Source organism: Dermacentor silvarum, unplaced genomic scaffold (assembly GCF_013339745.2).
Source record: "Dermacentor silvarum isolate Dsil-2018 unplaced genomic scaffold, BIME_Dsil_1.4 Seq144, whole genome shotgun sequence".
Taxonomy (NCBI): Eukaryota; Metazoa; Arthropoda; class Arachnida; order Ixodida; family Ixodidae; genus Dermacentor; species Dermacentor silvarum.
Window position 1 is genome coordinate 4,953 of NW_023605743.1, and position 70,959 is coordinate 75,911.

Here is a 70,959-nt window from a genome sequence, read left to right on the forward strand (position 1 = left end):
GCTCAGTCGGTTAGAGCGTCGTGCTAATAACGCGAAGGTCGTAGGTTCGATCCCTGCGCAGGCCAATTTTTTTTTTTTTTTTTTTTTTTAATGACGTGTTTGCCTGAGGCCGCAACTCGCCCGGCAACACTTTGTGCTAGTATTCAACTGAAAAGGCGCAGCTGTAAGAGTAGTAGTATACAGTACCATACAGTAGTAGTAGTTTTGTTCCGTTTACCGCAATGTGTTTGATTTTTGTGTGTGTGTTCTGTTTATTATGTTGCGCTTTTTTTTTTCATTATGTTTCATTCAGTGTTGCTGTTCTGTCAAATTTTATTCTTGTTGCCTATTCCTTTAATACGTTTCTCTAGATTGTCATAGAATTTTTGTCACCCCCCTATGTAATACCCTCGTTGTGAGGGCCTTTGGGGGTTTCTTGAAATAAAAAAAAAATTTAAAAAAAATGCGCTGTGTCACGCTGGCCCATACCGACCCTGGAGGATGCCAAGAATTATAGTATTAGAGAAATTAGAGTATACTTAAATGGTAGAATAAGGTGAGCACAAGTTGAAACAGGTAGGTTAGAATTAAAGGAAGAGAGGAACAAATAAAAAGAAACAGAAATTTGGAATATGTTAATAAGTGAAGGAATAAACCGGAACATAAAAAAATAAGGCCAATCGGGGAGGAAGTTCAAAAAGTAATACTGCCTCAACTTAGCGATACATTCGCATGAAACCTGAATGGAATTTCTGAATGGTTGAGGAGTCGTTCCGGTCGATGTGTTGTCCATTACTCGAGACACTCAAGGATAGTGATAACCCTTTATCCACACTGTGACCGCAGCGTTTAATTGTGACCCCCGGGGACTTCGATCCGGTCGAACGTATTTGGGCATGCAAGTTTGCTAAGAAAAATATTTTATCCCGCAGTCAACTACAGGCACTTTTTTTTTATGTGGTCGAGTATAAGATGAACTGCGCATGCATTGAGCTCATGTATGGTTGCTTGTGCGTTTTGGGCTGATGGAATGGTTTATTTATTTATTTATTTATTTATTTATTTATTTATTTATTTATTTATTTATTTATTTATTTATTTATTTATTTATTTATTTATTAAACTGCGTTCTGACTGCTTAGCAAAATTGGGGCCACCTGAAGGGATCTAAATAATTGCATGGTATTGCAATTCACATTCTCATAGTTATTACTGTGAAGTTAGTGTGCTAGTCCACAGGTTGAAATGAGACTGTGTGTGTGTGTGTGTGCGTGTGCGTGTGCGCGTGCGAGCGAGAGAGTTCTGCAGGACGGTTAAAGACGACTTTCGAAGTGTATAGTTCTTTTTTCTTTTTTAAACTTCTAGGGGACCGCTTCAACTATCGAAGTTGTTAGGGCTGCGTGCTTGAGGAAATGCTACAGAGAAAATGACGTTTGCCAGTGCGCGTGATTTTTAGGCCGCTGCTTGCGGGCCAGAGAAATTCTAGGGGAAGCTCTGTTGTTTGAAGTCAGGACGGGAGTATTGCGGACTAAGATGTACCGAGTCAAGTGCCAAGCTATAGACACGTCGTGCGGTGTATTTGGAAATGAAAAGGAAAGGGCTGAACACCTCATACTTTTCTGTAAAGGGCTTAACGTACCCTACAGTGCAGAACAACGGGGCTGATTTTTTCAAAGCATTGGGGTTTAGGGACAGTGGAGGCAAAATAGACTTTAAGCGGGTAGAAATAACCAAACGGAGGTTATCTGATTGGTGGCTAAAATCATGGCAGGGGTGAAATTTCACCCACCACAAAGTACAAAATATGTTATAGTCGCGGTTAGGTGGCGTATGCCACCGCCCGATTTAAAGGGTTCAGCCTCATCCATCCCCATCCATCCATCCGTCTTCCAGACGGCTCGAAACGCGTTACATTCTTGGCCTCGAAGCTGTCTCGGCTGACTCCTTAGCTGCCTGCGTAGGCTGTTTCTGAAGCTGGCCAGAATTGGAACACACCCATGAAACATGTATACTTATAAAGCGCACTTCCTTTCAGCCTCAAATAGACGAGGCAAGCACAAACGGGTGGAGCTATACCACGTGGTATAGATCTGTCATTGCAGGAAGCTCTTATTTTCTCTTACTGATGGTGAATGGGAACTTGCGATCACTGAAGTGAAAGGGGCAGTATTTGTCACATATATATCTGTGGCTAGGCAAAACAAATGAGCTTTTGATTTATTGATCAATTAAATAAATATTTAAACACGCCCAACCAACTCGACCTCACGTCTATACGGGACGCCGTGTTGGCAGGCTCCGGATTATTCTTTCCCGCCGTTCTTTAATTTGCATGCTCGGTACATCAGCGTTCGTTCTTTCTTCTGAATCGTGTCCCCTTCGGAGTGCAGCCTACATGTCTGTATATAATATATGGGTCCACGTACGACGTCACAGCCGCGCTTTGCGCCTGGCTGTTGCTTCACCGTATTCTGCGTAACGAAGCGGTTGACGTCGGGAAAAGCCGCGGCCGCATTATCCCATCCAGGCCCGCTTTACGTATAGCCATTTGTTTTGACGTTGAACGAGCGCGCATTCTGAGTCCGCTTCTCCGCAAGCTCGTTTTTTGTGACGCGCACTACAAAGACATTCGTTTCTGTCGTCGGGCGGTTGTTTTGTCCTCCTCAGACTGTTTTCCGAGTCCTTTCTTATTACTTACTGGTACGTTACGAACCCGGTAAAAAAAATAATAATGATAATAAGGGAGGGCCTTACACGAGTAAATACGGTAATACTTTTGAAATCCGTGGCGTCACGCTGACGTTTCGACGCTGGAGTTTCGGCGCTAAATTAACGAAAGTGAACGTTTTGAACGAATACCTTGTCACTCTCGGCTGCTTTAGTGTTGAAGTATATTTCGTGTCAACTCGCGGTATTCGAAAGGAACTTCACGGATGATTTTCGTCATCTGCCATGACGACACAACGATCTATATAAGACCTAAATTGGCGGTAATTTTCGGGAAAAAACCGCATCCACGGGGTTTTGCGCGCGTCTGACTTTATATCCGCGCGGAATGAATATATGTCGCGTGTAATTGCTTCTTCGTTAATTTTCAAGATGATTAAAAGCGGAATTGGGTACACTCGGGGACGTTACAGCGGGTCGGCCAATGTATATGAACGAGCGCCGCGCTTTGCGTACTTATTCGTCCGCGTTGCGAAAGTCGCTATAATTATCCTATATTATCCATCAAGCGAAAAGGAGTAGCCGTCGCCAGCAAAAGGCGACAACAACACCTCTGTTTATTATTAATATTATTTTTTATCTCAATAACCACAACAAAAAATGATCGGCACATTTTGCTGCGACATCTCAGCTCGAAACCGCTGTGTGCGTGTCTGTGCTTTCCCTCAGTACGCGCTGACGTCATCGTAAATTGGGTAGTCGTCAGCCTAAACCTCCTCATAGCTGAGAGCGGGGGCTAACCCCCGCGCTTGCAGGTGTTTTAGCCCTAATCAGTATTCCACGGGCAGCTGACGGAAGCGCCCACACAGCTATTACATTGAAGCCACCGCAACGGTCGACACTTTCGTGCGCTTCCTGAAGTAACGCCTAAATCGCGCGAGTGGGTGAACGTCAAAGGCATGTGGCGTGATCGGGTTTCGTTAAATCAAGTTTCGACTGCATGTGCGCAAACTATCTTGTATTCTCTTCACGGGTATTCCCTTCTCGGTTGAAATGCCTTTTTTTTACGAAGTGGGTCGAGACATTCTATATCGTCTCGCATGGAGTCTGACGTGAGTCGAGTCGGATTAGCATTCGATCTCGGGGCATTATAATATAGTATATAGTTCACGTAATGAACGTTGGCACGCGTCCGAATGCGCGGCGCCAATTGACAGCTCGTTTAAGCGCCGCGCCGGCGGTCCTATACTTCAGGAAGCGCACGAAAGTGTCGACCGGTGCGGTGGCTTATCAATGTAATCGCTGTGTGGGCGCTTCCGTCAGCTGGCTGTAGAATACTGATAAGGGCCCCGCAAGCGCTGGGGTTAGCCCCCCTCTCAGGTGAGAGGAGGTTTAGGCTAACGACTACTTAATTTAGGATCACGTCAGCGCGTACTGAGGGAAAGCACGGACACGCACACGGCAGTTTCGAGCTGAGCTGTGGCAGCAAAATCTGCCGATCATTTTATTGCGATAGCAATTATATGGACACTTCAACCGGATTTCTGCCGTCGCCTTGAGGTTCCGTATAGATAAAATCTTCGCCGCGCGCCGTATGCCCGAGCGGTAGCGTGCGGGGGACGCGCGCTATCACGGAGAGCGAACGCACGGCAGAAAGCAAACGCGACCGTCGCGCGAAAGGCTCCGGGGTATGGGAGGGAGGCGGAGCGACGCTGCGCTCCGGCACCAAAGGCCTATCTTGCAACCGGGCGCAAGGGGAACTTCCCACTCAATATCCCACGCGAAAACAAGGAAGCGGGGAGGGGGGGGGGGGGGCACTTTTACTCTGCCAACAACCGCGCTCGTCGCTCGCCCGCACCGTCTCTTATCTCCACACGGCTCTGACCTTTGTATGCGCTGTGCATTCGCCGCTCAATTTCCGTTGAAGCGATAGACCGCACGTACCTCGGCCCGCTACGGCGTATGAGCTTGCTGTCCAGCGTTTTACAGTCGTCTGCAGTCATTCAGTGTGGTCTATTCACGTTTGCTTGTGCGCGCTCACACCACGCTTGTTCATTCAGTTAGTAATAGTCGGGCCACATTTTCCAACGCACGCTACTCATGCAATGCTGCCCGGATCGGCAGTGCAGCGCTACAGGTGTGTCCCTTCGCACGCGCTGCCCACGGGAAGCGCTTCTCATCAACACCACCTAGGGAGCCTACATGCAACGCCCTTTTAGGGTGGTGACAGTACCAACATTTTGACCGCTATTTACCGCCAAATTTGGTGAGTAGCCATTTTGGTCCCCAGTCTTTCTGCCTTTTTTGTCACGCTCTGGTGTACTCATGTTGGCACGCGATCTATTAAATTTCTTTAATTTAGTTTTGCGTCAATGCGCACAAGAAACCTGCATACATCTTTAATATACTGGTTGCCTTTTCCTTTTATTTTAACACATCAAACTTACTTTTCTATTGCAAGTCATGCGACACATATAAAGCAACAAGTTATAAGGCACGATGGCGTGCTCGTGGTAGGGTTATCTCACACCAAGAATGTGAACTGCATAAAGCATTGTCGTTGCCTTCCAGTTGCACATAATATATAAAGGGTGCTTTCCGAAGTGTGCTGTAATAAAGAGTGTCCTTACTAGTCTGTTTAACTAAAACGTAGACGTGCCGTGTACGGCGCTCAGACGCGCCGTTTCTCTCTGGCTGCTGAGGCCAAAGTTTATTAAAAGAAGTTAATTAATTTCACTTCACCAAGGGTTGCGAGAAATGTGGTCTGTCGACTGGTCTTTCGCCATTTTGTGCCCCAGATTTAACCCGACAATTTAGCTGGCGGCGGCAAGTACCCTTACAAAGGCTGTCACCATCCTAAAACGGCGTTGCATGTAGGCTCCCTAACACCACCGTTTCACGCGCGCCTTCTCGTGGTCATCGAGTCTCTCTTCATGTCGGTCTACTTATGCCGCAGCACACCGGCTTACTTAATCAGCTCATGTTTACTACAATTCATATTGCTACCAAAGCCGCTCACCTTACTTCGTATGACATTGCTGTGTTGCTATCGCATTCATTGCTTCGCCCTTAGGGCGAAACTGACTTTTTTTGTGTGGTTATTGAGATTTTTTAAATTAAAATAATAAACAGAGGTGTTGAATTATTGCTTTTTGCTGGCGACGGCTACCACTTTTCGCTTGATGGATAATATAGAATAAAAAATAAATGTGTAAATGCCTGTATTCGCGGTGACGTTAAAAAAAATAAAATCAAATCAAAGCACACACTGAGAGTGAAAGTCTCTTTGGAGAAGTTCTCGTTTGAAACGGAAGTCCGCGGATGCCTGATGTACACAGGTCCGAAATTCGCGAATGAGCCAGTTACTCGCGACGCAGTAGAGTCAATAATCGTCACTAATGACAGCGTCTTCAGAGAAGCGTTGTAGTCATGGCTGGAGTGCTTCCATAGTTCTGTAATGCACTTTTGATGGCCAAGGGCCTAACACTTCGGCAAGTCCAAGCAATGCCTATATCTTATCTCTTGTGCAGAGTTTAGGAATTACATTCATAGCAATTTAACGGCATAATTCCCTTAGTGCGTCAGAAGCAAGAGCACTGTTGAAAATAAGGATATATAAAGGAAAACGCTTAGCCTTGCACTCGGCCGCGCAACGCTTGAAACGGCAAAACTGGGCGATTGTAGCCCAGCATTTTCCGGAAGTGCGTGCGAACCTTTCATCTTATTACTCATGATGTTGACAATTTCTTCTCGCGCGTTTCGGACTTACGGCCGTCACTGCGCGTTGCACAGCGCAGCTTGCAACACCGACACCGCGTTCAAGGAGGCCCGCTCCGTGAATGCGTCTCTCCCTCGCTCTCATAGCGCGCAAAACCTCTTCATCTCGCAGAGCACAAGTAGACAGCGCTGCATGTATACACTCCCTAAGCACGAGCGTACGAACGCGCCCGCTGTGGACGTAGACGACGACGCTCGAACGCAGTCATATGGTTCGCATAAATGCATGCTCTGCAGGCGTGGCTGTGTAGCCTAGTGGTTAGCCTAGGGACCGGGGGTACGCGGGCTTGAATCCCGCCTCGGCATATTTTCTTTTCTTGGTGGTTTCTTGCTACGCACCACAAAAAACGGCTGGCTTAAACAGCTTCGCTGTTAAAACGTGCAAGCACTTGTTTAAACCTGTGCTAAAGCTTTGAACAAATAGTCGCAGTTTCGCCCGAAAGGCGAAGATATCGATTGCGATAGCAAATTAGTAGACAGGATATACGAAGTAAGGATAGTAGTTTTGTCAGCCGTAGGAAGTTGCAAATATTCGCGCACTAACTAAATAAACCAGCATGGTACGTGTCACGCGCGTACAGGTAAACATGAACACATCTTGCCCGATGACCGCGGAAGATCTTCAAAACGCTGCAATGAGAAAGCGCGCCAGCGGCAGTGAACAAACCGACCTTCGCGCTGGCTCTCGCTTCAACGCGAGCTAAACGTCGAAAGCACAGCGCATACGAAGCTACCGGCACTCGGCGAATGCACTTTGTCCCCATCGCAGATCGCTTTGAAGATGAGGCCCCCGCGGGCGGTACACTTCGGCCACATCGTAGATCGCTTTCAAGATACGGCGCCCGCGGCAGCTCCGTGAGCAGCAGCCGCGGGAGCAGAACGCTACCGCCCCCCCCCCCCCCTCCTTCGCCTCCTCCCCGTGCCTCGCGCGCGAACGAAGACCGGGCGCTTCCGGCCGCCTTCCTCTCTGCGTGCGCGACATTAGAGAGTTTTAGAATACGCTAACACCCGCAAAGCTCTTTGGGGCCCCTATTCTAAAACTCTCTATTAAGCTGCGGTTACCGGCTCACCCGCGCAGCGTACGGCGCGCAGCGACGATTTTATCGCCGTTGGAATTTATACGGAAACTCACGGCGACGACGGTGATGGCAAAAATGCGCTTGGTGTGTCCATATAATTGCTATCGCATTAATGTGTAAGGTGATTCAGTGAAAGGAGTTGGAACTTGTCAGTGTTTTGGCCGTTGTACTATAGCTGCGTCAAAATGTTTTTATTTCATCTCATTATATTGCCCAGAACAGTGTAATAGCGTGCCGACTACCTGCATGTTCATCTTCCCTTTTTTAACGAGATAGCGATAACAGAAGATCGGCCCACGCAAGAGGCCGCGTTTCTATACCAGAAAGCGCGCCTTCGTGCACAGCGTTCGCCGCCGCATTTCCCGGTAGACATTACGGTTACATAAGCTGCAGTTGCCGGGAATCGTGAGAAGCAGTCAGGAATCTTTGAATGCTGTCGCGTTCCACTCTTAAAGGTGAAACTTGAGCGTCCTCGAATTTTAGCGTTTTTTTTTTTTTTTTTTGTACTGTCAGGGGGAGTGGTTGTTTTATATTCCGGTTACGCGTAATATTGTTCAGTTCGTATGAAAATGCAGCAATAATTTAATGTTAACTATTATAGAGATGAGAAGCCTGACCTCGCGGACGAGTCAGTTGCCTCACGTTACGTTGTCGGTGACGTCAGAGCAATTGCACGCACTAGAGTTGTGCGTTTTTCATGTGGCGCTCACGCTTTCATTCACGTGGTGAAAAAATAATTGTGCAGAAACCATCGACGATGATTCTCAGTGTTGGCGAATAGCCCGAACGAGCGAGCAAGCAAGTGAACAAGGGTGTGTTCAGATATGTTTTTCTGCGTGAGAGCCAAGAAAAACAAAGTCACTCCTTCGCAAGGAAATAATCTGTCTTCGCGAAAAAAAAAAAAAAAAAGTGGGAGCACCCGGTCAGTCAGAAGTGCTTCTTACGAATTTAGCGAAGCAGCACTTTGGTAAGCTCCCGAAGAAAAAGTGTTTTGGCTATGGCTCTAAAAATATTTAGTGGTAGACGGCAGGTCAGTAGCATTGATTCCAATTATTACAGGGTATCATTGCTATGGTGGGGAGGGAAAAAATCACGAAAACTGAACATTGTACAATGTTGGCCAAAATCCAGATTTGTTTTCTCGGCATTGTGAAGAGCACTGTTTTCAAATTTTGTTCAGCTTGTTGCCTCAAAAGTCGCTGAAATTCCAGACAGATATGTTTGCCCTAGTCGGCACTAAAAATTCACAAGCGCTCAAGTTTGATCTAATTGTTAAATTAGCGGTACCTTAATAAAATATCTTTTTAAGGGGGGACGTGGCTTTGAAAATCAACTTCCTGATTTCTTCATGGATTTTGATGAAAATTGGCATAAATGTTTAGAATGTCTCCCTGATACTTCCATAAAAGTTTCAGAGTGATACCTTGAGAATATTTTATTGAGCAGAATTTTTCTCTCTTGAACTTTCTGGAGGGCCTGGGGAGCTTAAAAAAACATGATGGAAGGCTCGTTGAGTATTGACTGCATAGCTCAATGCGTGCTGAAGGTCGTGACAGTCTTACTTTTTTTTTTTTTTCACTACACAAATTATTTAGATAGTCATTTTTCAAGTTACCTTCGCACCAAGCACACTTTCGGGGTGAACGAATAGCCATGCCATAAATTTATAAAAAGTCAAGATAAAAATGCGAGACTGTCTCGACCTGCACTGTAGTCCAAGGAACGTGACAAAAAAAACAGAATCAAAATAGGCTAAACGGTAACGAAGAAATCAGCTCCAGAAACTGAGCAGCAAGGCGAAAAAACAGTTTTGAGAAAACGGCTCTCAAAGTTGCACCTTCTCTTCAGTTCTCTAAAACGCACCAAAGTTGTAATCTTTGATGTGTTTTGTGACGTGGGGCTTCTTGAACATGTGGCCTCTGGTCTGCTGAGCCTTCGTTCTGCCTTTTTCATGTTTGTATGGCATTCTTTACTGCTGCTCTACAAAGAGCATGGTGCCTGGGTTTCAAACCAAGTGAGGTGCAGAACTATGTGGGCATAAATATACAGTAGTTCTAGCGTTGTATCTGCAGACTGCCTCATTGATAGCAGCCTCTAGTGCAGTCAGTGAGGCATTGTTTTCTTTTGTAGAATCGACCATGTTACTGAATGAAGGCTCTCAGCAGGCTTCTGAATCATCTTCCATTGACAATGGCTATGGAGGTTAGGAGAGCCACTGATAGATAGGCAGCAATGCAGCTGCTAGGTGCTTTCCAGCCTGTACTTTTCTATCATGCCTCACTTCTGCAGCCAGGTGTCTGTGCCAGCCCAAGTGGCCAAGTGAATAGAGCTCACGATTAGGTTCTCTTTATGAATTAAAGGGGTGGTATGATAGGTATTGTTACGAGATATCGTGGCATTACGATAATAGAGTCGGCGCGCGATGTGCCAAGTCGCGGGTCCGAGGTGCCGATGTGCGAAATGCCTCGTCGCGGGTCCGCGGAATAGACGCTCGACGAGCTTAGTCGCGCAGTCTCCGAGGTGCCGATGCGCGAAATGCCTGGTCGCGGGTCCAAACGCTCGGTAAGCTCAATCGCGCAGTCCGAGGTGCCGACGCGCGAAATGCCTAGCCGCGGGTCCGAGGAATAGACGCTCGAGGTGTCGACACTCGATGAGCGATGTGCCGACACGCGAATTGCCTAGCCGCGGGCTCGAGGAGTCGACGCTCGAGATGCCGACGCGCGAAGTGCCTAGCCGCGGGTCCGAGGAGTCGACACTCGATGAGCGATGTGCCGACGCGCGAAATGCCTAGCCGCGGGCTCGACGAGTCAATGCTCGATTAGCTTAGTCACACAGTCCGAGGTGCCGACGCGCGAAATGCTTAGGCAAGGATCCGAGAAGTCCGCGCGCGATGTGCTTCATCGCCGAGTCGGAGACGCCTACGCGCGAAAGGCTTAGCCGCGTGTCCGAGCATTCCGTGCCCGAAGCTCGGTCGCGAAGTCCGCGTCACCAATGCTCGGAATGCTTAGCCGCGGGTCTGAGACGTCCACAGAAAGCGGAATCGGCCACGCTACTGCGATGTCCGCGTAGCGCCCGCTTTAATACTCGTCGAGATTATGGAAACTGTCCGGAGCTCGCGAGGAGACCGCAACAAGCGGAGCAGACGACGCCATCACGGAGCGAGCACCGGACCAATGGCGAACCGCGCTGGAGTCACGTGGCGGGCGCGGCCAATCGGTGGCTCCGGCACGACCTTCAATCATTTGCTTTTTGTGTGCTTGTTTCTGTATGGAGGAGATAGCTGAAGCGGCAGATTTGAAGACGGAGAAATGCGCTTTCCAACGAGACCAAGATGGCGGCGCTCGGCTGCGCCGTTCCGGAGATATCGTGGCTTGAAAAATGCCGTTTTTTCGCGATTTCCGCGCAATTTTTCGGCACCTTGGCTGATATAACAATTTTTTTAGAGCACTTCTACTTGGTTTTCAGTGATGATATTTCGGAATCAGATAGAATAAGAGTTACAGAAACTGAAAATGTGATTTTCAAAAAAATCGATTTTTAGCCATTTTTCGCGATGCGAAAGCCGCGTCCCCCCTTAAAGGCCTTCGATCCTCAATTTTCTTTAATATTCATGTGCAGAAGTACGCAGCGTGCAGAATTGGAGCACCGAATGCAATTGCTTCACCGCTGGAATATTTTTCTCCCAAAGTTTGAGCTGCCAGGTGTTGGGTGTGGCCCTTACATGGGTGCGGCCCTTACACGAGTCTATACGGTAGATGTAGATGCATGTTAGTCAACCCCAGGTGGTCAAAGTTGACCCAAAGCCCTCCTACAACGTCCCTCTTAAACCACTGTGCAGTTTCAGGATGTCTAATCCTATAATTTAATTTTCTAATCTTGCATAAAACAAAAATAGTACAGTGCAATATGTACCATGCATAGTGTAAACATTTAGTATACGTGCAGACTGCGTGTTCAGCTTTTTTTTTTTTTTTTCATTTATATTGTTTTCTTACTGTGACATGCAGGCAGGACTTGCTGAAATGGAATGGCTGGGGATACAAGGACTCCAAGTTTGTGGTCGATGGCACCACTCATCATATTTCGTTTACAGGCGACAGGTGAGCTGGGACGGCCTTTCTTTGTGATTAACTGCGTGCGAGTGACCTTTGCTTTTGAATACCCAGGGTTTCATTCCGCTTTACATTACGTTCCAAGTGTTTTGCTTCGTCATTGGGCATGAGGCATTGTGGGTTGCTCTGTTATCAGGCAGAATTACTGTAAGCCTTTGTTATAACCAACATCATTGTAAGTAAACTTCATGACATGTGGTGTTTCGTTAACAGCAGAGAGGCCCTGGTGAAGCCATAGAAGGGAGGGAAGCTTGTTCCAACTGTGTGGGAGCTTGTAAAATGTCTTCGAAACAAATATTTCCTTGATAGTCGCAACATGACAGTGGCGAAAGCCTGCTGATATCCTTGGCCAGTTGCCTCATCGGACGTTTGTCATTGTGCGATATACTTTAGCCATAGTCCATGCATGCATCGTCCAGTTGCATTCTGTCAGGTGCCCGAGTGGCCTTCGCAGTGCTCTTTGTGTCTCCAGGCGTATACGACAAAAAAAAGGGGGAGGGGGGGGGGAAGAAAGAAAGAAATGATCATCGTATACGTACACTGCACTGGGCCGTCGTGTGCAGATTTCCTGCTTCAAACTTCGTACGAAACCGAGTCTGGTCTCAAGCTCTGCTGGTGACACAATTTGCAGAGTAGCCTAGCATCAGTTTGAGCATGCCACTTTGGTTTAATCATGGTACAAAAAAAAAAAAAGAATAATGCATTAAAGGCAGTGGTAGCAAAAGTTGCCAATGTAATTGCAGTGCTGTTATTGCAGCATTATGACAGCAATACACGTGTCTGCATGCATGTTTAAAGAAATAATGTGTATGTAAGTAAACCCATGAACTGACATTACAAGAAGTTATTTGGCACTTCGCAGGATTGCCAAAATATAAATTGCAACTGTTGAAGCAGGTACAGCACAACTAGCATGTAAGAAGAGTATGAATTAAAAAAAACATCATAGCATAGTGGATTACAAGTACAGTTGAGCCTCTTTAGAACAAAGTCAAATCCAATGGGGAAAATATTTTCGTCATGTCTGATATTCGTTATACGCTGACATCAACAAACTTTTTTTTTTTTGCTATATCTGATAATTCTTTTCATCCGGATTCATTATGTCAAGGTTCAATTCTAATACACTGCCATATATTCTCTAAACCTTACGTAGGCATTCATTCATTCCTCCATAATTAGTTCATGTGCTTACTTAAAACTTTGGCTCAACAGATACAAGATTGGAAACAAGGTGCTGCCTCACTTCAAGGCCTGGGTCGAGTCAGCGCTGGGTGTCGACCTCAATGTCCTCATTCCATCGCAGGTATGGAAAGGTGTTCGAGGCAGGCAAGGGGGGCAATGCCAAGCACTTGCCCGTCACCTCTACACTGCTGTCTGACATGCAGGCATTTCCTTTGTTCCCCAGGAGCCCGGCATCTTGTTTGTTTGCATCTGCACATCTTGTGCTATCTTTCATCCACTTCCGTATTGATTGTGCTAAATATTCTTGCAAAAAGTGCTTTTACTGCTTGTGCTTGGTTCGAGAGAAAGGTCAAACTTGAAGTCATTCTGTTCTTCAGAGAGAACGTTATATAACTGCTGCGCATAGTATTAATAGACCTGTATGGTGGAACTGTAGACGATTAGCATGCCCTTAAACAAAGCAGGCGCTGCAATGCACGTTGTTGTGAATAGCATCCAGTTAGGCGCAGCATAGGTGTAAGCAAGAAGAGCACATGAATATTACACTAACTCTCAGCTGCTTTTTCACTCTCTGCTTCTTCAAACAGCAAGTCTTTGGCCAGGAGATTTTTAAAACCTTACTTCTACCTGTCTTTTGAGAAAGCTTGTGTCATTAGTTTACCATAATTAACTCTTTCCTTACCGGGCCATAAGAATCTGTCAGATTAATTCATAGCTTTTCGACGCATTGTTAAACATTGCCATCCGAACTCTTCCACAAGCAACGTCATTCAGTGTATAAAATGAAGACTGTACTTTAATTTTTGGTCAGATTTGCCGTTTCTCAGCACATTGGGGGGGGGGGGGGGGGGGGGAGCGTCTGGACAATGGAAACTTTGATAGGAGGTATCATAGAAACTGGCCCCCAGTGTTCCTAGCACTTCGTCAATCAAGCAATGCAACATGTGCCCTTTGATATACTCGGCTACATAATTTCGAAATGACAGCTGCTGTCATGACAAAGGCTTCTGTCGAGCTGTCGAATTTCCTGCTTCATTTTCTGCGCCGGTTTAACCCCTTCAAATACCGTGTACATAATTGTGCAAGCCAAGGTAGCGCATCAAAAGCAGAGGCACCAACAAAAATAATGATTTTTAAAATGGGTCGCAAACATCCTGAATCACTTCTGAATGGACGTGTGTTGCAAGTTTCAATGGTGTATGCAAGGTGCTTTGGTAAAACGAGTTGGAAGGTGGGCGGCGGGGTGTTTTCTCTGAGTGTCAGCATTCGCAATGTGTTACATTCAGTATAGGTTTCAAGTCGCTGGATGGGTGTTTTCTGAGTATGCTAGACATGAAACAGTTGATGTTCTCACACTTGACGTTACTGTAGAGAGTTATCGCATGGAGTCCACATTCTGTAAATTTGAGAAGACTCGATGAAAACTCGGAAAATTCGTGATCCATTCTGCAGCAATGCACTTTTCCTGATCCTGAAGATACAAAAAGTGTCGTGAAATGAAATGTTCGCTGGACAAAATTAGTCAGTGCCTGAAAGGCTTAATGACTCGTCTAACATCGACACATGTTTGGGAATGAAAATTGCTTTGATTGTTATGTTCAGCTTTATTTTTTTTCACAGTAGGTTGCATGTATCCATTCTCTTTTTGGTAGTGTATGTACAGCGCAATATTAGAAATCATTCTTATTATGCACTCTTAATTCACACAAGAGCATGTGCGTAGTCAATTTCAGACTGACCTTTTAAAAGCTTGACTAGCAGTCTGATGTCTTACTTTTTGAACATTACTTTTGCAGATACCCTTATTCATTACTGTACAGTACTGCACAGAACTGTAATTTACTGTATGTGCTGTACAAATACTGCACAAAGCAGGTGAAGGCTGTAGCATCAGTTGCTTACAGAGGGAAGCTGATTGTGCATGATAATCGAGTATGAGGAGGTTAATGAATGTTCCTTGACCTAGCAGCCATTGCTTCAAGAGCGTAAAGAATGCAGAAAGCAACGAGACGTTTGCTGCAAGGAGTTGAAACAAACACTCCCTACACAGTAGGAGTACCCCCGTTTTCACATTTGTGAAGCTACTGCTTTCCGATATGGCACGAGCGTCACTAAGGCTAGCAATCACGCGATCAAGTCAGTATAAGTATTTTCGGCGCAGTCTAGCTTGGAGAAGTTGGTGGAAACTAGAACCAAGACACACATCTTGTATATTTCAGAAGAGTTTTCTTGCTCTCCGCACTTTTAGTAAGATTCACAAAATAATTTCTTTTCATTCATCCCTTCTGAGGTGTCTTTCTGAAATTTCACATAAGAATTCTCCAAAACTGAGCAAATATTTGTTTTACTTCCATTTTAAACACCAAAACTTGGTATAATTTTATGTATCACAGTAGTGTATGTTTTGAATAATAAGTCTTGAAATAAAAGGATAAACTATAGAAGCAAGAGAAAAAGGGCACATTTACTGGCGATGAGGAAAGAGTTCAGCGAACTTCACCCACGAGCTCAAGGGGGAAAAGTAAGTATGTTTCTTAAATGAAGTGTAGACAGGGAAACTAAATGGAAATAATAGACACTGGTGGGAGCTGGATCCACAGCTTTTGCATGATGTATGCGATGCTCTGCCAATTGTGCTACGGTGGCAGCTATCCCCCCCGCACACTTTCCTGGGTATTCGTGTGTGCGTTCTAAACTTTGCCCTGGATGTGTTAACTGGGGCCGTATTCTGAAACATTCCACTTCGGCGATAGTTCGCCTTTCGCTTTCAGGCGTGTGCTGATTGGCTGTTTCAGCAAAATTGGATGAGCTGATTGGCTCGTTGGGCCCTACGTCACTCCCGGCCTTGAGCGGCAGATGTGGAATATTCTTTCAACCACATGTGCAGCTGTTGCAGTTGGTAGAGCATCGCATGTATCACACAGAGGTTGTGTGTTTGACTCCCACTGGCCAAAAGCTATCTCTTCTTCTACTTTCATTTCCCTTTTTCATTATCAATTCTACGCTTCAATAAGTGGTGTCCACGTCATGCTGCTGAGGGTAACGGAAACTAATCTCAAAGGCCAAGCTTTTACTTACGTGTTGTTACTTTTCCTTAACCTTTTCTTGGCTTCATTGTCTGTTGGCTTATATGTTCATGGAGCAGAAATGCGGACGTACGAGCATTCTTGTGCCTGTGTTTTGCATGCCTGCCTTTTTGTAGCATAAATCCCTACCGACTTGTAGTATATTGTCCTAGGTTTCACCCATTTCTATCAATGTTTCTTTATCTTCGCACTAACGTGTTAATGTTTCATTGCCTTTAGTGTTTGTCCTTGTTTGGTGCCCGTTGCTGCCTGTCGCATCTTGCTGCCTCTCAGCAGCAGCTTGCTTGCGGAGGCACCTCGTGATGCCTTGCACCGTGCATGCCTGCCTGCTTTTTTTTCTCTGCACTGCCTCTGCTCGTGGCCTCTGCCCTGCCTCCGTCGTCCCGCATGTGCCCTCAGGAGCCCATAAAAAGCACCAAGTCCTCTCTGCAAGGCTCCTCCACCGTGGCCATTAACCCTGTCCACAAGTGTGTCAGGGTAAGCGTGTCGAATGTCCCTCTTTCAGCCACAGTTTTCCCACAAAAGTTTGCTTGCAGAGAACGCTGGCGCTGCGATCGTTCACAGGGTCTGTATGCCTCCTTGAAATCCTTGAAAACCCATGAATTTGGTAAAAGAGATTCAAGGGCCCTTAAAACTGAAAGTAAATGTGCTCCTTGAAAACTGAAGTTTAGGGCAACTTTTGCACATTCAAAGTAACAAACTCCGCATAGGCGCATAGCAGAACAGCGTTTAAGCAAATCCATGTACAGCCAACTTCCGTTAATTTGACCCTGACTGGACCCACCAAATTGATTGAATCAATGTTTCTTTATCTTCTCACTAACGTGTTAATGTTTCATTGCCTTTGGTGTTTGTCCTTGTTTGGTGCCCGTTGCGTTTGGTGGGTTCAATTAAACTAGATCCAGAAAAAGCACCAAAACACAGCGGCCAATGTATTTGGCAGTATTTCCCCCAGATTCTAACACGCCTCCGAATCAAATTTGAGCCCACTTTTGGTGTCCAAAGTAGAAAACTGACGTAGAAATGACATTAAAGTTCCTGAACAAAGTAAAAATCTAATATGCACCCAATTTTTTTAATTAAAAAAAAAAGTCAGTTTCACCCGACAGGCAAGCATTGATTGTGATAGGAAATTATTAGAAAGCTATATGAAGTAAGGTCTAATATGTGGTGCACAATGGTAGTCGGTTGCCTAAAGTCAGCTTCGCTGCACAGTTTTTGAAGTCAGCCTTGCCGCAACACACCCGTGTTATGCGGTAAAGCATACAAGCGCCGCAAACGCCGTTTTGGTTTCGTCACTAATTGAACCATGCAGGTCATTTTTCACCCAATTTTCTTGGGGGAAAAAATGGGGGAAGTTGGGGGGGGGGGGGAGGGGCACACATTAGAATTGGGTAAATGCTGTAATCAGGCATTGTGAGGTACCGTTATTGCTTAAATATCTTCCTAGGGAAAGCGAAAAATAGGCGTTCTTGACGGGAGATTTTCACGCGTGTTCAACACATTCAGTGTCTCCTGAGCCAAGACACGCTGCCACTAATGGGGTCTCTATTGGTGTCACCATAGGGGTAACACACGTATATGGCGACTGGTCAAGTTTGAATTATCTGGCGAAAGCAATAACAAAAGTTTCAGCCCATAGAAATGCATGGGCACCGGCCGGGACCTTCAGTCGATCGAATTGACTGAAAAATTTAAATAACCGGTATCGAATTGCCAAAAATCCACTGTATTTCCTATCATTCCTATGCTGTCTGAGCTGCTGTTCTTTCAGCTCTCGTACACACTAGTACTCCTTCCAGCGATTTTTGTGCGAACTCTGTGCCTGCAGCTGGTCGCACCACTGTACTTGTGGTGCTCTACATTGGGGTGGTCTGTGACCTCTGGTGTTTTGCTTGCTTCTCTTATTCAGCGCTTACTCTGATACTAGTGGCATCTTTGTTCTACCGCCATTTCATTTTAAGAGACATCACCGCCAGGTTTGCTCACGACTAGCAATAGCTTGACATTGCGCCTGCAAGTATTCTTGTGCACAGCGGAACTGCGATATGTAACACATTGGGCTGTTTAGTGGGACATTGCTAGTTCATAAAGTGCAAACAAATTATTCAACATTGACACGTTGTGGGGATTGAGGGTTGCGCCGGCATGATCGCGCGCGCTTCGCCTGCTCTGCCATCCCTCGCCATCGTTCCCTGCTGGCCTCCTCCTCCGCCCGCGCCGCCTAACCGGTTCCCGCGGTGGCGCTGCGCACGCGGCGGTTGGCGGTGGGGGCGGAGCGCTGACGTCACTACGCGGCCGGTTGTCGGCCGCTAGCGGGGAAGCGAAGCGTGGACTTCTCTCCGGGACCAGCGCACGGTACGTTCATGCTTTCCTCTCGTCCGCCGACACCTTTGTGACTAGGACTGGAGCTCGCGCACGTGGCCTTTGCCAGTGCGGGGAGCGCGTACTTTGTGCTGATCCTTTCCCGACGCTAAGCCGACGAGCGGTGCCATTAGTGCTCGCGCGAGGTCGTACCTCGCCGAGCCGCACTTGCCGAAAGCCTAAGCCGAAGGATATTGCCCGTGCTCTCGCGAGTTGACCCATTGGTTATCGCCAGAGCAAGTAGCATAGCCGCCGGGACTTTTCCTAGCGGCGTGTCCCAGCTTGAGCCTGTGCTCTCGCCGCGACGTGCTATAGGCGCCTGTTATTGTATTTTCGCCCTGGTGCGGGACCCCTTTGGCTCCCCTCCGTGCGGGCGTTTGTGCAGTGCTGGTGCCGACGGTTTCAGTAAACGGTTTCCGTCAACTCAGGGCTTTACTGTGTTTTTGCGTGCGTCGCTCGGTAGCCCCTTGCGGCCTCTGAGCTCGCGCGCGAGCGGTGCTGGAGGCGACGGCTTACGCGGCCCTGTGGCTCGCTAAGCTCGAACCCGCGGTGGTTGGTCTCCTGTGAGACACCAAGAACCCACACTGGCGCCCAACGCGGATTCAAAGGCTCATTAAGCCTTTGTCTGTGCTTAGCCGAGTCAATACGCCTTAGCGAATTGGACTCGCCGCGTTATGTCTGCTAGGCGTAGTGACCTTTGTCCTTTGTTAGTGCTAGCAGACGCCGCGTTGCTCGAGAACGGGGCCAGGGCCCCCCTTGAGCAGCGCACTCCTGCACCCTCGCTTGTAACGACCCCCTGTGGGGACGGCAACGTGAGGCGCTACGTACCAGCTCCCTTTGGAGCAGTAGCGTTGTTTGAAAACGGGGCCAGAGCCCTCTCCGAACAGTGCACACGGGCACATTCGTCTGCCACGGCTCCCTTTGGAATGCCAAGCAGTGCGATGTCGCAGCGCTCCCGATCATTGACTCCTTCGGGAGTAAACGGAGCGCAGCGCGGAAACGGGGCCTTAGCCCTCTCCGACTTTTGCCCGTTGGCTGCTTCTCAATTGAACAGCCAGAACCAGTGGTATGCCGCGGCCCCCTGTGGGGAACCTTCAATCACGGCGACCACGAATTCCGCTCATACGTCTCCCTTTGGAGTACACTCGGTGGCGCCCAGTGGCACACCGATCGAGCACACACCTGTTGTATCAACACTGGCTGCTTCTCAATTGAACAGCCAAAACCAGTGGTATGCCGCGGCCCCCTGTGGGGAACCTTCAATCACGGCGACCATGAATTCCGCTCATACGTCTCCCTTTGGAGTACACTCGGTGGCGCCCAGTGGCACACCGATCGAGCACACACCTGTTGTATCGACACTGGCTGCTTCTCAATTGAACAGCCAAAACCAGTGGTATGCCGCGGCCCCCTGTGGGGAACCTTCAATCACGGCGACCACAAATTCCGCTCATACGTCTCCCTTTGGAGTACACTCGGTGGCGCCCAGTGGCACACCGATCGAGCACACACCTGTTGTATCGACACTGGCTGCTTCTCAATTGAACAGCCAAAACCAGTGGTATGCCGCGGCCCCCTGTGGGGAACCTTCAATCACGGCGACCACGAATTCCGCTCATACGTCTCCCTTTGGAGTACATTCGGTGGCGCCCAGTGGCACACCGATCGAGCACGCGCCTGTTTTGTCAACGCTGGCTGCAAGCGGCCTAAGTAATTCACGTATAGCTGCCTCAAGTGGCAGCTGTGAACGACAGCAGGCGCACCCCGCTAGGAGCCCTTTTTGCTCTGGGGACGGCGGCGCGCCGGCCGGTATCCCTGTGGAAACCGCGCCACTGATCGAGCTGGACGTCAGTTCATCCTTGCTCGATCGCGCCGCTAACGCGCCAACGGCTCCCTTTGGAGCAGGCGCACAGACGCTGTTGCATAACGCCGCCGAAATGATCCAGGCGCTCTCTGGGGCAGTTAAAACGCTGTCGGCTGTTCCGAAATGCGCTCACCCCGCTGTACGGTTGGCAGTCCCGACCTACAGCGGATACGGTGACCTGCTTAGTGCCAGGGACTACTGTTACTCCCTCGCACGCTACCAGAGAGCTCTGGGTTTGAACGATCAGGATGTACTCGGACGCGTCGTCCCTGTTGCACTCACTGACTCGGCGGCTAGGTGGTACAGGCTTTCCGGACACCGTGCAACAACCCTCGAGGAGTTCCGCGCGGCATTCCTGCGTGAATTCCTACCCGCTGACTACGAGAGTAGGATGCGGCGAGAGCTTGGGCTACGTACACAGGCTCCTGATGAATCGCTTCAGGAGTACGTACGGGCGATGCAAGACCTTTTCTTAGTCGCCGAGCCCAATGCCTCGAACGAGGAACGCGTCGAACGGGTGATCAGGCAGGCACATCCGACCTTTTCGGCGTACCTGCGCGGCGGCCGCTTCCGAAATCTGGAGGAATTAGCCGCCGAGGCAAAGCGCATTCAAGGCGACATTATCGCCGCGCGCGCCTATCGCCCACCGCCGCCCGCCAGCGAGGCCCTTGAGCCGAGCTGCGCGTGGAGAGAGCCTGAGCCCTTTCCCCAACGGCAACAACCCGGCCAAGCTGCCTTTGCGGCTGCAAACGGGTGTGTTTGGGAGCTGAGCGCGCGCGCTCTCGATCCCTACACGCACGATAGACGGGCAGCCTGTGCTGCGCCACCGACCGAAACGCATGCGCAGGGACGCTTTTCGACCCAGCGCATCGCGGAGGGAAACGCTCGTTATCGGCCCATTGGCCAAGCGGCGAGCCGACCCCGGCAGGGAGCTGAGGCTGCTCCGCCTCGGGAAAGATACCGCGGCGGAGTACGCTGTTTTCGCTGCCAACAACGAGGGCACATTGCAAGGGATTGCACCGCGCCCCGGTCTCCTGTGAGGTCGGGAAACGGGATAGCAGGTCGCTCGTGAAGGCACGAGTGACCGAACCTTTGCTTGTTCCTTCGGCGTACCGAGCAGGTTGTGTTGCTGGTGCGCACGCGCCGTTTATTCCGGTGACCATTGCCGGCCGCGAATTTTCGGCGCTGCTGGACACGGGCGCAAGCGCTTCGTTGTTCGGCGAACAGGTTTTGTCCCACTTGCAAAAGCACGCAGTGCGCTTGCGGGACTGCCGAACGACATTCAATCTTGCGAAAGGCGTGGCCCATTCGGCTGGCGCCGCAAGGTCAGGTGGGGAGAGCGAATGAGACGCACGCGTTTCGTTCATCTCCCAGGGCTCAGTGTTCCTGTGATTCTCGGCCGGGACTTTCTCCTTAAAACTGGGATCGTTGTGGACATTGCGAATGGCGGCTATCGCGACGGTCAGTTCACGTCGCTAAAGCCGTTCATCAGCCCGCCGGCGTCCGATCTTGCCTGTGCAGATGGGGCGTCGGAATCGTGTCGCGCGCCGAGTTCGGGGGCAAGCCCCCGAGCTTCGCGCTCGCCCGCTCATGGTCCCCTTTGGGATCGAGAGGCACGGCACGAACCGTGTCGCGCGCAGAATTCGGGGGCAAGCCCCTGCGCTATGCGCTTGTCGACTCACAATCCCCAGTGGGATAGAGCGACACGGCACGAAGAGGCACCACATCCTCTGTCCGCCTGTGCGGCTCATTTGGATGATGCACAGAAGGCTCGTTTGTCGGCACTGTTACGCGACAACGCAGACCTTTTCACCGATCAACCGGGCTGTACCGATTTGGCGAGCCACGCGATCGAAACTGGTGACGCGCTTCCTTTGAAGTGTAACCCCAGGCCCGTCAGTCTTGCCAAGAGGCAGGTGATTGATGGTTTGCTGGACGAGATGCTATCGGCCGACATTATCCGCCGCTCGTACAGCGCCTGGGCGTCTCCAATTGTGTTGGTGCCTAAGAAAGATGGCAGTCATCGCCTGTGCGTAGACTACCGCCGTCTGAACGGAGTGACTCGTAAGGATGCCTATCCGCTTCCTACGATTAGCTCCATTGTAGGAACCCTGGGCAGTGCGAGGTACTTCACTACGTTGGATGCCTCGAAAGGGTACCTACAGGTCCGGATGGATGCGCGTGACCGGTCCAAGACCGCGTTCACGTCCCACAGAGGGTTGTTTGAGTTTACTCGTATGCCCTTTGGTCTATGCAACGGTCCTGCGACCTTTCAGAGACTGATGGACCGCGTCCTCGGGGAAGCAAAGTGGTCATACTGCATGTGCTACCTCGACGACATCGTGATTTACTCACGAACCTTCGAAGAACACTTGGCCCATGTTGCCGATGTGCTCGAGAGGGTGCGGGCCGCCGGGATGACTTTGAATCCCGCGAAAGCCCAACTAGCGCAAACCCGAGTTCAGTTACTGGGGTTTACACTGGGCGAAGGCTCCATTGAGCCGGATCGGGAGAAACTTCGGGCAATCCTCGATTTCCCCGCGCCCAAGGACGTACGTGGCCTTCGCCGCTTTTTGGGAATGGCCAACTTTTACCGGTCGTTCATCCCGTCCTGTGCCCGAGTGCAGGCGCCCTTGAGCAAGCTCTTGGGTAAGTCGGCCGAGTGGCAATGGGGACCTGAGCAGCAGCAGGCTTTTCGCCAACTGTCTAGCGCCATTGCGGAGACAGCGCAGCTCAGACTCCCCGACCTGACCAGACCGTTCGTTGTCCAGACCGACGCGAGCGATCTGGGTTTAGGAGCAGTCCTCCTACAGGAATACGATGGCGTGTTGCAGCCGCTGGCCTTTGCCAGCCGCTCCTTGATACCGGCTGAGAGGAATTATTCCGTGACGGAGAAGGAGTGCCTCGCTATCGTGTTTGCACTACGTAAATTCGATGTCTACCTTGATGGTACGAAATTCGTAGTGCAAACGGACCACAGTGCGCTAAGCTGGCTGATGCGGCTCCGTGAGCCTGCGGGCCGGCTGGCGCGCTGGGCTCTCCTGATACAGCATTATGACTTTTCTGTGCAGTATCGAAAGGGGAGCACTAACGTGGTAGCTGACGCGCTATCTCGTGCCCCATTGTCCACCCAGAGCTTTTCTCCAGGTGCACGCCGCTGCCGGTGCCTTAGCGCCAGCTAGCGTCGGGGGCGAAACGAGCGGAGAGAGAGGCGAGTCCGCAAGCGGGCAAACTTGTTTCTCCGCGCTCCAGGCAAGCAGCGCGCCGGAAAGCGTGCGAGCGGGGGAGCTTCACGAAAGCGAACCCATGACGCCGATGGCTGTAGTCCTGAGTGGGGACGAGACCAACCTCCCCTTTGGGAGAATTGGAATCGCTTTCAGCAGGCAAGAGCTACTGAAGGCCCAGCAAATTGATCCGTTTTGTCGCGGAGTGAGCGACGGTCTCAGGGAGACGGAGCGCCGAGACGCTGCTGGTAGTGCGGCGGGCGCAGGGGGGCCGGAAACAGCGTGTGTCGCTGAGTCCCCCGCGGATTTATATTTGCTGGATCATGATGGGCTCCTGCTGAAATACATAGCCACCGATGATGACGCTGTGGACCCGTTTAAGGTGGTTATCCCCAAAAGTCTGAGAAGCGCACTGTTGCGATGTTCTCATGACGAACCCTTGGCCGGTCATTTGAGTGGCTCTAAAGTTTTTGCGAAACTAAGCCAAACTGTGACCTGGCCTGGCATAAAGCGTGACATTTTTCGCTATTGCCGTTCCTGCCATGTCTGTCAAATGGTGAAATCAAGGGGTGGCAAGCCGCCCGGGCTGATGAAACCAATCGACAGTGAGCGTCCGTGGCAAGTGGCCACCTGCGATCTTATGGGGCCTTTCCCCAGGAGTAAGCAGGGGTTCACACACCTGATGGTAGTCGTTGATCATTTTTCTAAATGGGTGGAACTGTTTCCGCTTCGTAAAGTGACAGCGCGAGCGGTGCTGGAAAGGCTACAGGAAGTGTTTTGTCGGTTCGGCTTTCCGAAAAGACTGATTACGGACAACGCGTCCTATTTCACCGCTCGGGTGTTTGGTGCTACGTGCCGTTCCCTGGGAATTAATCACTGCACCACTTCGCCCTACCATCCCCAGTCCAATTTGACGGAGAGACTCAATAGAACTCTTAAACCAATGTTAGCGGCCTTTGCCGAACGTCAAAAGGATTGGGCAGACCACTTGAGTGAGCTCGCGTTCGCAGTCCGAACCTCCGAGAATCGCTCAACTGGTTTCTCTCCCGCCTTTCTCAATTTTGGAAGGGAGTTGGCTAATCCGGTGACCAGTGTCATGCAATGCCAGCTCGGGGACGAGGAAGCGCCGGCAGACTGTTCTGCTTACGCTTCAGCACTTCGGGACAGGCTTTGTCGGGCTCTCTGTAGAGCAAGGCAGAGTTTGGCGTCGGCCAGGGCCCAGCAGAAGGCTCAATACGACCGGAAGCATCGCCATCTTTCATTTAAGGTAGGTGATCTTGTCCTGAAGCGCAACCACGCTCTTAGCGTTGCGACCAAGGGGTTCTCAGCCTCGCTCGCTCCTAAGTGGCTTGGTCCGTACCGAGTAGAGAAAGTTTGGTCTCCACTCGCGTACTTGCTGAAGGATCCCTCTTCGGGAAAACTCAGCCGTGCCCATATCGCCGACCTGAAGGCCTTTGCGTCACGGTCCGACGAGCTTGCGCCAGTGCCCAGTGGCATTGCGCGCAAGCAACGGGGCACACCCGGAGCAACGGACCGCATTCGGACCACGCACCGGTACAATCTGAGGAAGCGGTCACCTGTGTGATCTCGCGCCGGACGACGGACTTTTCCGCAACCGAAGGCCCTCAGTAAAATGCGTAGCCTCAGTGGGCTAGCTTCTTTGCGGCCAGTGCACGAAAAGAAGCTAGTCCCAGCCCAGCGTGTTGCAAGTGTGTTTATGTAGTGTTTTAACAGTGTGCATTTTTTCTTTTTTTTAAGTACGCACGCTGAGTGTATTTATGTTTTTTCTTTTGAAAGTGTGTTTAATTTTCGCGTGTACAGCCTTATAGTTAAATTCATTACGTGTTTTTTTTTTCTTGTACGTAGACGGTGAAGATTTTTGTTTTTCTTGTTCTTTTCCTTTTCCTTTTTTTTTACTTTGCCGAGAAGGGGGTTGTTGATTTGCGCGGTCGTCAGGCACGGTGGTGGACAATGGTCCCATTGACTCGACGGTGTGAGGGGGACGAAGGACGCTTTGCGCCTTCTATGGCGCGGCGCGTTGTGTACGGCGATGGGCATGGCGGTGTTTGGGAGTGTTGCGCAGCCATGGTGAAAACCGCAAGGAGTGTGTGCGTGCGTGCGTGTGTGCGCGTGCGTGCGTGGTGCCTGTTGCTCTTCGAAGCAACCAGAAGTCGCACCAACTGCTGCATCAGATCATCGTGGACACTGAAGGTGGACGGGGTCACTGACCCGCTGACGACAGATCGAGAGCCCGACTCTCTGCAGTCGCCGCCGCCGTGCAAACCGGCGCTCGCTGCTCAACACGCAGCTTCTGAGCAGACTCCTGGGACTGCGCTCCGCTGACGTCCTAGCAAGGCATGGTCGTCTTGCAGCCACGGTTGTGGCTGCCCCTTTCATCTTGGCTCCGGCGGCGTGGCCAGCTGACCCGGCAGTGTCCTGCCCCATCCGGCTGGAGTTCGGGACCGCCACCACCACGAAAGCAACAACTCCGATCTACCAACGGTGAGCCCGTTCCTGCAATCAAGGCTGCCCTCGAGACTCCTACGTCTTCGGCCACCGCCCCTAGCCACAGAACTTTACGCGCCGCTACCCCTTCGCACCTTGGACACTGTCCCGCGCCAGCGGCCGACTATTTTGTTAATATTTCTCCCCCCTCTCGCGGCATTTTGTACGTTAGCTACACTGGCCCACGGCCGGCTCGACTGGCGCGCGCGAGCGAGCGCGCGCGCCAGTCGAGCCCGTCCGTGACTGCCTAGCCAAGCCCGTTTCGCGCGGCACATCAAGAGCCGTGCTGCGCATGCGCAAGGATCAGTGATGTCACATGGCTAGCGCACCGGAGCCACCGGAGCCGGCACCTCTCGCGCACTCCGCCGCCGCGCGGCCGTCTCACCCGGCCGGTCTGCGCATTCCAGAGGAGTGACGTCTAGCCGTGGTAGACGCACTGGCGGCCGGCGCGCGCTCGCTGTGCAGTCCAAGTGCAGTCGCCGTCTGACGCTGCGCTGGAGCCGCTGCGCTTCTGACTGGCGTTTTGTGTTGTGTCATGGAGCAGCAGTAAGCATGACAATTCAAGCTAATCCGTGACAATCTAGACAACCAGGAAAGCTAAGAATAATCCAGCTGACCTTTGCTAACGCTACGTATATCCTGGCATAGCCGAGCTAAGCCACTGCAACATTTTTTCTTTGTATTATAGAGCGTAGCATCTCTTCTTTTTTTTCCCACGATCCTTGTATATTATTATATATTATTATTATTATTATTATTATTATTATTATTATAGTGCATGAAATATGTAACGCGGTGTTTTAAGAGTACTTGCTGGGCTGAGGTTAGCATTTAGCTTGTGAATGAAAGACTCAATTGTCTTTGGTGATAAGCCCCTACTAGCTGTTTCGCCAGGCTGGTAGGGGGCATTTAAGGAGAGGAGGATGTGGGATTGAGGGAGGCGCCGGTGCCATTGCGCGGGCTCTGCCATCCCTCGCTATCGTTCCCCGCTGGCCTCCTTCCCCGCCCGCGCCGCCTAACCGGCTCCGCGGTTGGCGCTGCGCACGCGGGGGTTGGTGGTGAGTAGAGTGTACTAGAATACGGTCGAGTAGGACCTCTAGTAGGACGAGCGGCTGGGGCGGCGCATGCTTTGCAGTGAGGCGCCCGACGTGGAAAAATACTGGGGCGGCGCTGCGGTCGAAGTGGATTGGGCCGCATCAAGGTCGCGCCGTTGGAAACTGCTGGCGAACTGCTCGGCAGGGTCATTCGTACTACTTCGCGCGCTGGTATTTGCGTTCAGACCGATCAAATGGGGTTCATAATTCCATATGACATGTATTTATGCCTTAAAAATAAATTCGTTTAATTTCTCCTATTTATTTTTTTAATTATTTTCTAATGCCGCTCGGTGATTGCGCGTGCTTTGCGGCCGCAGTGTCGGCTTTCATTCTACTATGTTATGTACGGTTCCATTTGGACAAAAAATTTTTTCTCGTTCTTCAAGCAACATGCATCTCTCGTGTGTATTGTTGCGCATATAGTTTCTATCAGTAGGTCTTGCGAAACGCAGACGAAGCAACATATGTAACGTTCCTGCTTGCCGCTTCAAAGAAGTAAAGCATATCTGCCCCATCCGGCGTCTTGTACTCAGATTTACTGGAAGCAATGGTATAGATTAAAAAAAGAATAAACTGCAGTGCAACATTCCATTCAAGTTTCCGCATTTCTCGCGTAACAGAATGCGGAGTATATTGGTGCGGGGTCATTTATTGCAGTCGCACCTTGAGCGCCGAAAACGATTTTAGTTAGCCATTCTATTTGCTAATCTTTGGCAGTAAGCCGTACGTGGAATTTTTTTCCCAGTCGATACTTCAAAAAGAAAATAAAAGAAAGAAAGCCTGTGCGGTAGCCTAATTAGTGCCTATATCGTGGATACGGCGTTGCGCTGCTAATTCTGGAGCTCGCGGGTTCAATCCAGGTCGCGGAATTCGATGGGAACAAAATGGAAAAGACTCGTGTACTTCTATTTAGGTGCGCGTTAAAGAACGCCATGCAGGTGGCAAAAACTAAACCGGGTGCCTCATATCATATCGTGGTTATGCCACGTAAAACCCAATAATTTGCTTATATATATATATATATATATATATATATATATATATATATATATATATATATATATATATATAAAAGCAGGTGGCTGCGTTCTTCGGCTTATTTCTGGGGGTGTAAACAACATAAATTATTCTCGAGTCTGATTTCCGAGAAACACATGTTACGCTTATCCTATACTTCATGCGTAAATGTAATGCCGTTCCCAAATGTATGACCGCTCAACTCTGTAGCGTTCAGTTATCCGGTGCACTGTCATAACGACCATAATGAAACAATTAAAGGAAACGGCATGTCTCGCATACACGTAGAGATATATATGTGCAGATCTGTTGCGTTCATTGAAGAAGATAAGTGTGGTACCACATGGGGCACTCAGTTTTAATGGACTGCAAACATGATGAGACTGTCAAAAATTCTTGTATGAATCAAGTTAGCAGATTTACAGGCTGACCCAAAACGGGGCGTTTGTATTGAATGAGAGCTAGGAACTTGTTAAGCAGGACTTATTGACACCCGTCCGTTAATTCTCTCAGGAACTGCGCCTCTGTGCAACAGCCACGACTATCTGGCAGCAAAATTATTCGGAATAACAGTTCTCACTTGCATGCAGTCACTCACCTTTGAGATTTCAATAGTGCTGTTGTGCGTTACATTCGAACGGAAATGACTATTCCGCGTCGTACAGTATAATAATAACACTTGCACACGCACAAACACACACAAACACACGAACGCACACACACACACACGCACGCATGCATATATATACAGGGTGTTTCAGCGAACACTTTCAAAATTTATTAGGGTTGCCTGTGGCAGATAGCCCGATTCTAGTTAATGAGCTGGTCTACTGGAAGAGGTGGACATTACTTGCACAAAACATTGAAATGCATAATCGACTAATTACCAAAATTTTATTAATTCAGTTTTTAACTAATTACCTGATATTGCAATTTACAAATTGTAGCCGTGGAGTTCGCAAAGCGGATCCACTTGGAATTAATTATCAGGATAACACCAGTTTCAAGATATTAATTCCCAAACTTTGCGGAGAAATGCATTGGCGTTCCAGTTAGTTTTGTGCATCAATGCGTAAATCGACGTTTTGTTCAGAACTTAACTGGAACGCCAATACATTTCTCCGAAAAGTTCGGGAATTAATATATCGAAACTGGTGCCATTCTGAGAATTCGTTCGAAGGGGATCCGCCTTGCGAATTCCACGGCTAGAATTTGTAAATTGCAATATGGGCCATCAGGTAATTAGTTAAAAACTTAATTAGTAAATTTTTGGTAATTAGTCGGTTATGCATTTCAATTTTTTGTGCAAGTAATGTCCGCCTCTTCGAGTAGACCAGCTCATGAACTAGAATTGTGCTTCTCCGCCACAGGCAACCTTTCAGAATTTTGGAAAGTGTTCGCTGAAACACCCTGTATATATATATATACAGTTTTGCCTGCTTTGAATATTATTTCTGTGAATGAGAGTTTTATTACGAGTATTCACTAATAAGTGTGTTTGTTACTGCAAACACGTGCGCTTATTCCCGGTCGGGAGTTCTCACTTTTTCAATTGTTGCATTTCGAATATTTGTTATTTTTCCCTTATATATATATATATGTATATATATATATATATATATATATATATATATATATATATATACCTTTTGATTTAATTGCGTAGAAATACATTGGTCATTCTTTGCGCCACGCAGTTAATAAACCTGGTTTATTTCACTCTAATATTGTTTTCTTCGATCATTGTCCCTGATCAATATCCACCAACAAGAAGCGCGTGTAAAATGACACGATATCAGTAACAAAATTTTCTTACGTAGCCTTCATGGTGCGGAAATACCAGTTACTTTTAGAGGACAGTGGTAAAAACAGCAGTTCACCTGGCTAAAGCTACATTTGGTACCGGTCGTCAAGAGTCATGGGCGCACCGAAGCAACTAAACCATTAAAAAAATGTACTGCACAGAGGTTCTGCGAGAAAAACTGGGCGTGCGCCAGCGTCCGCGTAGCGAACGCGCGCTCGCTAGCAGACGACGCGCTTGACAACGACAGCAAAATTGAAGACGTCGCGTTGTATAATCTCTGCCTCAAATATATTTTTGGCAAAATGGTGTAAACATAAAGTTGCAGTTGAAATAAAGCGCTAATTTAAGAGCGTACTATGCGCAATCGGCCTCGGCGCCCGCAGCGAAAGTACGTTGAATATGCCGCGGAGCGCGTCTCCACCCCAATCCAGTTCGCTCGCAGCGCCCTCGCACTATTTTTCCACACGCGGCGCCTCACCGGCAGAGCGCCGTTCGGCCCACTCGACCATAGTCTAGTACACTCTAGCGGTGAGGGCGGGGCGCTGACGTCACTACGCGGCCGGTTTTCGGCTGCTAGCGGCGGAGCGTGCCTCGGGACTTCTCTCCGGGACCAGCGCACGGTACGTTCATGCTTTCCTCGCGTCCGCCGACACCTTTGTGACTAGGACTGGAGCTCGCGCACGGTGCCTTTGCCCGTGCGGGGAGCGCGTACTTTGTGCTGATCCTTTCCCGACGCTAAGCCGACGAGCGGTGCCATTAGTGCTCGCGCGAGGTCGTACCCCGCCGAGCCGCACTTGCCGAAAGCCTAAGCCGAAGGATATTGCCCGTGCTCTCGCGAGTTGACCCATTGGTTATCGCCAGAGCAAGTAGCATAGCCGCCGGGACTTTTCCTAGCGGCGTGTCCCAGCTTGAGCCTGTGCTCTCGCCGCGACGTGCTATAGGCGCCTGTTATTGTATTTTCGCCCTGGCGTGGGACCCCTTTGGCTCCCCGCCGCGCGGGCGTTTGTGCAGTGCTGGTGCCGACGGTTTCATTAAATGGTTTCCGTCAACTCAGGGCCTTACTGTGCTTTTGCGTGCGTCGCTCGGTAGCCCCTTGCGGCCTCTGAGCTCGCGCGCGAGCGGTGCTGGAGGCGACGGCTGACGCGGCCCTGTGGCTCGCTAAGCTCGAACCCGCGGTGGTTGGTCTCCTGTGAGACACCAAGAACCCACAATTTCAATACAGCCAATTTCCTTTACTCTGAGAAGGACCGGTCCATTGCGTAAACCTGCGGTTTGTACGTGTCCGAATGAAGGTTACATAGAACTGCATATATAACAAGCATATTTTTTTCAACTATTATTTAAAAACTTTCCACACACGGTACTGTCCAAATCCACGCCATATTCGCAACTCAAATGAACTGCAGGGGGCGCTGCGAAAATTGGCCGCGTCTGGCTACTCTGTGCAACATGGCGGTTATACGGAGGTCGCCGCGTCGCCGCAACCGCTGTGTTTGATGTACAGTACACAGTAGTTTGATGATTTTCGTGCAGTGTGATGCCGGTTTGCGCTGTTTTGTGGAGGGAAAGCGAGTAGCTTACGCCGACCAAATCATTTTAGCCGATCTGAGAGAGGCACAGTGGGTAATGAGGCTGAAATGGTCGCACGGTGTGTGCAAACATCTGGCGTGACAGCGGACCCGCACGAGATTCTGATGAAAATCACCAATGTATTCTTGAACCCATTGGTCGTGGAACCGAAGTACTCGTGCACTGTCGGATTGTCGGAAAAGTACAAGCACGTTTCTGCTGATTTGATTCACTGTGAAGGCGCGGATAGATAGTCCGGTGTTTCGAGCGTGCGAGACAGCGGCCGGCGAAGTTGGATACGTCACGCTGGCCTCGCCAGGATTGCCGAAATATTACAACCTGCTCAGTTTGGTACATTTAACATGGCCCGCAGCAGCGCACCGACTTGCTCGATCAGCTGTTGCCGCTGTACATGCGGATAAATGCGCAGCCGGCGCGCACTTTCTCATTGTTGTTGCCTTAACACATTTTCGTTCGGCGAAGGCGCAAACTCTGTACGCTCTTTTCAGTCCAGAGAGCAAGCGAACCTAAAATCAAGCTTTGCACTTTATCGCGAGCATGCACTACGAATCTGTGGCGAACCTTTCTCGCTACTTTTGCGTTCCTGTTATCTATTTTGCATTCAAGATTTGCGCAACGTGACTGTTGCTTCGCTTAGATGTAGTTATTCCAGTAGTTGGCGCATTGTTTCTCTCGTAGAGAACAATACGATAAATGAGAAACCGAAAGATCTGCTTACTACAATAAAAACACATTTGCACACCATGTACAGGTATGGCTTGTGCTGCGTGGCCTGACCATGATTGATTACTCCCTGCTGTCAACGAACATGTCGCTTATGGCTGCTGTGTAAACTAATGAAATAAAACAAATGTTTTTTGCGTAATTAATGTTAACTCATCTACTGCATTATGAATCTAATTAATTTTCATGTTATTCTATAATTGACGTATCCTGTACTTTAAGTGCCAAGAACTGTGTTCGCCTCTGAACTGCCAAATTCCTTCAGACACCGATAAGAGATACAATTGCTTTGATAACTACGCATTTTTAAATGAGCACCTACTAATTTGCACTAGTTACACGGATAGCGTGTCCAGGTCGCAAGGAAGGCGTACCGCTATGCCACCCCACAGTTATTTTGCATGCTGGCGCGTACATGTTGTGCTTACATAGAACGATTTACCGACGTTACCCGGGAGTACCTGAAACTCCGATGTAACGATCGATTTTTGTACCATACTCGGTAGTTCCACGTTGTGCGCCGCATGTATCCTATATAACAGCTTTAATGAAGGAAAGCTTGAGTACCGCGGCGACATTTGCATCATAAACTGCATTACCACGCCGGCTATCACATGAAACTGCTTGCTGCAGCACGCATACGCTGAACGTTATCACGATGGCAGTAACAACCTCAACGCAAACTTCCTGAAGTTCGCTGTAGCGCTTTACTGCAAACATAGTACAAGCAACCCAGTGAACCATTAATGTACCATAGATGTCCATAGAACATCATGTTTGAGACATTGCACACATCCTATAGATATCTATATTTCTCCAAACAACATTACAAATACGTACCATGGATAATCTAAATCCCATCCAGATCACGTTGCTGTAACGTTGAAAGGATGTCGCAGCTGGACATAAGTAACCTCTAATAGATGTTCTTTTTGGGGATGCAGGAGGTCTATAGAACATCTAGTGGATCTTTGCTGCTAACGCTACAATGAGCTGTATACCTGCGAGTGCCACAGCAGATGTACTATTGAATACAAATGAAATGCGAACAGCAGAGTGTGTGGCCAAAACGTAACTAAAAGCACAGTGTGCGGCGTCGCCAGCGATCATTGTACACATGCATGTGGTTTCGATGCGGATTGCGGGGCTGCTTGTCCTAGTGCGTATCATGTCACTAGCTGTATTTTGTTGGAAGCTTGTATTCTCACCCCGCCATTGCAGTGCCATTCCTATCTGTGATTACTTTTAAAGTGGCTAGCACTGTTGGTGCGCATCCAATGCAATACATTTTTCGTGTTTTTCAAATTACGACTAGACACTGGCAGCTTTGATGGTGGTAACAAAAGCAAAGCAATGCACATTAGCAAGCTGGGTGCATGCCACCTATATCACACTACAGATGTAGCGATGGTGCTAGTCACCATAACACTATACTGCCAGGTGGGTATGGCACTGCCGAGGAGAGATGAGAAAACAACTTTTGGCCAAAATACGGGTGACGTTTATCGCAATAGGGCGAGCAGCGCTGCACTTTTCCTCGAGAACTACATCCCCACGCACATGCACAACGACTGGCCGACGACATGCACAGTATACCTTTAGTTATGCTTCGGCCACACACTCCGCTGTTCGCATTTCATTTGTCCTCGATGGTACATCTGCTGAGGCACACTAATGGCACAGTTACCCCCATTGTCGGCATGTAGCTGGTGACTTTGCTTGAAATGTTTTGTTAACGTGTAAACGTGTGAATGTGAAAATATAAATTGCAACACTTATTAAAGTGAAATCCTTAGATGGCTCAATGGTAAAAAAATCCGATGTCCAGCGTTGCAGCACCAAAATTCAATGGCACCAAAATTGGGGATTGAACCTTCGACCTTTGGTGCTAATTAGGTCGAAGCGAATTACGGCATAGTTCATTAAGATAGAGTTAATTGAGGCACTCTAACCCACGGCCTTTGTTGGGAGTCGAAACCACTTGGAGATATGGGCGAACCAGCCACATCTCCAAATTGGAGATCTCCAAATTGGATTCCAATTGACATGGTGAAGGTAAAGTCGAACCCACTACCTTGGGTGTTCATTAGAGCGAAGTTACTTAAGGCAAGTTAGTTACGGCAGAGTTAAGGCACTCGAACTCTCGACCTTTGGTGGAAGCCGAACCCACGAATATTGGTGTTAATTAAGACAAAGTTAATTAAGATGCAATTAAGGCACTCAAACCCTCGACCTTTGGTGGGAGTAGAGCCCGCAACCATTGGTGTTAATTACGAAAAAGTTAATTAAGGCACAGGTAATTAATGCACTCGAGCCCACAACTTTGGTAGGAGAAAACAATAGAAGTAACAACGCATGCGAATGAAAATGACAAATAATTTAATTAATGCTTCGTGAGTGCGCAGGCGTGCGTGAGGCAGTGCGTGCCTTCATCCTCTTCAGTGTTCGCTAAAGTGACTGTCAACTTTTATATATAGTTCTAGCGCTAATCAAAATGCGAAAACTGTGCTAACAAAACCGTAAAACCGCATTTTGATCATTATGCATCATTACAAATCCTGCAATGGATAAATGAAAAATAGTGAGTTCAGTAAGCACTAGGTAAAGCACACCAGTGAAACTCACAATGTCATACCAATGTTACTTTTTTATTTATACAACTGATAAAGCTTTATTACAAAAATGATCGGCCCCCAGCCACGCACATGTATGAAATTATTCATTACATGTTCTCGCTGTACACAAACAGGTTAAACGCGGATCTAAAAAAAAAAACGTAATCAAAAACAGATTCTTAAAAATGAAACTTCATTACAATACAAGTAACGAGTAGGCACAAAATGACTAGTAGGCACGGTGCCACAATTATAATTAAAAAAATAAAACTGATTAATAAGAGGTAGTATCACATACTAATTAATGACCAAAAGTGCATGGCCTGCTTGCCCGCACCTGCTTCTGGGGCCACCGGATTCAAGATAGAAAGCCAGTACTTTCTAGCTGCATTGAAAAATATATGGTAAAATAAATTCCACGCAAGCAGAATCCAGAGATGGAATGTTCATCTTGATAGGCAACTTATTCAGGCAGCTTCTCAGATCACAAAAGTGCCAATAACATAATGCTGCCAGGGACTTAGATATAGGCATTGCAAATGAGAAATACCCCCGAAACTTGAAGAGGAACGCCGGAAACCAAGCGATACAAACATGTGCGAAAATTAACCATCAAAACATTGCCTCCAGAACATTCCCGTATGCGCTCCGCAAGGCGAACAAACGTACCACAAATAGCAGTCAGAAGCACAGCTCTAAATTTCAGCACGCAACCGTACAGTTCTGCCTAGTATATACGTACTTGGGCCATGGTCAACCACACAAAAGTCGAAAAGACACAAATAAAGCACACGCTGCTCGCGCCCGGAACATTGCTGCGCACTTGCATCGAGGCGCGTGTTGCTCACTGATCTCCACTATAATTTGCCCCCTATAGTACAGATCAGTGGTGTTGCTGAATTGATGTCAGTGGCGATGCGAAGTCAAAGCTATTGCGAGTTCAAGCTTCTTTTTTCTTTATAAACTGTCGTAATACATCAGCAAGTTCAAGGTTACGTATTTTCAACAGTGTACTGATAGATATAACTGAAAAATAAAGCATCTTTGTATGAGAAAGAAAATGACGTAACCGAGACCGAAAGCATAGCGAAAAAATGGCGAAAGTATTGGCTTTTGCGCGCGGTGTCTGGCAGCAACGTTACTAGATCTCCAGCAGTGCGTGCAAAGGTCGTGCTAAATTGCAAAATAATTAATTAAATACTTTTGCTCTCCTAGCTTCCCATTGTTAGGCATTAGAGACAATTTGCTTGTATTTCTGCGGCATAGTGCGTGCATCGACTCATAACGCACAATGTACGATCAATGCACGAGAGCTTTGAATGTGCAAGAGATGTCCAAATCATAAGGACATTCGACGTCCTCTGGATGACCCTTGACTGCCACGTACTAGTTGAACGTACTATAGATGTAAACTGGACGTCGTTAAATGTCTTCGATATTTGGTCTTTTGTGGTACATCCAATGGATATTTGTGGTTCACTGTTAACAGTATCGCGTTCTCTTCACACAAACAACAAACCGACCCTCGCCTGAAAAAAAAAAAAAAAAATGAAAACTTTCTCGAGCAAGATGTTGAGAACATAACAATTGCCGTTGTCGCAGCTTATGATAAGATTCGCCATCCAAGTGGCTCTTCGACGCCGCAAAACTGTAAAACGCAGCATAATTGCACGGCTGTGCGGAGTTTCGTTGATGGCGGCGCGCACCCGCTCGCAGTGCGAAGGCTACGGACGTCTGCTCCGACGCTCCGATACAGTGTACTCAACGCTTCGGACGAGCCCGACACGGACGCGAAGAGAACTTCAAGACGACGATCTGTAAGAGACGATCCCGTTTCCGATTTACGACGCAGTTAGGCCGGGGCCAAGGTGGCCAGACTTTGGCGAGAAAAGCTAAGACTGACCGAGAGACTTTAAGGCGGAGCTAGGCTCCGGAAATGAGATAGTCGTTTTCTAGTAGTGTTATATTTAGAGATTTGGAAGTTCTTTTAAGTAAGCTTTTTCGCTGAGTTATGTCTAGTTTTGCGTGCCTTTAGTTGTTTAGTTGTGGTTTTAGTGTTGTGTGTCGCGTGTGTTCACCGTCCCTGTACATATTAAATCCTCGTTTGCTGTGCCGCCAGTCGTGTCTCTCCTCCATCGAGAGTAGCGCATGCACGCAACTCTCCACACTCCCAAGTAAAGGTGACAACGTGGCCAGAAGCGACTCGAGGCTCACTTACCACATTGTGGGCTATGTTGCGCGGAAGTGTATTGTCAATTCCAACACAAAATGCCAAGAATGCATAAAGCTGCTCACTATGACGCCACCAGGCGAAAGTTTTCAATTTGCCCGGCTAACAAACTTCTGGGCCGAGGAGGCCTCCTTTATCTCTCCAGTAAGCTGTACGGCTTTGTGAAAATTTCAGAGGATATTTTCACAGAATGCTTCTCTCAGAGTGAGCTACACTCTGACAGCGTTATGGATATGCTGGAAGTTGCTAAGAGTAAGCTTTCCCTCGAAGTTGGCTGCATGCAATGTGCACGCTCTTAGCCCCACAGCTAAAATAATTAGTTTTTACATTGTCACACGTCTGCATTTTTATGTGAAAGGAATTAACTGCATGTGAGAAGGCAGGAAAGCGGCAGAGGGCCAAGCAGCTGAAGTTGAGCCGTTGCACATGAGTTGAAGTGCATGAAACAATGGCTTGCTGTACTTCTTGCAAATAAAAACTTTGTGTCAGCAACAGCCCTGTTAAGTTCACTTTGCTTACCCTTATATAACTGCACATAAGCATAGGCCGGAGCCTTTGTCAAGTGAACTAGTTTTCACTTTTTGTTCAGGCCTCCCTCCATTTCTTTATGAAAAAAAAAACTGATTTGATTTAACAAATGTGTGCCGGCGTAATGATGGTTAATAATAAACGCAGAAGGCTACTGTGAAGCATGGAACAACTAAAGTGGAAGAATAAAATATTTAAGCCATATATACATATTCATTTTGGCTAAGCAAAGGCACAAACTTGGTTAGCATGCCTGATTTTTTTTTTTTTTTGAGCCCAGCTGGGAAGTATGCACGCACTGTTTTTTGTCTGACAAAATTTTACATTAGGTCGACACTCCATGAAACCATTTTCAAATTTTTTTTACGATTGCCCGATAATTCGGAAAATTCGAAGGCCCCTTCCGCATAAGCAACATCCGTCAGCGACGACCTCTTTTCACAAAAGGTCTGAGTTAGGATAGGCAGCAAATTGCCCAAGAGTTGCCGTCTTCCTTTTCCACAAGGTACTATTATGGCAAATATCATGTGGCCTAAACAAATATAGTGCTTGCTAAAGATATGTAGAGACTGTCAAGTATGCCAAAATTAAAAACCAATAAGAGTGTGAACTGCTTCGAACTGAAACCGACAGAAACGCAAGGAAAATCAAAGCTTCTGCAAGCAAAGGTTCCATTGAAGTTGCCAGTGGCGCCACCTCTTGGATGCGACGCTGACTGCGTCAGAGGAGCGGCAGAGTAAGCCCACTGCCCCCTTCTAGTACACTGTAGCTCCGACCTCCGTACGAGGTTTCCGGCGCTCGCCGCTAGGTGTCGCATAAATGGCTGGAGTCGCGAATAGGGTGGCGCCCTCTAGATTTAAAATGGGAGTCTTAAAGGCTATGCTTTTGCTGGTTGAATGAGCCGGACGTCGCGTTTTCTACACCACCTATTTCGGCTGCTTCGAACAACCGCAAACAAAAGAGACGCAGCCAACATTGACGCAATCCTGCTCGTTGGTGGCTCGAATTTAACAAGTTTAAATAGGTGCGCTGTGATTTAACTAGAGTGTACTAGACAATGGTCGAGTGGGCCGAACGGCGCTCTGCCGTTGAGGCGCCGCGTGTGGAAAAATAGTGCGAGGGCGCTGCGAGCGAACTGGATTGGGGCGCAGACGCGCTCCGCGGCATATTCAACGTACTTTCGCTGCGGACGCCGAGGCCGATTGCGCATAGTACGCTCTTAATATAGTGCTTCATTTCAACTGCAAATTTATGTTTACACCATTTTGCCAAACATATATATTTGAGGCATGGATTATACAACGCGACGTCTTCAATTTTGCTGTCGTTGGAAAGCGCGTCGTCTGCTAGCGAGCGCGGGACGCCCAGTTTTTCTCGCAGAACCAATGTGCAGTACATTTTATTGCGATAGCAATTATATGGACACTCAAAAGCAGATTTCTGCCGTCGGCGTCGCCGTCGCCGTCGCCGTCGCCGTCGCCGTGAGGTTCCGTATGACGTCATTTGGAGAAGAAATCTTCGCCGCGCGCCGAACGCTGCATGTGCGAGTGAAAGGGCGCGAGGGGCGCGTCTTTCACGCGGAGTGAACGCACGGCGGAGAACAAACGCGCGTTCTGCGCCGTGCTCGCTTAAGGGCTGCAGAAGTAGGCGTCTCCGTTCTCCTTCACAATCACCATGTATGTAGAGCAAACGCGCCTTCTTCCGACGAGCGAGAGGCCGTGGGGGAGGGGGAGGGAAGGGAGGCGACGTTTAGCTGCGGCACGCAGTGCCTATTTATATCAGAGGCTCCGGCAACAGTCACCAACGCCGCACGCATTTTGAGCGAACGCGGGCAAAACGCCGATGGCGTCGACACCAGTTCTGCGTGTTGCCAATGCTGCTGCATGTCCAAGTTTATACAGCTGATAAAGCTAATATCATTACTCCGTATAGCTCTCTACAAGTTTGCTATCGCAATTGATGCTTCGCCTTTCAGGTGAAACTGCGACAACTTTTTTTTAAATGTTTTAGTTGCTTCGGTGTGCCCATGACTCTTGACGGCCTTTAGCAAATGTAGTTTTAGCCATGTGAACTGCTGCTTTTACCACTGTCCTCTAAAAGTAACGGGTATTTCCGCACCATGAAGGCTACGTAAGAAAATTTTATTACTGATATCGTGTCATTTTACACGCGCTTCTTGTTGCTGGATATTGATCAGGGACAATGATCGAAGAAAACAATATTAGAGTGATATAAACCAGGTTTATTAACTGCGTGGCGCGAAGAATGACTGATGTGTTTCTAGGTAATTAAATCAAAGGGTACATAGACATATATATTCACGATATATATGTAAGGGAAAAAATAACAAATCTTCTAAATGCAATAATTGAAAAAGTGAGAACTACCGACCGGAATAAGCGCACGTGTTTGAAGGAACAAACACGCTTACTAGTGAATACTGCAAATAAAACTCGCATTCGCAGAAATAATATGCATAGCAAGCAAAACCATCTTATATATATATATATATATATATATATATATATGTGTGTGTGTGTGTGTGTGTGTGTGTGTGTGTGTGTGTGTGTGTGTGTGTGTGTGTGTGTGTGTGTGTGTGTGTGTGTGTGTGTGTGTGTGTGTGTGTGTGTGTGTGTGTGTGTGTGTGTGTGTGTGTGTGTGTGTGTGTGTGTGTGTGTACGATGCCGTATAGTCGTTTCCGTTCGAATGTAACGCGTAACAGCACTATTGAAGTCTCAAAGGTGAGTGACTGCATGCAAGTGAGGACTGTCAGTCCGAATGATTGTGCTGCCGGAGAGTCGTGGCTGTTGCGCAGAGGCGCAGTTCCTGAGAGAATTCACGGACGGGTGGTAATAAGTCCTGCTTAACAAGTTCCTAGCTCTCAATCAATATAAACGGCCCGTTTTAGGGCAGCCTGTAAATCTCCTAACTTGATTAGACAAGGATTTTTGACAGCCTCACCGTGTTTTCAACCCATTAAAACTGAGTGCCCCGTGTGGTGTCATACTTATCTTCTTCAACGAACGCAACAGATCTGCACATATCTCTACGTGTATGTGAGACATGCCGTTCCTTTAATTATTTCATTATGGTCGTTATGATAGCGCACCGAATAACTGAAAGCAGCTGTTTATAATGTACAAGCTTCTGAGTTAGGCGGTCATACATTTGGGAACGGCATTACATTTATGCATGAAATGTAGGATAAGCGTAACATGTGTTTCTCGGAAATCAGACTCGAGAATACTTTATGTTGTTGACACCCCCAGAAATAAGCCGAAGAACGCAGCCACCTCCTTTTTTTCTTTTTTTAATATAAGCAAATTATTCGGTTTTACGTGGCAAAACCACTATATGATTAAGGCACCCGGTTTATATAGTTTTTGCCACCTGGGGTTCTTTAACGTGCACCTAAATAGAAGTACACGAGTCTTTTTCCATTTCGTTGCCATCGCATTCCGCGACCTGGATTGAACCCGCGTGCTCAAGACCGTATCCACTATACTATATAGCCACTAATTAGGCTACCGCTCAGACCTTCTTTTCTTTTTCTTTTCTTTTTTTGAAGTATCGACTGGAAAAAAAAAATCCACGTACGGCTTACGGCCAAATATTAGCATATAGAATGGCCGCTTTAAGCTATGGGATCAAATATCTTTGTACGCATTTTGTATATTATTGTCTAATAAAATTCCGCTTTGATTTGATTTAATTAACTAAAAGCGTTTTCTGCGCTCCGGGTCCGACTGCAATAAATGACCCCTTAACGATTACTCCGCATTCTGTTACGCGAGAAAGGCGAAAATTTGAATGAAATGTTGCGCTGCAGCTTTTTTTTTTTCAATAACAATACTTCCCGTAAATCTGAGGACAAGGCGCCGGATGGGCAGCTATGTTTTATTTGTTGGAAGCGGCAAGCAGGAAGGTTGCATATCTTTCTCCTTCTGTGTTTCGCAGGACCTACTGATGAAAAACTTTATGTGCAACAATACACACGAGAGATACATGCTGCTTGAAGAACGAGAAAAATATTTTTTCTCCGAAGGGAACCGTACAATAACATAGCAGAATGAAAGCCGACACTGCGGCCGCAATGCACGCGCAATGACCGAGCGGTATTAAAAAATAATAAAAATAAATAAAGAAGAGAAAGAAAGTAATTTATTCTTAAGGCATAAATACATGTCATATGCAATTATGAACCCCATTTGAGCGGTCTGAACGCAAATACCAGCGCGCAAAGTATTACGAATGACCCTGCCGAGCAGTATCGCCAGCAGTTTCCAACGGCGCGACCTTGATACGGCCCAATCCACTTCGACCGCAGCGCCGCCCCAGTATTTTTCCACGTCGGGCGCCTCACTGCAAAGCATGCGCCGCCCGAGCCGCTCGTCCCACTCAACCATATTCTAGTACACTCTAGATTTAACGCAGACAACGCACTTTTTTTTTCTCTAACAGCTACACCCACAGTCAGGATCTTTTTAAGTATCGAAGAAGTCCATGCGACGGCAGCGAACGCATTGTTCAATAGTATATATATATATATATATATATATATATATATATATTATTTATTCAATACTGCAAACCTTGTACAGGTCCAAGCAGGGTGAGTAAAAAGGTAAACAAGGCAAATACAACAGAGTTAATAACGTTTCAAAAACATCAAATTGAGGCGAAAGGCAATAAAGAATCATTCCAATCAGTTACAGTGCGAGGAAAAAAATGAAAACTTGAATAAATCTGTTCGTGCAAAATAGGGTGTCAGCGAAGTAGGATGATGGTGGCGAGTATGCCTTGATGTAGAAGATGATAGATAGGGTGATGGATTGATTGCTAGGTGCCGATTCCACAGCAAGAAAAGAAATTGTAAACGTAACGCTTTCCTTCTTTGTTCGAGACATTGAATTCCATTAGCCTGCATTATTTCAGAGGGTGAGTCATACGGGGAAAATTTCGAGTAAATAAACCGTACAGCCTTCCTCTGTACCTTTTCGAGGCGGGAAATATTGTGTTTAGTAAACGGGTCCCAAACAACGCATGCATATTCAAGTTTAGGTCTAATTATTGAATTGTACGCAAGTAATTTTACACTCGGGGGTGAGTTTTTAAGCTTATGTCTTAAAAAATATAATTTACGGAACGCAGAAGAGCAAATGTTATCTATCTATCTATCTATCTATCTATCTATCTATCTATCTATATATATATATATATATATATATTATTGCCTGGAACACGCGGCTAACCTCTCTGACCGTCTGCTTTCTGCAGCTGCCGGCAGGCGGCAACACAAGTTCATGCTATCTGATTTTTTTCAAAGGCTGATTTTTTCGGGACAGTGAAGGCAAAATAGACTCAAAATTTTTGCGCGCAAATAAACAGGGACGAAGAAAAGGAGACACAAGGACGAGCGCTTTCTTTGCGCTCGTCCTTGTGTCTCCTTTTCTTCGTCCCTGTTTATTTGCGCGCAAAAATTTTGAGAAAATGAATCTGTTCCAACTAGGCCGACTCGCAGCTAGGCAAAATAGACTTTAAGCGGGTAGAAATAACCAAACGGAGGTTATCTGATTGGTGGCTAAAATCAGGGCAGGGGTGAAATTTCACCCACCACAAAGGACAAAATATGTTAATAGTCATGGCTAGGTGGCGTATGTCACCGCCCGATTTAAAGGGTTCAGTCTCATCCATCCATCCATCGCCTTCGCTGCAGCCATAGTACACTGTAGCATGGAGGTAAAAAATACTTCCTCCATGATATACCCGCATTCCCATGTACAGTGTACTAGAAGCGGGCAGTGGGCTCTCCGGCGGAGGCTATGCGATGCGGCGGCTCCACGAATGTCGCAAATATGAGCTTCTCCGATAGGCCGAGCAGCGGCGCTGGCGTTGGTTTCAATCATAGAGTTTCTAAATAAAAAATGAAACTCTATGGTTTCAATGGAATCTCTCGAGTGAAGCCGAACAGGACGGTCGTGGCCGAGTGGAGCTCAGCGCAGCAGGAGCAGTGAATAAGTTCAATTTTTGTTTATTCTTATTTGGTTGATAGAAGTGTTAGGGTACCCGAGCTATCTATATATATTGTTTTTCATGCTTTTTTAGTTTCTTGGTTAGTTTGGTAGGACGTTAGTAGGGTAGCGAATAGTTCAATTTGTTTAATTTTTTTTTTTTGGAAGCGGGTTGTGGCGCACGTGTTGCATGGTGAAAGCAGTGTAAAGCGGCAGTTTTAAACCGCGTTAGGGAAGCTAGTGGAGGTAGCCGGATAGCGAGTTTGCCGTACGGCTTACCGTGGGGCCTTGTTCAGGTATTTTATTGGGCTTTCTCGATAGGTGGACGGGTGGACAATGGCGCGGCAGGCTAGGAAGGACAGGGGTGATGACGAGCTGGTGCAGTGCGAGGAGTGCAAACGTTGGTGTTATTTGGACGAGACGCACTTCGCCAGTTTAGCCGACGCTGAGGAGGCTAGCTTCGCGTGCAGGTCGTGTGAAGGATTTAAGGGAGCTGTGCGGCGGATGGAAGGGGAATGGGCAGCCAGTGTGGAAGAGCTCAAAGGGGAGCTGAAGGTGGAGCGAGAGCGGCGAATTGAGCTCGAAACTCGGATCGGCGAGTTGCTTCACAGGGAGGGGGCCGAGGCCGTCCTGGTAAAGCGAATAGCTGGCGAGCTAAAAGAAGAACGGGAAAAGCGGGCCGTGCTGGAAGAGCGGGTGGAGGCGCTAATGGTACAGGCGGCGCGTAATCCCGGGTCAGCTCAGGCGGGCGGCGGGGACAGCGCGGAGACTCAGGCAGAGGCATGCCATGAGAGCAGGGAGGGACGCCTAGGGGCCGTTGAACAGCAGGCGAGAGCCGCCGGCAACACGGCGGTTCCACAACTCTACAGCGAGGTAGTGCGGCAGGCTTCGGGTGGGAAGGGACGAAGGGCAGGGAGCACATCGTCACGTGTCAGTGGCGCACGGCGGGTGGAGAACCCGCTAGCGCGAACTGGAGGACGACAATCGCAGGCGGGAGGCAAACGTGTAGAGCGAAGGGTCCTAGTGGTGGGGGACTCCAACGTAGCTAGGGTTGAGGAGGGCGTCCTTACAACAGTGAAGGCAGACGGGCGGGTGAGGGTGGAGGTCCAGTCAGGGAAGTGCATGGTTGACGCAATGGCAAAAGCTCAGAAGGTGGTATGGGACAACATGGAGCATGAACATCTGGTCGTTATCCATGCTGGTCTCAACGATGTGCTGAAGGGAAGGAGCCAGAACCTAAACGGACAGTTAGAGGTTGGGTTGCGTAAACTCAGAGAAACCTCTGCGAAAGTGCATGTGACCATATGCACAATCCCACATGTCCGGGGCCAGGCTAGCGCGATGGAATGGAGGGTGCTTGAGGCTAACCGGGTCATTACGGGTCTGAGCAGACCACTTGGGTACGGTGTAATGGAGGTAAACCGGGAAGTGTACGAGTCTGGCTCCCAGCCTTTTGCACAGGATGGCATTCACTACAGTGGTGCCACGGGCGGGAGCGTAGGTAGTAGGATAGGGCGCCAAGCTACGGCTTTTTTGGGGGGACCCAGAGCCCTAAGACCACCAGTGTAGACGAAGACGGACCCAGAGAGGCTCCAAGATTCAAGAAACGTAGAATCGGTAGAAGAAATAGACGTAAGCACCAGGGGCAAGGTCATTCTGACATAGGTTACATTAACATGCAAGGTGGAAGGAATAGGCTGAAGTGGGAGGAGATAGACGAGCAACTAAGGCAGAAAAAGCTGATGGTATACGGGTTTGTGGAGACACATCTTAGGGACATGGAGCAACCTCCCTGTAATCCTGACTATGCATGGGAATATTGCAATAGAACAGAGGGCAGCAGAAAAGGGGGTGGAATTGGTGCATTCATTCATAAAAGTATGAACTGGCAAAGGGTCAAACAGGAATGCAAGGAGCATTTATGGCTAAAAGGGAAAGTTGCAGGAGAGCAGACACTCCTTGGTTTTGTATACCTGCGGACAGGAGCAAATGCCAAAGAGGAAAACAAAAAAATGCTGGAATGCATATCAAGTGACATTAATGAGCTAGGAGAAGGGTGCGAGATTATTATACTAGGAGATATGAACGCACACATAGAAGACATGGACGGGTACACAGACTCAACAGGCAACATGATGCTGGATATGTGCGAAATGCATGACTTAGTTGTATGCAACAGTACTGAGAAGTGTGAAGGGCACATAACATGGGAGGTAGGGAGCCTGCAGTCGACGATAGATTATGCACTAATGTCACATAGGATGCACGATAGGCTAAATGTAATGAGCATAGATGAATATGGCTCCAGAAGTCTAGGTAGTGATCACAAACGTATTAAGGTGAGTTTTAGAAGGGAAATGAAAGTAGGTAGGAGGCAAGATGAACAACCAGGTGGGATATTTTACTCGGAAAAGCAGCTTGAAATAGCAACCCAGCAAATTGAGGAAGTAATTTCAGAGGATACAAAAACAGAATGGACATATGCAAATTTAACAGGACTATTTGAGCTAGAGCTTACTAAGGTACGAGTCAGGACAAAAGGGAACAGAAGACGTAAACCCAAGAGCTGGTGGGATGAGGAGGTTAAGAAGGCCATAGAGAAACGCCAGGAAGCATCCAGGGAACACAGATATTCAAAGCAGAGGGGTGAACCAGAAGCTGATGTAGGCAGAAAATGGAACAACTTCTTAAACTGTAGAAGGGAAGCATCCAAGTTGATCAATGAGAAGATCAGAAGAAAGGGGAGCCAATGGTTGTCAGAAGTAAACAAAAAGGATAGAAAAGCAGCGAAGAAATTTTGGAAACATCTCAACTCCTTGAGTAATAAGACTAGCCTAGAGCAGAGGTTTATAGTTACAGCTCAAGGTGTTCGACTAGAGGGAGATGAGGCAATGGAACATATAAGAACAATGATGACAGAAAAATTTAAAGAACGAAACATAGCATGTGCTCAATCAGGTGAGGATGGACTAGTCAGTGCAGTGGCTCCACTGGCACAAAGCGAGTGGGAAAGGGCAGAGAAGAGGGTTCCTAGTAGCACGTCGACAGGTCCTGATGGCATCCCAATTATGTTGATAAAGACATTGGGCCCAAAATCTAAGAAAGCATTAAGAGAGGCAGTGAGCAAAATGATAATGGACGGTAAAGCCCCTGACGGGTGGAGACTGAGCAGGATGAGCATGATATATAAGGGAAAGGGGGACAAAGCCGACATAAACAACTACCGTCCCATAACAGTGACGTCAGTGGTTTACAGGGTGGTGATGCAGATTATAAAGGACAGACTGCAGGCATGGGTGGAGAGCGAGGAGGTGCTGGGGGAACTACAAAATGGGTTCCGAAAACAAAGAAGGTTAGAAGATAATCTGTTCTCATTGACACAGTGTATTGAAATAGCAGAAAAGGAACACAGGCCCCTATGGCTTGCCTTTCTGGATATCAAGGGAGCCTATGACAGTGTAATCCAAAAGGATTTGTGGGACATACTGGGCACTCTAGAGGTGGAAGATGGAGTAAGAAATCTTTTAAAAGATATCTATAAAAGTAACAAGGTGCTTATAAAATGGGGAAACAAGGTATCTGGTCCTATAGAGATACAGCAGGGGCTTAGGCAGGGGTGCCCTCTGTCACCTCTGTTGTTCATGCTGTATTTACAAGGATTAGAGAAAAAATTAGAGAGGAGCGGACTTGGCTTCAACCTTTCCTATTTCAAGCAGGGAGAATGGATTAAACAGTCATTACCAGGACTGATGTATGCAGATGACATTGTACTTATGGCTGACAGCAAGGAAGACTTGCAGAGATTAATGGACATCTGTGGTAAAGAGGGAGATAGCTTAGGTTTGAAGTTTAGTAAAGAAAAATCGGCAGTCATGACTTTTAATGATAATCAGGGCAGCGAGCATAGAATACAGGAGGTTACGCTGGAGGTGGTGGATAAGTACAAATATGTTGGAGTGTGGATAAACAATGGGGCTGAGTACCTAACGGAACATGAAAAATATGTGACGGCTAAAGGTAGCAGAAATGCAGCTGTGATGAAAAATAGGGCACTGTGGAATTACAATAGGTACGAAGTGGTGAGAGGGATTTGGAAAGGGGTGATGGTCCCTAGTTTGACTTTCGGCAATGCGGTCCTGTGCATGAGATCAGAAGTTCGAGCAAGGTTGGAAGTTAAGCAGCGAGGGGTAGGTAGACTGGCTCTGGGAGCACACGGAAATACACCAAATCAGGGGGTACAGGGTGACATGGGATGGACGTCATTCGAGGGCAGGGAAGCCAGCAGCAAGATAGAATTTGAGGAGCGATTGAGAGAGATGGCAGAAAAGCGGTGGGCAAGGAGAGTTTTCAGTTATTTGTACATGAGGAATGTTGATACAAAATGGAGGAAGCTGACCAGAAAACTGTCAATCAAATATTTGGACTGCAGGAGGGGTGCAAACCAGGAAACAGCGGTTAAGAAAAAGGTTAAGGAAACAGAGAGGGGTCTGTGGAAACAGGGATGCAGACGAAATCAGCACTGGGCACATACCGAACTTTCAAGCAAGAAATTGCCAAGGAAAATATCTACGATAATTCTAGGGGAAGCTCTTTGTTGTTTGAAGCCAGGACGGGAGTATTGCGGACTAAGATGTACCGAGTCAAGTACCAAGGTATAGACACGTTGTGCTGTGCGTGTGGAGAAGAAGAGGAAACGGCTGAACACCTCATACTTTTCTGTAAGGGGCTTAACCCTACAGTGCAAGGCAACGGGGCTGACTTTTTCAAAGCATTGGGGTTTAGGGACAGTGAAGGCAAAATAGACTTTAAGCGGGTAGAAATAACCAAACAGAGGTTATCTGATTGGTGGATAAAATTAAGGCAGGGGTGAAATTTCACCCACCACAAAGTACAAATTATGTTAGTAGCCATGGCTAGGTGGCGTATGCCACCGCCCGATTTAAAGGGTTCAGCCTCATCCATCCATCCATCCATAGAACGTGGGTGCGACGGCGCAGCTGCCCAGTGCCCGCCCAGTGCCAGGCGCGGATCCAGGGGGGATGTCCGGATGTCCTGACCCCCCCCCCCCCCCTCAAATTTCTGCATCGCCCCCTCGCTGACAGGGGGAATGCCCTGTCGCAAAAAAAAATATGGCCACCAGCATTCTTGAAAAGTATTTTTCGCGAGTACCAGTGATATCAGCCATGTAGAAGTAAAGCTAGCCCGCTCACAAGCTTAGCTGTTTTCTGTACGGTTGTGGTGTCGCTAAGTTCCCGTAGTTATTTTTAGGGGCGAAGCTCCTTAGGGTGTGGGTCTGTCCCTCCTCTGTAGTAGTAGTAGTAGTAGTAGTAGGTAGCCACGTCTACTTTTATGAGAAAAAGAAATTCCGAAAATTGTGTCCGTAGCGGAATCGAACCAGGGACCCCTCGCTTCTGAACGCGTGGCGCTAACCACTACGCCACGAAGCGCACATGGACAGACGCACCACGATGGCAATAAATACCCAACATTAACGAAAGACTGCGCGTTTCTAACGCGTTTGTGCTAGCGCGTTACGGCCCGTGTAAGAAGCTGGTGTAAGACGCTGTGGCCTCTCCGCCTTACCCCCGTATTCATAAACGCTGATGGCGTCGGCAAACGCGGTGCACGTTCCGGCATGTGTAAACGGCTGCGTAAGACGCTGTGGCCTCTTCCCCTTAGAGTACTGCACGTTTCTAACGCGTTTGTGCTAGCGTCCCCTTAAGCGGGAGATGGTGGAATTATAATGAACGGCGCTGTTATAAAATAGGAATGACGTCACATATGGCGCGTGTCATTGATGGAAGTCAATCGTTCGATTTAGTGCGGTGAGACTGGGCGAATTACACGGAAGATTCACGGTTTACCGATGATTCCCTCCGGAGCTTCGCCCACTCATCATCATTCACCCCGTGGATATGCGGTGTTCTTTTTCTCATGAACACCTTGGACCTCCTGGCGCCGGCCGTGCCTTACTCGTCCCATCGGTGGCGTCGAATGAACGAGGGGACGTCCCTTTTGCCAAGCACGCCGACGTCCACGCCAGCGCCTTCGCACCTGATCAACTTAGTTCCCCCTTGTGGTGTCATCGGTTGCCTCAATGGCTGTCATCGGTTCCGCGACCAACCTGCTTAATGAAAGAGATCTCTCGCTGAAGTGTTCATATATAAATAATAACAACAGCTAAAATAAGAACTACGCATAGGCAACTTTTTTTAACTGTAGCACTCATTGCGATCACAGTTACACGTTGACAATATCCAGCACGAGCACAGTACCGTTCGTACGCTACAAGTTTTTCATTGTTCGCAGTTTTATTGTCGTACATTAAGCATAGAAGGCTCAAAGCCGCCGGATCGGTTTATCTAAGTGGGCGTTCCAGTAGCGCACCCAGGATCTCTGCCAGGGGGGGGGGGGTTGATAGTTTGCCAATACCATCTAAACAGCACTAATTTCGATTTCTTCACGGGAAATTGTCAAAAAAATTCGCTTTTTGCGAGTGTGCAGACGATTGCGCGTCTTACATCTTAGTTGCAGTACTGAAATGCATAAGGAAAAAAAAAGGGGTTAGACAAAAGGGGGGGTTAAGTCGGCCTCAGGGAGGGGGGGTGTTACAACCCCCGAATTCCCCCCGTCGGTGCGCCACTGGGGCGTTCTCGCGGAGCGGGGCGAAGCCTCGAGCAGCGGCTGCGAAGTGGGGGAGCGTGACGTCAGCGGCCAACGGCAGCGCGCGGGCCTAGGATGGCGTCGCGTGGTGCAGATGCGCGCCTTGTGTAAAAGAAACGGGAGCAGATGCGCGCCTTGTGTAAAAGGATGACGTCGCGTGGGAAACAAAACATGAAGACGCTGGCTCGCGCTCTCGGCTACTACGCCACATCGGCCTTCTTGTAAATGGCGTTGTGAGTCTTCATACGCGGTGATTCGCATATCGTAAACCACCAGCGTAGTGGTTTCCGCGTTGGAGCTCCAATGCAAACGAAGGTATCTCAGCCGAACACAAAGAATCTCCTTAAGGAAATCGAGGTGTCCCAACAGAACTCCAAAGACGGACCCGTGCTTACGCATTTATAACGAACCTGCAACACATCATACAAAATTTTATTTTAAGAAACAATACAGGCTAGATATACCGGGTGTTCAATATTAAGCTTTATGTTTTTTCTTAAAATTAAGCACTGGGAGGCACGTGAAGACCACCTGCGCAAATAACTTACGTGGCCAGGGGGACACAAAGTGAGATTATAATTATCGCTGTCAGCAGCCGAATTAACTGAAATTGAATAATTAACTTTTTATTGACTGCACTAAGTGTGTATGTTTGTATTCAAAAGTTAGAGGCAGTCATGTTTCTACACAGTTTCACTTCGAAGAATTCTAGCATGTCTGTGCTCCGAGATATCCAACTCCAAATTTTAATTGTCGTTCGCATGAATACGCATGCAAGAGAGTGAGGTATGGCGCAAAGCTCTTGCCTGATGTGACGCGGCTGTTGCGTGCGGCGTTTAGTCTGACAGCGGGGCGGAGGCATTGGCAAAGATAATAACTGTCCCCCTTCCCCTCACAGCTGGCGAAAAAAAGATCGAAGAACCCGTAACCGCTGTCGTAATACGCCACCGCGCAGCCTGTAAAGATGGCGGCAGCGGCCATGCCGAGATAGTAGCGCGAGCGGAGAAGCCGGAGGGCAGTGCGCGTGCGTAATGGTGACTAGACGACCGGGCATGGTCCTTGCCTGGGCTACGCAAATAAAGTGACTGCTTATTTCCAAGTATTGTAAGTTTTATTGAAATCAAGAGCGACAACTGCACCATTAACAACAGAAACCTCTTTAGCTGTGCTAACGATTATTTCATACTGCCGCTTTAAGTTTGGTGTTGTCATGCACAAATCTCATGAAAACACTTCAACCATCAAGATGTCAATGCCCTAAAGATGTTCAAAATGCCTCCCTTCAACAGCAACGCAAAGCATAAACCGCTCTTGCGTCGAATTTGCAGTCGGATATCTCGGAGAACGAACACGCTAGAATAATTCTTCCGACTGATATTGTGTAGAAACACGACTGCCTCTAAGTTTTCAATATAAACATATCCACTCACTGCAGTCGACCAAAAGTAATTGTTCAATTTTAGTTAATTGAGCTGCTGACAGCGATAATTATCATCTCACTTTGTGCCCTCTTGGCCACATAACTTATTTGCACAGGTGGTCTTCGCGTGCCTCCCAGTGCCTAATTTTAAGAAAAGCATAAAGCTTAATTTTGAACACCCTGTATTATCAGGCACATCCGCCAAGCACATGGCTATATTGAGAAAAGTCCTTTTCCTATATGCTCGGAGAAAACGATACCTGGCTTCGCTACAGGTCTTCTTCCTCTTTCTGGGGTTTTACGTGCCAAAACCAGTTCTTATTATGAGGCACGCCGTAGTGGAAGGCTTGTTGCGAATTCGATTGTCCGTGATGTCCACGAAGAGTTCCATGTATGATGCCGTGCCAGGTGCGAAGAGGAGGAGTTATCCAGGGAGATTAAAAAACTGTTTTATATACACTGTACATGGTATATTACAAGATGGGCTCCATGATATTGGAGCCGTCTACGTGCTAACATCTTTGCATGTAGTAGCGTTTACATCTCCGAGCGTTCAACATGGTCGAGCGTGCTCTACATCGTCAAGCGTGCTCTACATGGTCAAGCCTCAAGCGTCCCTCACAACACTCAAGTCCCCTGTTTTATCCCTTTCGTTTCCCTCTTTCACTCGACGAGGGAACACACTGTAGTTCTTTTAGCCAATCAGCATCTTGGATCAGGTGGCCATATCCCGCACGTGATGTGTCGTCGTTTCCCGCCGGGCTCCGCCTCCAATCTTGTTAGGTCGCCCCCGAACACAGGCAGCGGTTGACACCTTGGGAACCGAACGTTGATGTCGTTCCCCCGGGATTGCCAGACACGGGCCCCTTTCAAGATTCGCCTCTCCATAGCGGTCAGTTCGCGGAACCAGGTAGGGCGGTGGCTGTCTCGAAAGGCAGCAGTCGGCGTTGCGTGGTCGTGGTTCGGGCGGCGCTGGTAATTTACGGGACCGCACCAAGGGGCGACGCTGCCGTTTAGCCACGCATGAGGTAGCCCGGAGACCAACTGCTAATCCCTCAGTCCCAGGTGACAATTCTCGGCCGCGAGAAAGGGCACCATGTTGGCGCGTCTGAGTCGGCGCCGCCCTCCTTCGTCCCGAGGGACCGCCAGACACAACAGGCTCCAGATTAATTTTGACCACCTGGGGTTCTTTAACGTGCACTACAACACAAGCACACAGGCGTTTTTGCATTTCGTTTCCATCGAAATGCGGCCACCGCGGCCGGGATTCAATCCCGCAATCTCGTGCTCAGCAGCCCAACGCCTGAGCTGACTGAGCCACCACGGTGAGCTACAGGTGTTGCTCTTGCCGTATAAAACGTGGGTTTATCGTGAGCAGAAACGGTGAATTTCGGTAAATGAGAAAGGCAACTATCATCATCATCATCATCCTTGAAAGAAGCTGACCCCCCCCCCCCCCCCCTTCAGAAAAAACCTGGATCCGCCCCTGAGTGCCCATATTAGTTGGAGTTGCTGAGTTGCGTTGTTTTTTCTGTGGACGTCGTCGCATGGTTTTTTTTCCTTCAGTGTCTTTTTTCCCGCACATAACCTGCACGAGATTAGTATGCCTTGCAGTAACTGAGCCCTGCCGCGGCATCGACAAAACCACTGTTAGGCGCCTGGGTGCCAAACAGGCTATGTTTATGTGAAGGATGGGCCGAAATTCTCCTTGTTTGGCGTCCTGAAGGATAAAAATAGACGGAAAGAGTGGGAAAAGAACCTCCATAGAACCTCCCCTGGACGACACGAGCGCAGTATGCGAGCTCCATTTCGAGCCACGTTTTGTGCTCAACTCGATCGCAGTTCCTGATCACTGTGAATTGTTTTTCTTTTTATGGTCTAGTTAGGTCAGTTAGCGAAGGAAACTGCGAGGAATGTACACTGGCCTCCTTACTGGAAGTTGACTCGCTCGAAGCATCAGGTGACATAAATGAGTGCCGTCAAACTGCTGCTAGCGCTACTGCCACAGAGGCCACACGAACGTGGTACCCCACCATTGCACGGGCCTGCGGTTTTCAAACGACCATAACCAGCACGTGTGTCACATGTAAGAGGCCGCCTGTGGCGCGAAAAAGAAGAGGAGCACGCGATGCCCGGTGTTCCGAACGGCGCGAGCGCGCGAGGCGCACGAACCGAGGCATAGTCGAGGGATGAACGGCGCTGTCCGTTGAGTTTCAACGTGGCACCGGGTCAGGAAGGTCGCATCTCCAGCTATGTTCTGGCGACGGGAGACTTGGGGGTCTGGTTGAGTCCGCGACGCTGGCCGTCCAAGGTGTGGCCGTCGACCTCGGCAAGTACGGGCGAGGCTCCTGGACGGGCTGCAGCTTCTCACGGCAGGACCAGGCACCCCAGAGAGGATCCCCCTTCTGCGGCAGACCGGCACGTTCGAATCTCCTCGGGACGACACGTCGGCACTCCTGAAGAAGTTGCGACGCATCCCGACGCTAGGCCTAGGCAGGTGGGCCTAAGCAACGCCGAGCGCCATCGCTGACGAGCTGACGAGCTCATCACCGACGAGCCAACGAGCTCACCGCCGACAAAAGAGACAACGCGAGGCGTCGGCACCTACGGCATTCTCAACGCTTCGGACGAGCCCGACACGGACGCGAAGAGAACTTCAAGACGACGATTGAGACGATCCCGTTTCCGATTTACGACGCAGTTAGGCCGGGGCCAAGGTGGCCAGACTTTGGCGAGAAAAGCTAAGACTGACCGAGAGACTTTAAGGCGGAGCTAGGCTCCGGAAATGAGATAGTCGTTTTCTAGTAGTGTTATATTTAGAGATTTGGAAGTTCTTTTAAGTAAGCTTTTTCGCTGAGTTATGTCTAGTTTTGCGTGCCTTTAGTTGTTTAGTTGTGGTTTTAGTGTTGTGTGTCGCGTGTGTTCACCTTCCCTGTACATATTAAATCCTCGTTTGCTGTGCCGCCAGTCGTGTCTCTCCTCCATCGAGAGTAGCGCATGCACGCAACTCTCCACACTCCCAAGTAAAGGTGACAACGTGGCCAGAAGCGACTCGAGGCTCACTTACCACATTGTGGGCTATGTTGCGCGGAAGTGTATTGTCAATTCCAACACAAAATGCCAAGAATGCATAAAGCTGCTCACTATGACGCCACCAGGCGAAAGTTTTCAATTTGCCCGGCTAACAAACTTCTGGGCCGAGGAGGCCTCCTTTATCTCTCCAGTAAGCTGTACGGCTTTGTGAAAATTTCAGAGGATATTTTCACAGAATGCTTCTCTCAGAGTGAGCTACACTCTGACAGCGTTATGGATATGCTGGAAGTTGCTAAGAGTAAGCTTTCCCTCGAAGTTGGCTGCATGCAATGTGCACGCTCTTAGCCCCACAGCTAAAATAATTAGTTTTTACATTGTCACACGTCTGCATTTTTATGTGAAAGGAATTAACTGCATGTGACAAGGCAGGAAAGCGGCAGAGGGCCAAGCAGCTGAAGTTGAGCCGTTGCACATGAGTTGAAGTGCATGAAACAATGGCTTGCTGTACTTCTTGCAAATAAAAACTTTGTGTCAGCAACAGCCCTGTTAAGTTCACTTTGCTTACCCTTATATAACTGCACATAAGCATAGGCCGGAGCCTTTGTCAAGTGAACTAGTTTTCACTTTTTGTTCAGGCCTCCCTCCATTTCTTTATGAAAAAAAAACTGATTTGATTTAACAAATGTGTGCCGGCGTAATGATGGTTAATAATAAACGCAGAAGGCTACTGTGAAGCATGGAACAACTAAAGTGGAAGAATAAAATATTTAAGCCATATATACATATTCATTTTGGCTAAGCAAAGGCACAAACTTGGTTAGCATGCCTGATTTTTTTTTTTTTTTTTGAGCCCAGCTGGGAAGTATGCACGCACTGTTTTTTGTCTGACAAAATTTTACATTAGGTCGACACTCCATGAAACCATTTTCAAATTTTTTTTACGATTGCCCGATAATTCGGAAAATTCGAAGGCCCCTTCCGCATAAGCAACATCCGTCAGCGACGACCTCTTTTCACAAAAGGTCTGAGTTAGGACAGGCAGCAAATTGCCCAAGAGTTGCCGTCTTCCTTTTCCACAAGGTACTATTATGGCAAATATCATGCGGCCTAAACAAATATAGTGCTTGCTAAAGATATGTAGAGACTGTCAAGTATGCCAAAATTAAAAACCAATAAGAGTGTGAACTGCTTCGAACTGAAACCGACAGAAACGCAAGGAAAATCAAAGCTTCTGCAAGCAAAGGTTCCATTGAAGTTGCCAGTGGCGCCACCTCTTGGATGCGACGCTGACTGCGTCAGAGGAGCGGCAGAGTAAGCCCACTGCCCCCTTCTAGTACACTGTAGCTCCGACCTCCGTACGAAGTTTCCGGCGCTCGCCGCTAGGTGTCGCATAAATGGATGGAGTCGCCAATACGGTGGCGCCCTCTAGATTTAAAATGGGAGTCTTAAAGGCTATGCTTTTGCTGGTTGAATGAGCCGGACACTAGTACACTGTACCGCAGCGCAGCAACGCCAGTACAATGGCTAGATGGGTAGGTGTGCCGACCGGCGCCTCTGGAGCGTAGTTCACCGCTTCTCCGCGTCATGACGCAAAATTGGCGCTGCGGTCAGTAGAACGGTTCCGAAGCGCGCGTCGTCTGCTACAGGGGGCTGGCAAACTGGCGGCGAGCAAAAAAATAAAAAATAAAGCCCGTATTGGAATAGTTGTATGTCGTCTGTTTGTGTCAGTTTCAAAGGTGAAGAGCTCCGCATCTCTCGTACTGTTTGTAAGTTCCTAAGCGATGTGGAATGTTCCAGGTCGGAAAAATGACCGGCGAGATTAGCGGCGGCGTTGCTCCACCAATCAAGACCACCAAGGAGACCTACTGCTTCGCTCCGAACTGCAAGTCGGGCTCTAAATTTGTGGCAAAGACAGCGGAATTGTTCCACTGTCTGACAGCGGAAATGTTCACCCCGAGCTGCTCAGTAGCTTGCTCAGTATCGGTACGGTGGCTAGATTGTATCGGCGACGTTAATGAGCAAGCGGTACACAGAAAAGCGTACGTCCATGAGCTCCTCGACGTTGGAAACTTTCAAGCCGCACATGAGGTGCTCAGCGCCTGCGACATCGAGCACCACTGCGCTGCTACAGGGAAAAGAAACGTGATTCTAGGCTGATATTCTATATAGCAGGCTATGTAGCAAGGAAGTTCCTGCAAAGAACCAAGTGCTCCGATTGCTCAGGGACATTACTAAATTCAACAGAATGAGTAGGTCAGGGCTGTTGCTCCCTTCTGAAGCACTAAAAAAACTGGTAGCATCGCTCGAAGACGTCTTCAAGCTGTGCTTCAGTTTAAATGAGTTACGAAGGAACAGTACGTGTATCGCCGACTTCGCATCCTTTCTGCAGCTGAATCCCCCGAATTTGATCGGCTGTAAGCGGCACAAGAAAGAGCTCACAAACGATCCCAGTGAACCATTAATGTACCATAGATGTCCATAGAACATCATGTTTGAGACATTGCACACATCCTATAGATATCTATATTTCTCCAAACAACATTACAAATACGTACCATGGATAATCTAAGTCCCATCCAGATCACGTTGCTGTAACGTTGAAAGGATGTCGCAGCTGGACATAAGTAACCTCTAATAGATGTTCTTTTTGGGGATGCAGGAGGTCCATAGAACATCTAGGGGATCTTTCTTGTTGACGCTATAATGAGCTGCATACCTGCAAGTGCCACAGCAGATGTACTATAGAATACAAATGAAATGCGAACAGCAGAGTGTGTGGCCAAAGCGTATATACCCAAGTAACCACGGACATCCGGGCAACGTCCGACGGACGTCCATTTTGGATATTCCGGACGTCCGTGGGATATCCGTGAATGTCCAGTGTACGTCCGAGGGACGTCCCTGGGAAATCCAAAGGTAACCGCTTTGGTCGTCCGTAGGACATCCGACATGGATATCCAACACGGATATTCACAGGACCTTCAAGGTATATATAGATTTGTGTGCGCACACCTTGAAGCATGAATAGTGGAATGCATTCAAGGACCTATGCACTGGTCGGGTGCTTCAATGCATTTCACTGTCACTGCTCTGCCGTAACTAAACGTAAAAAATAGGCCCACACAAGCTTCAAAACACAATAAATATTTTATTGCTAGCTTAAACATAAGTCCAAAATGCACACATGAATAATGTTCATAACAACAAATATACTCGCCGATAAAAAAGAAAATTGACAGATCCAGATATCATGACTGAAGCTAGGACAGCGCGAATACATACAAAATCAATAGAAACTCCTTTCAGCATGTTAAGCAGAGTAACAAATATGGGAAAGACAACACCATTAAATGAGGTGTCGTTCGATTATCACATTTACTTATTTGTACTGTCAAACCCTACGACGATTCATTACAGGCACAAGCTTTAGAATAAAGAACAGTTACAAGCAAGAATATACGTGTGGCAGAAACCAGAAAACGGCAGCACAGTACATAGTGTGCGCCTACCTCCTGCTCGTCGTGCGGGACCCTGGCCGGCACACGCGTGTCACATTGCTCCCAAGCAGGGAGCGGCTTCCCGCTGGCCGACGCGCGCCGTCGCGCACTTTCACACCTGCACATTCAGTTGCGCGGTACCGACCGGCGAACACCACGTTTGCACTGCTAGGAAATAAACAGTTGTTTCTTTACGAAGATGTGCTGACTTGCTACTCGGGCCGTTGACTGCTGGCTGCCGGTGCGAGATCCGAAGTCCTCAAATACAGCATTTGTGTGCAGTGGCGCTTTCTTTCGCGTGTACGGCTTTTCACTCACTTTAGGGCTTGATGGCACCTGCAAACAAAACACATTCCGTTATTGTAATGGCTAAAATAGAGATCGATGTAGCCGTCATACCTCAATAGCTGAGCAGGCGACTTCGGCAGGCAGTGAAGATGGCAAACGAACCGACAGTTGACCGGCCGCATGGGCACTTCGCCGCCATTGAAATGATGGCTTTACCTCGGATTGGATTCGGTTGGATCGCAACACGACACTGAATCGTCGCACAGCGTGCTTTGCCATGAGTTTTTGACACATCAACGTCAATATAGTTTCTTGAAACATTATTATTAATATATAAAATTAGACAGTGGAACAATTACTTGTTTTAAGAATAAGTGGTGTCGTAAAACTAAACATTTTGGACGTGTTTCCAACTTCCAATGAATTCAATTAGCGAAAGCGTAGTAAACGTATAGCCTTAGAGATTGGCAACTGCTACATGGCGCCTGTTTTATTTTTTGCTTCTGTAATCATTCATGCAGCCAGCGAAAACATAGCCTTTGAGATCTGTTAGGCGGCTGAGATTAAGGTTGCGAGTTGAATTCAGGTCGTGGCGGCTGCATTTCGATAAGGGAGAAATGCAAAAACGCTTGTGTACTTCGATACAGGTGCATGCTAAGGAACCCCCAGGTGATCAACATTATTAGATCATGGTCCTGGCAAAATAAATTCGAGAATTTTTCCCAGTTACAAGTTGGAGGGCGGGGCTCATAATCGGCCTTTCCGCAATGATGGATAGTTTTAGTACACTCGCTCCATGTTACGTAATTAGTGATTTCTAGTGGGCGATTCAATGTTCTGCAAGTTTTCCATAAACATAATTTTAAATGTTACTGTACTCATGATCTAGGCATGTAATATAATAATGCCAATTGCTGTATACGGAGAAAAATTGCGCAATTTTCATGCTAGAGTGGGTTTGTCCAAATATTAAATTTTCATAATTGTCATCTTAAGTTGCAAGGATAGGTCAGTTACTCGTTTTGCCTTGCAAAAAGAACTCCAAGCATCCGATAGAGTGCAGAAACATGCAAATATTAATTACAAACCTATACAATTTCCAACCATAATTTTTCATATTAGGACATCGATCCATCCATGTCCTAACTTATGTATGTCCTAGGCATGCACATTTATGTACAGCCACTGGACGATCAAAATCGGATGTCCTCTGGACATCCGAACGGGATATGGACATTCCTTGTACGTCCTATGGACGTCCGTGCTGGATATCCTGATGGATGGACATTCGGACTTGTGGCGGACGTCCCACGGATATCCGTGGTTACTTGGGTAACTAACAGCACAGTGTGCGGCGGCGGCCAGCCAATTGTACACATGCATGTGGTTTCGATGCGGAGTGCAGGGCTGCTTGTCCTAGTGCGTATTACGGCACCTGTATTTTTTTAAGTTTGTATTTTCACCCCGCCATTGCAGTGTCATTCCTACTTTTAAGGTGGCTAGCACTGTTGGTGCGCATCCAATGCAATACATTTTTCGTGCTATTCAAATTACGATTAGACACTGGCAGCTTTGATGGTGGTAACAAAAGCAAAGCAATGCACGTTAGCAAGCTGGGTGCATGCCAGCTATATTGCACTACAGATGTAGCGATGGTGCTAGTCACCATAACACTGTACTGCCTGGTGGGTATGGCACTGCCGAGGAGAGATGAGAAAACAACTTTCGGGCAAAATACGGGTGACGTTTATCGCAATAGGGCGAGCAGCGCTCCACTCTTCCTCTAGAACTACATCCCGACGCACCTGCACAACGACTGGCCGACGACATGCACCGTATGCCTTTAGTTATACTTCGGCCACAGGCTCCGCTGTTCGCATTTAATTTGTCCTCGATGGTACATCTGTTGAGGCACACTAATAGCACAGTTACCCCCATTGTCGGCATGTAGCTGGTTACTTTCCATGAAATGTTTTGTTAACGTGTGAATGTGAAAATATAAATTGCAACACTTATTAAGGTGAAATCCTTAGATGGTTCAATGGTCGAAAAATCCGATGTCCAGCGTTGCAGCACCAAAATTCAATGGCACCAAAATTGGGGATTGAACCTTCGACCTTTGGTGTTAATTAGGTCGAAGCGAATTAAGACATAGTTCATTAAGATAGAGTTAATTGAGGCACTCTAACCCACGGCCTTTGTTGGCAGTCGAAACCACTTGGAGATAGGGGCGGACCGACCACATCTCCAAATTATCTCCAAGTTGGATTCCAACTGACATGGTGAAGGTAGAGTCGAACCCACTACCTTGGGTGCTCATTAGAGCGAAGTTACTTAAGGCAAGTTAATTACGGCAGAGTTAATTAAGGCACTTGAACTCTCGACCTTTGGTGGAAGTCGAACCCACGACTTTTGGTGTTAATTAAGACTAAGTTAATTAAGATACAATTAAGGCACTCAAATCCTCGACCTTTGGTGGGAGTAGAGCCCGCAACCATTGGTGTTAATTATGACGAAGCTAATTAAGGCACTCGAGCCCACAACTTTGGTAGGTGAAAACAATAAATATAACGCATGCGAATGAGAATGACAAATAATTTAATTAATGCTTCGTGAGTGGGCAGGCTTCTGCCTTCATCCTCTTCGGTGGTCGCTAAAGTGACTATCAACATTTATATATAGTTCTAGCGCTCATCAAAATCCGAAAACTGTGCTAACAAAATCGTAAATCTGCATTTTGATCATTATGCATCATTACAAATCCTGCAATGGATAAATGAAAAATAGTGAGTTCAATAAGCACTAGGTAAAGCACACCAGTGAAACTCGCAATGTCATACCAATGTTACTTTTTATTTATACAACTGATAAAGCTTTATTACAAAAATGATCGGCCCCCAGCCACGCACATGTATGAAATTATTCATTACATGTTCTCGCTGTATAGAAACAGGTTAAACGCGGATCTAAAAAAAACGTAATCAAAAACAGATTCTTGAAAATTAAACTTCATTAAAACACAAGTAATGAGTAGGCACAAAATGACTAGTAGGCACAGTGCCACAATTATAATTAAAAAGAATAAAACTGAGTAGTAAGAGGTGGTATCACATACTAATTAATGACCAAAAGTGCATGGCCTGCTTGCCAGCACCTGCTTCTGGGGCCACCGGATTCAAAATAGAAAGCCAGTACTTCCTAGCTGCATTGAAAAATATATGGTAAAATAAATTCCACGCAAGCAGAATCCAGAGATGGAATGTTCATCTTCATAGGCAACTTGGTCAGGCAGCTTCTCAGATCACAAAAGAGCCAATAACATAATGCTGCCAGAGACTTAGAGATAGGCATTGCAAATGAGAAATATCCCTGACACTTGAAGAGGAACTATGGAAACCAAGCGATACAAACATGTGCGAAAATTAACCATCAAAACATTGCCTCCAGAACATTCCCGTAAGCGCTCCGCAAGGCGAACAAACGTACCACAAATAGCAGTCAGAAGCACAGCTCTAAATTTCAGCACGCAACTGTACAGTTCTGCCTAGTATATACGTACTTGGGCCATGGTCAACCGCCCAAAAGTCGAAAAGACAAATAAAGCACACGCTGCTCGCGCCCGGAACATTGCTGCGCACTTGCATCGAGGTACAGTGACTAGAATGGGGAAGTGTGACGACCGGCGAGCGGCTCATATGGGAGGCGCTGAAGCCGGAGAAGAGGGAACCGCGTGGGGGCGCTCGCTCCCGCATTCACGTCGCTGAAGCTCCGCCGCGCCGAAAAGCTCGCCGTTTCTTTTTGGTGAATGCCACGTGCGTACAGTTCTTTTTACGGTTCTGCGCGCAAGTTTGACCCCCGTCGTGTGTAGTCATGCTGTAGTCATGCCAAGGAGGCAGAGTCATTGTTTTGTGCCTGGGTGTACGACAGGCTATAAGTCTAACAAGAATAAACTGGCCTTGTTTGGTGTACCGAAGGACCAAACCTTGCTCGCACAGTGGCAACGCGCTGTTCCTCGCGCCGACAAGAAACTGGAAGAAAATTGTGCAGTGTGCGAACTCCACTTCGACGATAGGTTCATTTCTAGATATTTTGAGCACACAGTGAATGGTGAGCTCATCCGCATTGACAGAACCAGGCCTGTGCTGCTTCCGGGAGCGGTTCCTACTCGGTTCCCGAACCTACCTGCCTATTGCTCAAAGAGGCTGCCACCGGAGAGAAAGCGCCCCACAAGGACTGAACAGCATGCCCCACCGAGGAAGAAGCGTGCACAAGAGACAACCACATCAGTAAGTGCTGAGAACGCGATCGACAGTGTTGACATCAACAGCGATTCATGCATGCCGTTTGAGAACTTCGCCTTACCGTCGCCCTCGTGGGGGAAACATACGTTCAGTGTATCTCCTCTGATTGTTGGTTACAGCGTGTGTGAACCGGGAAAAGACAAGAGCATCTTGTTCGCCAGGAAGTTGGTTGTTTTCACACAAGAAGAAAACGGAGTGAAGCAAGAAGTGTTTGTGAAAGGAATACAGATACTGCACGATGTGTGTGACGACCCTGCCTCACTGTTAGGGCAGGTAGACGCTCTAAGCGTGTGCTCAGGGGCTGGAACTGTTGAAGAATTTCCGTTTGCTATCGGAAACAAGAGGTACCTTGTCACTGGTACCGAAATATCCAGTTCAAAATGTCATGGAACCGCACAAGAGAAAAAACAATGCGTTTCTTGTAAACTTCTCAGGAAAGGCCTCCTCAATCAAAGATCTTCGCGGAAACAACGCAGTCGGACTCAAGCTGTTCGTCTATCATTAAGGAGGAGGACACAAACACAAGCTCTTAAACGATTAAGGGCTAAGCTTTCGCGGTATGAAGATAATATGCAGAAACTGAAGCAGCAAAGTGAGGAGCTCGAAGAAAACGTCCTTGAAAACCGACTAAAAGATCTCAGGCCCAAGCAAAGGCTTGCTATCATGCAATGTTTTCAGGGTGCACGACGTAAGTCGGCAAAGGGAATGAAGTACAACCCAGAGTGGCTATTGGAATGCATGATAATGCGAATGAAGAGCCCTAGGCTGTATGAACACGTGAGACGGGAGGGCATACTGCTGCTGCCGAGTCGCTCGTGCCTGAAAGTATACATGCGCAAGTATAAGAGCGGCTTTGGCTTTAATTCCATGGTGTTAGCAGGGATTGCCGAGAAAACGAAATCAATGGATGAATTCAAAGGACACGGTGGCCTCATAATAGACGAAATGAAGTTGTCAGAGTGCTTGAGTGTTGGTACCGCAGGAAAGGTAGAAGGATTTGTAGATTTGGGAGCGTTCACACCTGACAGCGAAAAGCACATTCCATGTGATCATGGCATGGTCATTTTGTTTCAACCGTTGACAGGCTCCTGGCATCAAATACTGGGAGTTTTTGCTTCCAGAGGAAATGTAAAAGCTGCACTGCTTTCAAGGATTGTTGTGGAAGCCGTGCTGCTTACAGAGAAAGCAGGCCTCAAAGTGGATTTTATAACGTCGGATGGAGCATCATGGAATCGGTCCATGTGGCGTAGGTTTGGTATATCGGGGTCTTCAACAGCCATAAAGTCTTCTGTGCCGCATCCTGTCGAGGAAGGCCGGCGCCTTTTCTTTATATCAGACTTCCCACATTTAATGAAGTGTGTTAGGAATGGCTTTATAAAAGCCCCTTACAAAACCCCAGATGGTGCTGTGTACATGGAGCATATCAAAGGGGCGTATGATGAAGATAAATGCGCCGTCACACTAAAAGTGATGCCTAAAATCACCGCTTCCCATGTGAACCCAAACAACTTCGAGAAGATGAAGGTAAACTTAGCCTTCCATTTGTTCAGTGCTGAAGTACTACGTGGCCTATTTTTTTATAAGAATGAAGTGTCTAGGCGTTGGGGCAACCCAGCTCCAACACAGGCGTTTGTGCACAGGATGGTAAAGCTAATCGAAGCAATGACGGCACGTATTCCATCGCAAGGACTGAAGATAGATTCTCCTCAAGAAACGAACATAAAAGAGTTCCTAGAATACCTCAACAAGTGGGAAACTTCCTTAGAGCCATCCAAAATTGGATTCATTTCAGGAAGCACCGCCGAGGGACTGAGAGTTACTCTGCATGCTACCCTTGGCCTACTGAGGTATGCGAGTGAAAAGCTGAACTTCAAGTTCATCCTCACAAGCCGTCTAAGCCAAGACTGCATTGAAAAGTTATTTGGTGTCATTCGCCAGTTTTCAGGGTGCAACGATCACCCTACGGCAACGCAGTTTTTGATAACGGTCAACTGCCTAAGCTTTTATGATTTGGTGAAGGCCCCAAACAGTGGAAACTGTTCAGGAGGTTCACTGACCTCTCTCCTTGGAGATGGCAGTAGTGCCAAGCCAGTGGACTCGCTGATTAACAATAGACGAGTTGCATAAATGCCAGCAACACTGTAAAAAGCTCTGGAGTGTTCAAGCAACACTGTGCAGCGCCGCCATCGTGCATGAAAACACTACACAAAACGCAGTGCACATGCGAATGCGATAGGGATAGACAAGTTTTATCTTGACGTGAACAATCGTCTGCGCAGCATTTTGTGTTCCGTGTTTGTGCAATCACTCCCAACGATGTCGCACCATTCAGGGAAGGTAATTTTCCCCATCACTGGATGGAAGAACGACCTCGCCGTCTTACCTCCGCTGTCAGATCGCAGCGTACATGAATTTTATGCAGGACGATCGGGAACGAAACGAAGCTACGAACGAAGCTACAACTTTCACGTGGAATCGTACGTCAACGTATGTGCCCTGAAGACCAATGTCACCCAAAGCAGGTAAATATTTGTGCAACTGTATCGCATGTAAACGGGCGATAGTCGCAACCGTTGAACTTCTGTGATAAAAGCGCTTTGTTGTTGTGTGAATGTTAAGAAATCATCATGACTTTATTTAAGCTTAGGTTTAAGAAAACAAATTATAGATGAGCTGGTGATATAGTTGATTCTCTTGTCTGAAGTCATGGATGGAGGAGCTTAGCATTCTTTATTTATTTCCAGCGCCGGGCTCACCTTTTTGAAGGCGCCATGCTACCGAAGCAAAAAAAAAGAACGCGCCACCGTATTCCGTGATGATAGCATTGGACACGACACGCATCATCGATGGAAGCTGCGACTGCCCGGCAGGAAAGCTCGCCTGCAACCACATGATCGCTGTTTTGAGGACTGTCATGCTCCTACAGTCAAAGGGTTTCTCCGAGGCGCCGGACCAGCTCTCGTGCACGGATTTACCTCAGCAATGGAGGATTCCCCGCAGAAGCGCGATCAGAGGATGCCCGCTTCAATCCGTGGACTGGCGCAAAGTGAAAGAAGGCGGGACTAGTGCGCCAAAGTTTGCTTTGCCGAAGGAGCGCCGTGTACGCCGTAGAAATCGGCAGGAGCAAGAAGAGGCGAAGCAAAAGTTTGCTCAAGAGCTGCTTTCGTTTGACCCCGATAATGACTTCGCGAAAGCGCTCCTCCTAACCGACGAAGGCGAGACCGTGCAGTCCAGGTTCGGGCTGGTGTCCTCATTGGCGCCACAGAGCTACCAGCAGTCCCTGCTGCCACACGGTTTCACCGTTTTTCTTTCTGGCTTACAACCAGCAAACGAAGAAGATCCTTGGGAAAGCATCCCGACTCTGACTTTCTTCGAAAGCAGCACAGCCTGGAATCCTCCAGCACACCTTGGGACAAACAGTGTTGTGCAGGTCAGAGGATGGTCAATGTTCCTTGCAAGGAATTACTATGAATCTCTATTTGTTGTGTGTGGGTGCCAAACCCTTGTGTGAATTATATTTAGCCATGGTTTCGATGCTATAGGCTGAGTCATCACATTTAATATTTTAATTGCCTTTGACCCCCGTTTGGTAGCACATAGATGTGCACATTCATATAGTTCCCGTCACTAGGTCGTATCGGACAGATGTAATATTTTGTATCTTTAGCAACCCCACAAATATTAAGATGTAAATCTTTTTATCCGTCAGGCCTTTGTGTGCACTGAGTGTGAGAAACATGCAATGTTTTTAATTTTCACATCTGTCTGGCATTTATTTCATGCATCAGGAGATATGTATGACACCAGTGGCAGCTGAAGCACTTGAAAAGGACAGCCGCCAGCAGGCAAAAAGTGCAACATGGCATCAGGAACGCCGGCTTCGTGTCACCTCCTCCAACTTTGGTGTGGTCCTGAATAGGAAGGAGTGGACAGTAAAGGGCCTGCAAAACCTCACAGCTGCCAGAGACCTTTCTAGAGTTGCTGCAGTCAAGTTAGTATTTTCTTTTCATCCTTTTAAATGCATGAACTAAGTATATATACCACAGAGTGGCATTAGCATATCCAAAAATTGTAATAGACATTGTGCAGTAACTAACATTGCACTCAGTTTATTTCCGTTACATTTTTCCAGTTACGGCATCAAGATGGAACCGCTAGCTGCTCAACGCTACGAGGATGCTCTACGCCGTCTGGGCCACGCTCCTACAGTTAGTACCTGTGGATTGCTGGTTAACCCAGCCTTTCCTTGGTTGGGTGCGTCGCCCGACAGGATTGTGTACGACCCCACAGAACAATCCTATGGTGTAGTAGAGATCAAGTGTCCCTACTCTCTACGTGACCACAAGGCGTCTGCCCTTCTAAACACTGATTTCTGTTGCATAATCAGGGATGGTGTACCAGAGCTTAAGAGGGACCACCAGTATTATCATCAACTGCTTGGGCAGATGGGTGTATCACAGTTGCGCTGGGGTGACTTTGTGGTATATGGAGGAGATTTTCTTTTGATCGAACGAATAAGATTTAATGAGAATGAATGGAAAAGTGCCAGAGAGGTGCTCGACAACTTTTACATGGACACACTGCTGCCATATCTGTCAAGCACTGTAATCTGATACAGTAAACAACGCAAGAATGGCATGTCAAAAAGACAAGTAGGGCTGCAAACATTTTATTGCACAGAAGATGGCAGCATCACGAGGTAGTGAGGATTGACAACATATGACTAGAAAATAAGGCGTCTTTAAGGAACACTGTGGACAGATCAGTTTGTATCTTCTTTCAGAAGTGATGGCTGGAAGTTTGTCAGGAAGGCACACACGGCCCACATCTGATTCGCTAAGGGTACAAGGGAGATTGGAATCGAGCGGTCAAAAATGTGATATCCCTTGATTTTCTTGATCTTCCTTTCCACATGTATCCTGATTGCTGCGATTTCCTGAGTCTCCTCCACTTCTGTGGGAGTAAATTGCCCATGCATGAGGAAGGGTGGAATGTTCAGCATTACTTTCTTGCTTTGCAGCAGGTCTTTTATTTTAAATCCCTTGTCAGCCATGGCTGAGTCACCTGTGTCAAACTTCAGGTCTAAAAATCCACTCTTCTCCACACACTCTCTGTCAGACGTACACCCAGTAAATAGTTCCGAAACAAAAGTAAGTACTCCATGAGGGGAGATGCCTACGAGGGCTTTGAACGTATGGGTAGACTTGTATGAGGAATAGACTTGTGATTGCGTCACAAAAGATGTTGGCACATCACATCTAATCTCAGTGGCATCCAAGATGACACGTGTTGATGGATATTTCTCCTTGAAAGCAGATGGCATGGCAGCATCAATAGCTTGTCGTGATATCCATGTTGTCGTTTCTGTTACTTGCAAATAGATATAGTCGAGCACTGCAGAAAAAATTCTTGACACCGTGCTGATAGAGACGTTGAACAAGTGGCCGATGTGTCTGTGAAATAAGCCAACTCGAAGTTTAACAAGCACAAGAAAGAGTTGGTTCTCTACACCAATCTTGTGTCGCCGACCTCTATATTCAACATTTCGTAGCCCACTCCTCGTACGCTTGCGTGCAATGTTTTCACCATTTTCTCCAAAGTCGAGGAGATGCATGAGAGCACAGAAGTGCTTGTAGCTGGGCAGTCCAGTGTAAAACTCAATGTCATCAGTGTTGTCCTTGAATCTTTCAATTCCAAATGGAGGCAATTCTTCCAGCTTCTCAATATTTTTCTGTGCAGTGACAAGCTCCGTACGAAGCAGCTTTAATTCATTATTTTGCGCCTTCATTTGCAGCTTCAGGCGCTGATTTTCTGCTTCAGTTGCTTTGCTTGCAACGAGTTTATTTTGTAGGAGAGCAATAGTTTCTCCTAAAGAACTTACTTGCAGCTTCAGGTGTTTATTTTCAGCCTGTGTATCTGCTTCGCTTGCTTTGCTTGCAGCCAGCTCCTGCTCTAGGGCAGAAATATTTTCTCTGCATGCACAAATACTTCCAGAGGCTGGTTCTTCTGGTGACTGTTGCTGTTTGTCAGGAAGCAAAGTGGAGCCCGTATCTTCAACATTGACATCAGTGCCTTCACTATTTTTGTTGCATCTATCTGCTGAGTTTTCCTTGTCATCTGCTCGGTTATCGTTACGGGTGTCTACCTTTTGTCCTGTAGTGGGAAGCCCTTGAGCCTTACCATTACACTTCCTTTTAGATGATGCAACTTTCTGAAGTGGTGCCCGTTGAGCGGGTGGTTTCCTCGGCGGCTTTGGCTGCTTGAATAAAAATGTGGATGGCACAGCAGACTGGTGTAAGTGTCGGTAACCATTAGCAACGTTAGCAACAAAGTCACTCTCAAGAAAGTGGAGAGAGCAGACCCTGGTGGCCTTCGAAACTGTGAAGAGTGGGCCTTCGTCTCGCCTGATGGCTGCAATCCACTTTTTGTATATGTCCTGGTCTCTTGGGAATCTGTGGTATGACACCTGTGAATAAAAGTCAATATTCAGAATGTTTTCTGTCTTGATTGGGACATATCTAAACAATGCTCTCCTAAAACAAGAAATTGACGATGCTATGCAAGACAGTTATGGTTTCGAACACTCGACAAATCTGCGCAACCGCGGTGTACGCACATGGCTGCACCGTTGCGAATTTCTCGATTTCAGGTGCTTATATGCGCAGGGCTTTACGACAACAGACCGGATTTTTTTTTCGATGAAGGCAGATACAGTAACTTTATAGCAAAATAAAACACGAAAAGCCGTTTTGACATGCATACAGGGCTCGACTATAAGTGCGTGTGCACAGTAATGCAGCCGTCAGGCGAAATGCACGGTATGTCTGACATTGTCGGTCCACACACACATAGCCGTCTTACTTGACCACATCACACGACACAAGTACTGCCTGCGAACAACGCGAACCGGATGTGTTTCGCCGCCAACATAAACGGCGAAGACGGTGCTTCGACGTAAACATTCGCAGAGCTGTGACAAACCACAAATGGCCTCCGCCCTTAAAGAATGGTAGTATGCGCGCACAGCACGGTCTAAAAACGTTCCTTTTACAGTGTAACACAACGATATAGCCCTTTGCTTAGGGAGACGAGTGGTCAAAACCATGTAACGGCGTCTGGTAAACATCGTGCCGCATCCCACAAACCGCAAATGGTTTCAGGTTTTTAAAGGCATTTACCTATTAATTTCATCGCTAAAGCGTATCGAGATCACTTATATATGAATTAAGTCACATATCTAGCGATATAAATAAGTAAAAACATGCTTAATGACAAAAACAAGCCACTGCCTGACAAGCGCACGACGGAGATGCGATGCAGCAAGAAGGAACTTACTTTTTGTCCAGACTTGTCAAAGCCACCAAATTGCGTGCACAGTGGCACACAGCAGTTAACTGGCATGGCACCAGTTCACAGTCGCCCCACAACAGCACGAAAAAGGATGAGTTCGCCACAAACGTCGATTCAGTACGCCAAGCCGGTATCACGCGCGTACCAAACGGGCGAAACGCCCACGACTATTCATGCACAATGGCGGCCGCTGGCTACTTCCTGTACACAAATACAGATGGCGCTGCAACGAATCTTGTTTTGCAACTCGTCTATGGCAAGCTCGAAGAAGCTTCTGGAGTATTGGAAAAGTCGGCGCTTGATCCTGATCATGTGTATGCTGCGAAGAATAGCGATGTTTATTACATTACTTGTTTATTACATAGCCGGGTATGTCGCTAGGAAAAATGTTCTGAAAAGCGGCTGCCCCGACTGCTTCGATGAGCTTCTGGTAGCTCCGCAGGATGCAAGCAAAGACCTCGCTACGCTGACACATTTTTGCGACAATGGTGGGCTACTCTATCCGTCGGAGCAGCTCTTCGCGTTCGTCGAAGCCCTTGAGATGACTTTCACGACATGGTTCAGCTATAATGAGCTACATCATGACAGCTTGGCTGAGTTGACCTCGTGCCTGAAGAGGAATTCTGTCGTGCTTGGATGTGCACAGCACGGTGACAGCCTAACCAACCAGATCATAAAGTTTTTTTTCATAACGCGCCTCCACTTTTACACGAAGTCCCTGAACAAGGAGCGTGCATCTTCCCGCGAGAGAAAGAAACATCTGAAACTTAGCCGTCTGACGTAAACATTAGGTCCAACGCTTGACTGCTTTCCAACCCGTGCGACGTATTTGTGTGTTTCTAAGTTGTGTTTCGGCAAGTATACAATAAAATGTATTGTTGTGGTCCAGACTTTCCTTTCATTAGGAGTTGTTTCATAAATCCAAGGGTGAACTAAAATAGTGCAATCGC

The 70,959-nt window shown here is 47.7% G+C and overlaps 3 protein-coding genes, 2 long non-coding RNA genes and 1 other non-coding gene across 6 annotated transcripts in view; 4 read left to right on the top strand and 2 right to left on the bottom strand.

The window, feature by feature from the left end:
* The window catches only part of Trnai-aau (transfer RNA isoleucine (anticodon AAU)), a 74-nt gene extending 9 nt beyond the window's left edge, over positions 1–65 (top strand). The window contains exon 1 of the tRNA in view: positions 1–65. This exon is cut by the window's left edge and continues 9 nt beyond it. This is a non-coding gene — a tRNA (tRNA-Ile).
* Positions 66–11,471: 11,406 nt separating this feature from the next.
* Positions 11,472–16,451, top strand: LOC119434639 (uncharacterized). The gene is made up of 3 exons (XR_005188631.2): positions 11,472–11,602; positions 12,830–12,920; positions 16,285–16,451. It is a non-coding gene; the product is annotated as an uncharacterized LOC119434639 (long non-coding RNA).
* Positions 16,452–57,701: 41,250 nt separating this feature from the next.
* On the bottom strand, positions 57,702–58,685 carry LOC119434642 (uncharacterized). Its single transcript, XR_005188632.2, has 2 exons — positions 58,470–58,685; positions 57,702–58,406 (listed from the first exon to the last, which is right to left on the bottom strand). It is a non-coding gene; the product is annotated as an uncharacterized LOC119434642 (long non-coding RNA).
* Positions 58,686–63,229: 4,544 nt separating this feature from the next.
* Positions 63,230–64,107, top strand: LOC125941729 (uncharacterized). Its single transcript, XM_049659543.1, has 2 exons — positions 63,230–64,068; positions 64,104–64,107. The coding sequence occupies exons 1-2, from the start codon at positions 63,230–63,232 to the stop codon at positions 64,105–64,107; spliced, it is 843 nt and encodes a 280-aa protein (XP_049515500.1).
* Positions 64,108–64,772: 665 nt separating this feature from the next.
* LOC119434641 (uncharacterized) lies at positions 64,773–69,151 on the top strand. Its single transcript, XM_037701742.2, has 3 exons — positions 64,773–66,089; positions 66,448–66,650; positions 66,792–69,151. Exons 1-3 carry the CDS (start codon positions 65,475–65,477, stop codon positions 67,270–67,272), a joined length of 1,299 nt encoding a protein of 432 aa, XP_037557670.1. The 5' UTR covers positions 64,773–65,474; the 3' UTR covers positions 67,273–69,151.
* Positions 67,075–70,133, bottom strand: LOC119434640 (uncharacterized). The gene is made up of 2 exons (XM_037701741.2): positions 69,995–70,133; positions 67,075–69,125 (listed from the first exon to the last, which is right to left on the bottom strand). Exons 1-2 carry the CDS (start codon positions 70,058–70,060, stop codon positions 67,422–67,424), a joined length of 1,770 nt encoding a protein of 589 aa, XP_037557669.1. The 5' UTR covers positions 70,061–70,133; the 3' UTR covers positions 67,075–67,421.
* Positions 70,134–70,959: the final 826 nt, after the last annotated feature.

Coding starts and splice junctions, on each gene's coding strand:
- LOC125941729 (XM_049659543.1), top strand. CDS start 63,230: ATGCAGAAACTGAAGCAGCAAAGTGAGGAGCTCGAAGAAAACGTCCTT.
- LOC119434641 (XM_037701742.2), top strand. CDS start 65,475: ATGATAGCATTGGACACGACACGCATCATCGATGGAAGCTGCGACTGC. Junction 66,090..66,447: donor GGACAAACAGTGTTGTGCAG/GTCAGAGGATGG, acceptor TTCATGCATCAG/GAGATATGTATGACACCAGT. Junction 66,651..66,791: donor TCTAGAGTTGCTGCAGTCAA/GTTAGTATTTTC, acceptor ACATTTTTCCAG/TTACGGCATCAAGATGGAAC.
- LOC119434640 (XM_037701741.2), bottom strand. CDS start 70,060: ATGCCAGTTAACTGCTGTGTGCCACTGTGCACGCAATTTGGTGGCTTT. Junction 69,126..69,994: donor TTGACAAGTCTGGACAAAAA/GTAAGTTCCTTC, acceptor TTTTATTCACAG/GTGTCATACCACAGATTCCC.